We start from the raw sequence: 61,469 nt of genomic DNA, 5'->3' as shown, positions 1-61,469 counted from the left end.
TGGAAGCTGTTTTCCAGCTGGTGTAGGGATCTGGGCGAAGACCCAGTACACTGCCCTGTACCCAAAATCCTGGAGTTCCTGCAATCCCTACTAGGTAAGGGCCGGTCCCCCTCTACCTTGAAGGTTTACGTGGCAGCAATATCCTGCCGCCATGTGACAATTAACGACCGCACAGTAGGGAGCCACAACCTGGTGTCCCTCTTCCTGAGAGGGGCTCGGAGGTTGCATCCCCCGAGAGCTCCGAGAGCTCCGTCATGGGACCTTAACCGGGTACTGGACGCCCTGTGCGGGCCTCCCTTCGAACCCTTGGCACAGGCCGAGGTGAAGTGGGCGTCATACAAGACATCCCTTCTCCTGGCCATTACATCGGCAAAGCGCGTCAGTGAACTGCACGCTCTGTCAGTCAGTGACTCATGTCTGAGGTGGAACGCAGACGGCTCGGGGGTCACGCTGTGGCCAAACATAGCATTCCTCCCGAAGGTGCTGTCGCAGGCTCACCTCAACCAGCCTATCAGGCTGGCTCGATTTAACCCCCCACCTGGAGAGGAGACAGACAAACTGGAGCTGTTGTGCCCAGTCCGGGCTCTGAGAGCCTACATTGAAGCTACTGCACGCATCAGGCGGGCAGAGCAGCTATTCCTTTGCCATAGTGGTGTGAACAAAGGCGGCGCTCTCTCCAAGCAGCGCCTGTCCCACTGGATTGTAGACACAATCAGCCACGCCTATGAGGTAAGTAACCTCCCCGTACCGTCAGGTGTACGGTGCCACTCTACAAGGAGCATTTCCACATCATGGGCTGCCATGAGAGGGGTGCCCTTGGAGGACATTTGTGCCGCCGCCAAATGGGCTTCGGCAGGCACTTTCTCAAGATTCTACAGGGTGAATGTGGCCACTCCCCACCCATTGGCGGTTCTACCCTTTGAGGTTTGTAATCAGGATTCCTCGTGACTTGGCTGGTATAAGTCATTCAGTGCTTAAAGCACCGCCTCTGGCGGTTAGCAGGGACGAAATAGAACGATAGTTATGTATGTAACTACGGTTCTATGAGTCCCGAATGACCGCCAGAGGCACTCTTGTCACTCAGAATCCTCATGTTCTCGCGAGAAGATTCTGTAGGGACTGAGCCCCAGGTGACTGCCGGAAGATATAGACTACTCCGGGGGTCATCACGGGGTCAAAATTGACATTGTTGGTATAAAATACTCGACTGCGCATGCGCAAAGGGACGTATTCAGTGCTTAAAGCACCGCCTCTGGCGGTCATTCGGGACTCATAGAACCGTAGTTACATACGTAACTATCGTTTTATTATGTACTGTATTATGTGAATATAATATGAATGCTGTGGTGAGAATGTATTAATAAGCTTGATATTGATCGTGTAATATCCCTTTAAGGCAAATGTATAGGCTACTTCGACATACAACATGGTTGCGCACCGAAAATAGCTGATCTACAAGCTCACTGTCTCCAAATGTCTTAATGCTCAGGATGGGATCTATGTTGGTTCTCTGCTCTACATGTAAAATGTCTTGAGACAACTTGTTGTGAGTCGACACTTTAATAAAATTGAACTGAATTGAATTACAGCGTGTCGAGGACACAACACTTGTGAGCTTGCAGATCGGCTATTTTCGATGTTCAACCCCCTTGTAGCTACGCCACAGTTATCGAGCTTTACCGTGGTACGCATTAATACGTAATCAATAGTCTGCATCTACCGACTGTACTAATCTATTATCACTCTATTAGTCTAGGTCTGTGGTTCCCAAACTGTCTGATGGAGATGAACGACCACTCACTACATCAGAAGATCCAACAGTTCCTGAAGTCAGAGAACAGAACAGAGAAACTGTCTGAGACCCAGTGTTCAGCTCTGGCCGTCATGCTGCAGATGTCAGAGGAGGTTCTGGAAGAGTTGGACCTGGACAAATACAACACATCAGAGGAGGGGCGAAGGAGACTGATCCCAGCTGTGAGGAACTGCAGAAAGGCTCGGTTAGTAGTCAAGTGAATAGAAACATGCCATTAATGCCATTACAGTTAACACTATAATTATAAATGAAGGTTGGCATAAAAGGTGTCTGCATTTCAAATAGTGATTAGTGGTATTGTCTGTATTGTCTGCATTGTTATGCATTGTTCCACGCCCCTTTTAACACCATAAAAGACAGCCAAAATACCCAACGTTAAATCCGCTTCACTGTGGTGAAAGCACTCAGTAGAACAAGTTGAAAGGTGTCACTCACAGATCTATAAGCATACAATGCTTTGTATCGCAACACATTGACAGCTTGTAGGTCTGGTTAATTATCAAAGGGAGTCCCTCGATGTGTCCCTATATGTAATATAAAAAGCAGCCAAAGCTTTTGAAAGTGGTACAAAGTTGACCTAGAGGGAAAGGCCATGGAGTCACTTAATCCTCCATCCTCCAGGGACCATGTGTGTGATATGATCTGTAGGGTCCATCCTCCAGGGACCATGCTGTGTGATATGATCTGTAGGGTCCATCCTCCAGGGACCATGTGTGTGATATGATCTGTAGGGTCCATCCTCCATGGGACCATGTGTGTGATATGATCTGTAGGGTCCATCCTCCAGGGACCATGTGTGTGATATGATCTGTAGGGTCCATCCTCCATGGGACCATGTGTGTGATATGATCTGTAGGGTCCATCCTCCAGGGACCATGTGTGTGATATGATCTGTAGGGTCCATCCTCCAGGGACCATGTGTGTGTCATCATCTGTCTAGCATGAAGGTGCACAACACACATCCTGGCAATAATTTAAAGATAATGTTGTCCTAAGTGTAGTAGCTGGCGAATTAAATTATCAATGCTGTATAATGGCTGAATATCCATGGACAACTTAAGTTATAAGCAACATAGTTTGTCTAAGCTCCAGATTCAATAATGATATTTTAACTGCCATGGTTATTTTAATTACTCCGTTAAAGGAGCATAAGTTAACAGTTGTTGCTTGTGAAAAGGATCAATATTAATAATATAAGACACTTCTTATATCTGTGCATATGTTTGATGCAACGTTTGGAGCTGCTCATTTCCTTTTCTTGGGTTAACAAAAAAGAAAAGAAAAAAGTACCACATTGGATAATTCTTTCCTAATTCTTATACAAGCTCACAATGCTGCGACCTGTTGTGAGCTTGTAGAGCGACTATTTTCAGCAAAAATCTGTCATTATGACGGCATCAAGGCCCGCCACAATACATTTTAGTCGACTAAATCAACTGTAGAATTAGTCGACTAAAATCTTATGACATTTAGTCGACTAAAACTAGACTAAAAACTAAAACATTCCAGGTGACTAATATGTCACTAAAACTAAATGAAAGCTATTCAAGAGACTATGACTAAAACTAAAATCAATGCTGCCAAAACAACACTGGACTTATAACATTGTGTAGGTTATGAAATGTTATAATATTGTAGGTTATGCAATATTATAATATTGGGGTAAATTCAAACTAACAGTAAAGCCTCATCTGTGGCCCAGCTTGAGGAGACAGGGAATAGAAATAGAGACTGAATGCTGGTCTCCAGCAGCTTGTTTGTAAAGCTTTTACAACGTTTAGTCAGTAAATATCCAATGTTGTTGTTCAGTCTTCATTTCACTCCTTCAACTGCTGGTTGAAGTCTTTGATATAAAAATGTCTATCTTCCTCTGTACAGACCGTACAGACATTCTGTGTTGTCAAGTGGTGTCTATATCTCTGGATAACTAGATAGGAGATGTTTTAGCAGTGTTGGGCAGTAGCTAGCTACAAGTAGCGAAGCTACATAGCTTACTACATTTATCAGTAGCTTGATGGTAGCTTCACTCCTTTTGAACCAAGTAGCGTTTTTTGTAGTGTAGCTATTTTTAGACCCAAGTAGTGACGTAGCTTTCAACAAAAGCTACAAAGTTACAAATTTACTGTTAAATAAAGTTTTGTGGGGGGAAAAAATCCCTGGAAAGAAATCCATGATTGGTTGGTTTAGATAAGAAGAGTCTGACACAAACAAACAGGCCACCCGCATTCTCTAGTCCAGGTGTTCCCAAACTTTTTTGGACCAGGTACCCCTTTTGGGGTAGATATTTTTCCAGGTACCCCCTCATCCTCGCAACACGGATAACAATATATTTACAACCACAAGCAGTGTTTCCTGCAGGAAAAAGCTTTGGCATGGTGCTGGGCACAGGCCGCAATTTTGATTAATTAATTAATTAATTAGATTAATACATTAAGATTAATTTGTATTATTGCTCTTGTATTGCTATTGGAGACACTGGGGGGACACTGGGGGACACTGGGCAGGCACTGAGGAGGCACTGGGTAGACACTGGGGAGGCACTCAGGGGCACACTGGGGAGGCACTGGGAAGGCACTCGGGGGGCACACTGGGGAGGCATTGGGGAGGCACTCGGGGGGACACTGTTTAGACACTGTCTAAATGTATACGTCTAAATGTAGACGTCTAAATGTGTACGTCTTCTCTTATGGGGGTCCCTGGCATATCTTTTCAAATGGGGGTCCACAGGCTATGTAGTGTCAATTTGGGGGTCCTTGACATGAAAAAGTTTGGGAACCACTGCTTTAAACACTTTAGCACTTTATGAACATGAACAAAATAGATGGGTCCCCCCTGGAACTCCCTCAGGTACCCCAGGGGGTCCCCGGACCCCACTTTGGGAACCACTGCTCTAGTCTAAATCCCTGTCTCTCAGCTGGTGCACAAATGGCTAGGCTGTGGCAATAATAATAATTTTAAAAAAGAACAAAAAATAACTAAAATCGTTCATTTTTTGGAACCATGAACTTTAGTTCAAAATGTTGAATTATGAACTGAATTAGTTCCTTTAAAAAACTATAGTTAATAAAAAAAAGAACTTTCCCAACACTGAACACATGAATCAGCCACACCGCAAGGTACATTAATACAAGTAAATGTGAAAAAGTTGACACCAAAAGCCAGACAGAGGGCTTGTTTCCAGTTTGTTTTTTAATAAACAACCAAACTCAGCATTTTTGCCTGCCTATTAGGCTATTTTTTCGGTGGAAACTTGATCATGAAGTTGATAAAAAATATTTAAAAAAAAAGTAGTGTCCATGTAGCTAGCTACTTTTGCCATGTAGCTTATAGTGTAGCTTGCTATAATTATCTGGGGATAGCTTTGTTGTAGTTGAGCTATATTTAATAGAGAGTAACTGGTAGTGTAGCTTACTACATTTTCCAAGTAGCTTGCCCATCACTGTGTTTTAGTTAACTTCAATGACAGTGAACTAGGTATCAATTGTTTTTATAATCTCTTATTTAATCTGCATTCACAGACTTGTTGGCTGTAAACTCAGAAAGACAGACGTTGAAGTTGTGTCTTCAGCTCTCAGCTCTAATCCTTCCCATTTGAGAGAATTGGACCTCAGTGAAAACGACCTGCAGGACTCAGGACTCTGTGCTTCACTGAAGAGCCCACACTGTAGACTGGAAGTTCTAAAGTAAGATACATGATTTACCACATTTATTTTAATCACTTCTGTTTATTATGCACTGTATTATGTGAATATAATATGATTGCTGTGGTGAGAATGTATTAATAAGCTTGATATTGAACGCGTAATAATAATATCCCTTTAAGGCAAATGTATAGGCTACTTCGACATACAACGTGGTTGTGCACCGAAAATAGCTGATCTACAAGCTCACTGACTTCAAATGTCTTAATGCTCAGGGTGGGATCTATGTTGGTTCTCTGCTCTACATGTAAAGTGTCTTGAGACAACTTGTTGTGAGTGGACACTTTAATAGAATTGAACTGAATTGAATCACAGCGCGGCGAGGGAACAACACTTGTGAGCTTGCAGATCGGCTATTTCCGACGTTCAACCCCTTGTAGCTACGCCACAGTTATCGAGCTTTACCGTGGTACGCATTAATACATAATCAATAGTCTGCATCTACCTACTATACTAATCAATTATCATTCTATTAGTCTAGGTCTGTGGTTTCCTAAACTGAGGGTCTGGACCCCCAAGGGGGTCCCCAGAGGATTAGCTTAAAGTGCAGCATTGTTTTCTCACTGAAAAGTAGACAAACCAACAGTATAAGTGTACAGTATACAGAGTATCTGTACATTTCTAAAGCCCAAACCACACAAAAGGGTTGGGTCGCGACAAAGTGTTTTTTTTAAGATAAACCACACCAATGAAACTCTTTGAGTTGCATTGGTGTGTTTGATGTAAAACCAAAAAGAAAGAAAAGGTTTTGTCCCGACCCGACCCTTTGGTGTGGTTTAGGCTTTAAGGTACAATTAAATTACTTTTAAAACATTTTTAAAACCAAATTGTCAAATATTACGGAAGAAAGTCGCAAACATTGTGAAAATAGCTGATCTACAAGCTCACTGTGAGGCATTGTGAGCTTGTAGTTTGGCTATTTTCATAATATGTATCAGTGAAACTGAAAGTAATGCCTTTAATTCCAAGTACTTGTCAGGTAGGGGTCTCCCAAGTTCAGATATGATTATTTAGGTATAATTTGTTTTTATAATCTCTTATTTAATCATCATTCACAGACTTGCTGGCTGTAAACTCAGAAAGACAGACGTTGAAGATGTGTCTTCAGCTCTCAGCTCTAATCCTTCCCATTTGAGAGAATTGGACCTCAGTGAAATCGACCTGCAGGACTCAGGACTCTGTGCTTCACTGAAGAGCCCACACTGTAGACTGGAAGTTCTAAAGTAAGATACATTTACCACATTTATTTTGATCACTTCTGTTCTATTTCGTCCCTGCTAACCGCCAGAGGCGGTGCTTTAAGCACTGAATACGTCCCTTCGCGCATGCGCAGTCGAGTATTTTATACCAACAATGTAAATTTTGACCCCGTGATGACCCCCGGAGTAGTCTATATCTTCCGGCAGTCACCTGGGGCTCAGTCCCTAATTTCTTCTCGCTGCGCAAGTTGTACACAGTACAGAGTTCTACAGCAGAATTGAACTGCATTGTTACAGAACTATTGAGTCGCTGGTAGTCCCGTGACCATTATTGGTCGGAGTAGCGACGCGCGCGTTCGCCCTCCAGGAACTGCGACTCTTATCATCGACTTTACATCTTCTTTTCCCCGTGGGAACGAACTAACAAAGGTAAGCAAACAACCCCTGTGCGCATAGGCTGCGTGCGCGCTGCTTCCCTGCCACACACACGGTTGCGTGCTACGATCGGTGACCTGATAGCGTCCCGTTCAGCACTGGTCAAAGCTGAACGGATAAGTTCGGGTCTCTTTGCCAGCTTACACTGTTTGATTCCCATGCATGAATTTAATTGAATTGTATGCTATGCTGCAGTGCTAGTGACGGCAAGCATAGTGCTGCCCGCTCCCAGCACGTCAGCCGACATTGCTTATTGTTTGTTTATTTTCTGTTTAGCCCGTGTCTGCGACGCGGCACGCCGCAGCACGGTGCAACTCGAGTAACACTCATTCTGTGTACTGTAGTGTACTTATTTAATGCTATACTATTAAGCTTATAGTTTAAGTTTGGCGTATCTGGAGGGTACTTCAGTATGTGAATTAGCTTGACTGATTTGGTCGTCACTGTTTTCAAGAGTGTACTTTAATTTCGGCATAGAGTCACTGCCTCTTTATAGGTTGTTGTTTGTTAAATTAGATATATGTAACTATATGTTGTATTATTATTATATACTATATATAATTATATATATTATATTATTATTATATACTGTATATAATTATATATTATATATATTGTATTATTATTATATACTATATATAATTATATATTATATACACTGTTCTATCGCTGTTAAAGCACCCCTTAGCCGGCATAGGTGGCGTGCGCGCCCCCTTCCTCCAGCTAAGCGGCCTTTAGCACAGCCAACAGTAGCCTCTGCTGGCACAGGCAGCGTCCGCGCTCCCTCCCTCCAGCATACGGCTCCACCCCTAGCAACCACTAGCGTCCGTGCTCTGGGCTACATCTGCGGGTTACCGATGGACGAACCCCGCCACCACCTGTGCACCTCCTGCCAGGCTCCTCTGCGGCCAGAGGATGGGCATGACCTCTGCCCTGGGTGTCTTGGCCCCCAACATCTGAGGGAGGCACTCGGCGACAACCCATGCATGAACTGCACCATCATGCCCCGGGAGGTGAGGATAGCCAGGTTGGCACAGGTGGAGAAGGTGGAAGGTGAGCTCCCCCCATTGGGCATGCTAACTCAACGCCAGACCAGGGCTTCCAGGCGTCGATCCACCACACCTGCTACCTCGACCCCTGCTTCCAAGAGAAGGGCGGGGCCTGACCATAGGCTATCATCTAAGGTCGACCAGATGTCTGCCGACCTGGCCCTAATGAGGGCCATGTTCATGGCCCGTCAGCCCGAGATCCAGCCGGAGGACGTAGAACCACCCACTCCGCCGATGCCACACCTGATCCCTGAGGGTCAGGACCCTGACACACTGTCCCTGGCGGCCTCAGCCACCCACTTCCATGACTATGATGAAAGTGAGGCGGATGGGGCAGAGGCGGCTTCCGAGGCCTCTGAGCAGGGCTCGTACTCATCAGCCCAGACCGGTCTGACTGAGACGGCTGGCGGCTCCATGAGGGCCGCCCTGTACATGGCTCTTGATCATCAGAGCCTGGCTGGACCGCAGCAGGCGGAGTCAGCCCCGTCAAGCCGTTTTTTCAAGAACAAGCCAGCCCCCTCTAGCTTTACCGTTCCTCACTCGGAGGACTTTCTGAAGGAGCTTCACACTTGCTGGAGAGACTCGAAGGCTTGTTCTCGTCTCTCTGCCGATGGGCGTGCCCTCGCGGCCATGGACAACCCGGAAGGAGTCGGCCTGCAGCGCATGCCGGCTGTGGAGCCCTGCATCGCTTCCTTAGTAGTCGCCCCCGACGAGGCGCTACGGCAGGACACCAGGTGCCCCCGACCCCAGTGCAGGACCACCGATGACCTCCTCATAAGGGCTTATGATGCAGGAGCCCGTGCCGGGAGGATCTCCAACTCCCTGTCACACCTCATGCTCGCCCTCTCTGCATCTCTGCAGGCGAACAACGCGAGCGCAGAGCCCGCAGACGCCAACACCCTCTGCGACGCATCACTGGAGGCATTTGGCCTCATGTCAAGAGAGCTGGGACGGATGATGTCCACTCTCGTTCAGGCGCGGCGCCAAGTCTGGCTCTCTCAGGCCAACCTGACTGAGAAGACCAGGGCAACCCTGCGCGGCCTCCCAGTGGTGCCGGGAGCGATATTCGGCCCAGCTGCGCGGGAAGCACTGGACCGCACAATCCGGGCCAGGGAGGACAAGGAGCAGCTGTCAAGCCTGAGGCGACAGCGCATGCCTCCCCCAGAGGGGCCTCCCAACAGGATCAGAGGCCCCTCGGCCGCCACCCGAGCTCGCCTGCCACAGGCCCCCACTTGGGGCCAGCACACTTCCCAGTGGACTGAACAGAGGCAGGGCCATAACCCTGGCCGGCCCTCTACTAGGCAGTTTCGTGCCCCGGGCCCTGGCGGACCCCCCCCCCAGGGCCCCTAGGGGCCGGGGGGGCAGACGCTGAGACCACGCGGCCGGCCGTCGGATACTTTACACCTCAGCAGCTCAGGTACTGGGCTGCTCAAGCTTCGGACACGTGGGTGATTGCCACCTTAACCCACGGGTACAAGCTTCAGTTCCGACGCTGGCCCCCCACAGCCGGCCGGGTCAGAATGACCACTATAGCCGACCCGGCAAAGGCCCTTGCCCTAGACCAGGAGCTGTCCACCCTCCTGGCCAAGGGCGCCATCGAAGCAATAGACCCCCGGGAGCACCCCAGGGGGTTCTACTCAACATACTTCCTAGTGCCAAAGAAGACAGGCGGTTTTCGCCCCGTCTTAGACCTGAGGGTGCTAAACAAATACATGAAGGTCATTCCGTTCCACATGTTGACCTCAAGGGACGTCCTGCAATCCATCGCCCACAGGGAATGGTTCACATCAGTGGACCTAAAGGACGCATATTTTCATGTCCCCATTGCTCGGCAACACCGCCAGTTCCTGCGGTTTGCCTATCGAGGCCGCCACTGGCAGTTCAGAGTTCTGCCGTTCGGGCTCTCCCTCTCTCCGAGAGTATTCACGAGGTGTGTGGCAGCGGCGCTGGCGCCTCTCCAATCGCAGGGCGTCAAGATCCTTCCATACCTCGACGACTGGCTGATCTGCGCGCCATCCCAGGCGCTGGTAGCCGAGGACACAGCACGTCTCCTGTCCCATGCAGCCCGGCTGGGGTTAAAGGTAAATGTGGAAAAAAGTTGCCTGATCCCATCCCAAACCACAACATTTATTGGTCTGGCGTTACACACCATAACGATGAAAGCCTGTCCGTCCTCACGCCGGGTGGACGACATTATAAAGTTTCTTCCCATGTTCCGGAGAGGCAGTCGGCTGTCGCTCATCACATTCCTCCGCCTCTTGGGCAAACTGACGTCCGTGGCGGCCGTTGTCCCCCTGGGTTTGCTGCGACTGCGCCCCCTGCAGAGGTGGTTGAACAGTTTTCAGTTGGATGCCGAGCGACACAGACACAAGAAGATAACCGTGTCACAACAGTGTCTACTCGCCCTAGCCCCATGGAGAGACAGGGTGTACCTGTCGAGGGGGGTCCCTATGGGGTCCATTCCCTCTCGCAGGGAGATCGTCACCACCGACGCTTGCCTCCTGGGCTGGGGTGCGGTGTGGCAGAGCAGGACAGCTCGCAACCAGTGGTCGGCGGAAGATCGCCGAGACCACATAAATGTGCTGGAGCTACGTGCGGTGCACCTGGCCCTACAACGCTTCCTGCCATACTTGAGAGGCAGGCACATACTCATACGGTCAGACAACACCTCAACCGTATTCCACATCAATCACCAGGGCGGAACCAAGTCTGCACGACTACTAGAGGTGTCCACAGACCTGCTGACTTGGCGGCCCCCCGTCTCACCAGCCTACAGGCGGTGCACATACCAGGGGAGCGGAACCACCTCGCAGACTTCCTCTCCCGCCAGAAGCCCCCGTCAGGGGAATGGCGCCTCCATCCGGATGTGGTGCACACCATCTGGGCCCGCTTCGGGAGAGCACAGGTGGACCTCTTCGCTTCAGGGGAGTCAACCCACTGCCCTCGCTGGTTTTCCCTAGCGGAAACCGTCAGTCCTCTAGGCCTGGACGCACTGGCGCACCCCTGGCCACAGGAGCTGCTCTATGCATTTCCACCACTTCCTCTGGTACGCTCAGGTCTCCAGAGGGTCGTTCAGGAGGGTCACACCATCCTGCTGGTGGCCCCTTTCTGGCCAGGGAGGACATGGTTCCCCCTGCTCCACAGCCTCTGTCACGGAACGCCTTGGCGCCTCCCCGACAGGAGGGACCTACTGTCGCAGCTGGGAGGCCGGATCTGGCACCCATGCCCACAACGCCTCCAGCTGTGCGTCTGGCCGCTCAGGGGCCGGAGCCACTGCTGAGCAGCCCGGTGAGACACACCATACTGAACGCCAGAGCGCCGTCCACCAGGCTACAGTACGACAACAGGTGGAAGCTGTTTTCCAGCTGGTGTAGGGATCTGGGCGAAGACCCAGTACACTGCCCTGTACCCAAAATCCTGGAGTTCCTGCAATCCCTACTAGGTAAGGGCCGGTCCCCCTCTACCTTGAAGGTTTACGTGGCAGCAATATCCTGCCGCCATGTGACAATTAACGACCGCACAGTAGGGAGCCACAACCTGGTGTCCCTCTTCCTGAGAGGGGCTCGGAGGTTGCATCCCCCGAGAGCTCCGAGAGCTCCGTCATGGGACCTTAACCGGGTACTGGACACCCTGTGCGGGCCTCCCTTCGAACCCTTGGCACAGGCCGAGGTGAAATGGGCGTCATACAAGACATCCCTTCTCCTGGCCATTACATCGGCAAAGCGCGTCAGTGAACTGCACGCTCTGTCAGTCAGTGACTCATGTCTGAGGTGGAACGCAGACGGCTCGGGGGTCACGCTGTGGCCAAACATAGCATTCCTCCCGAAGGTGCTGTCGCAGGCTCACCTCAACCAGCCTATCAGGCTGGCTCGATTTAACCCCCCACCTGGAGAGGGGACAGACAAACTGGAGCTGTTGTGCCCAGTCCGGGCTCTGAGAGCCTACATTGAAGCTACTGCACGCATCAGGCGGGCAGAGCAGCTATTCCTTTGCCATAGTGGTGTGAACAAAGGCGGGGCTCTCTCCAAGCAGCGCCTGTCCCACTGGATTGTAGACACAATCAGCCACGCCTATGAGGTAAGTAACCTCCCCGTACCATCAGGTGTACGGTGCTACAAGGAGCATTTCCACATCATGGGCTGCCATGAGAGGGGTGCCCTTGGAGGACATTTGTGCCGCCGCCAAATGGGCTTCGGCAGGCACTTTCTCAAGATTCTACAGGGTGAATGTGGCCACTCCCCACCCATTGGACGTGGTCCTCTTCCCCGAATCCTCCGGTTCTACCCTTTGAGGTTTGTAATCAGGATTCCTCGTGACTTGGCTGGTATAAGTCATTCAGTGCTTAAAGCACCGCCTCTGGCGGTTAGCAGGGACGAAATAGAACGATAGTTATGTATGTAACTACGGTTCTATGAGTCCCGAATGACCGCCAGAGGCACTTTTGTCACTCAGAATCCTCATGTTCTCGCGAGAAGATTCTGTAGGGACTGAGCCCCAGGTGACTGCCGGAAGATATAGACTACTCCGGGGGTCATCACGGGGTCAAAATTGACATTGTTGGTATAAAATACTCGACTGCGCATGCGCGAAGGGACGTATTCAGTGCTTAAAGCACCGCCTCTGGCGGTCATTCGGGACTCATAGAACCGTAGTTACATACGTAACTATCGTTTTATTATGTACTGTATCCTGCTACCCTAATAGACAGGGGTACATAAGCACATGGCCGTTTATCCAACAGCTTTCTCCGACCGAACCACACTTTCACCACACATCTCTATATGCAAAATAAAACCTGCACACTCCCAGAAAACATATAGACTACATTGCATTCGCCAAAAATGTCTTATTTACTTTTTAAATATTACTTTTGTCAAACACGCTATTATTGCTCAACCTCTACAGCCTACGTCGGAATCGTCATGTTGGCGTCTACTACGCCAACTACGTTCACTTAATGGGGCCAGTCCTTCACAGTGACACACGCGTTAGATCAACCACGCGACCGGGATGGTTTCTACCCCTCAATGTCGTGCCTACTCTACACTGCCATCCGAAGGCCCCTCCCCCTTTCACTGCTCCTGTGTCGCCAACTACGTTCACTTAATGGGGCCAGTCCTTCACAGTGACACACGCGTTAGATGAACCACGCGACCGGGATGGTTTCTACCCCTCAATGTCGTGCCTACTCTACACTGCCATCCCAAGTCCCCTCCCCCTTTCAGCGACTCGAACAGCAGCTCCGTCCGAAAGCCCACAGCACTACTGCACAGCCCCACACATGTCACACACCCAAATGAATCGAATGAATGAATAAGGCGCTTATATCGCTTTTGCTCAGTGGATGGGACATTTACATTAAAAGCAATCGGATGGACGCGTGGATAACGGCATGGTTGTGTGCAATCGGAGGGAAAGCTTCCATAATCCATATAGCTTCCATGCTAGCTGCTTCAGACACAGGGGAGGGAGATGGCCCGGTCTCGAGTGCGAAATAGCGCTTATGCAACAATTACCCTAAAACACAAACACCTCAACTCGATGTCATTGTGAATAACAATTTCGAGCGACAAAATAATTTTTGGAAGGACACTTTCACCCAGTATGAAGCTATATGTGGTAGCCGTCTGTGTCACACCAAAACTGGTGTCCTATACAATCCTGTAACGATCCTCTCTTGCATCTGGGCTGAGGCACTGCCTGCGAGTTGTCTCCGTCTAATAAGCAAATTTAGAAATTCCTGTTTGAGAGCTAGCTAATTTAAGACATCCGGTTGCCTTCAGAATAAAATAAGGTTATTTAATTCGTTAATTAAATAATTATTACATTACATTATTAGTATTATTGTTACATTACAGTTATTGTAAAGACACACATTATGTTCCTGTGTACAAATAAGTAATTCAATATATCTAAATGGATAAATGCTATTCACTACAGTGCATGGACTTTATAAAGTGGAAATTATACTTCTGGATTTGCAGGCCTGGCGCCACGGGGGGGGGGGAGGGGTGTTTGCCCCCCTAAATCAACCTCTCTGCCCCCTTACATCAAAAGTGGAAAAAACTCTACAGTTACAGACAAAACAATGGTACATTTCCAGGCATTCAATTAAATTCCCTTGCTTGAAAGGAAGGAAGTAAGGATGCATCTTAATACAGGATCCAGCAGCATCTTAATGATCTCCCATCTAGAACTGGAAAAACAACATTCCTCACCTATAGGCCATCCTTGGGGTGGGGAGGGGTGCTAATGTAATTGTTGCAGTGGTCAGGGTGCTTAAGTGGCCAGCTACTGTAACTAGCCAGGGGTGCTAATGTCATTGTGCTGGGTGTGGTCAGGGTGCTTAAGTGGGCAGCTTAGCTAACAATAAGCTTCTTTGTAAACTCACTCATTTACAAACAAGCTCACATCAGAACAATAATGCATGTAATAATAATAACAATAATAATAATAATCATTATAAGAAAAACAACAATAACAACATTAACAACAGTACAGTACAGTACAGTAAAGACGTACAGTAAAGTACAGTACAGAGGACAACATTACAGTACAGTGCAATACTAAGGAGTGCAGTACAGTATTATAATAATTTATAACCCATCCGTTACTACATGTGCAGGGCACACTACTGAGTTTAAAAACACAGCTGAAACATGAAGTGGAGTCTGTCAAATCCCGCAATTTCCTTCTTCCCATATTGCGCTGCAACGACACTGGGATGAGGCTCCCGAAGGGGGCCGAAATTCTAGTTATTATTATTGTAGGCTACTTCGACATACAACATGGTTGCGCACCGAAAATAGCTGATCTACAAGCTCACTGTCTCCAAATGTCTTAATGCTCAGGTTGAGATCTATGTTGGTTCTCTGCTCTACATGTAAAATGTCTTGAGACAACTTGTTGTGAGTCGACACTTTAATAAAATTGAACTGAATTGAATCACAGCGTGTCGAGGACACAACACTTGTGAGCTTGCAGATCGGCTATTTTCGATGTTCAACCCCCTTGTAGCTACGCCACAGTTATCGAGCTTTACCGTGGTACGCATTAATACGTAATCAATAGTCTGCATCTACCGACTGTACTAATCTATTATCACTCTATTAGTCTAGGTCTGTGGTTCCCAAACTGTCTGATGGAGATGAACGACCACTCACTACATCAGAAGATCCAACAGTTCCTGAAGTCAGAGAACAGAACAGAGAAACTGTCTGAGACCCAGTGTTCAGCTCTGGCCGTCATGCTGCAGATGTCAGAGGAGGTTCTGGAAGAGTTGGACCTGGACAAATACAACACATCAGAGGAGGGGCGAAGGAGACTGATCCCAGCTGTGAGGAACTGCAGAAAGGCTCGGTTAGTAGTCAAGTGAATAGAAACATGCCATTAATGCCATTACAGTTAACACTATAATTATAAATGAAGGTTGGCATAAAAGGTGTCTGCATTTCAAATAGTGATTAGTGGTATTGTCTGTATTGTCTGCATTGTTATGCATTGTTCCACGCCCCTTTTAACACCATAAAAGACAGCCAAAATACCCAACGTTAAATCCGCTTCACTGTGGTGAAAGCACTCAGTAGAACAAGTTGAAAGGTGTCACTCACAGATCTATAAGCATACAATGCTTTGTATCGCAACACATTGACAGCTTGTAGGTCTGGTTAATTATCAAAGGGAGTCCCTCGATGTGATGTAATATAAAAAGCAGCCAAAGCTTTTGAAAGTGGTACAAAGTTGACCTAGAGGGAAAGGCCATGGAGTCACTTAATCCTCCATCCTCCAGGGACCATGTGTGTGATATGATCTGTAGGGTCCATCCTCCAGGGACCATGCTGTGTGATATGATCTGTAGGGTCCATCCTCCAGGGACCATGTGTGTGATATGATCTGTAGGGTCCATCCTCCATGGGACCATGTGTGTGATATGATCTGTAGGGTCCATCCTCCATGGGACCATGTGTGTGATATGATCTGTAGGGTCCATCCTCCAGGGACCATGTGTGTGATATGATCTGTAGGGTCCATCCTCCATGGGACCATGTGTGTGATATGATCTGTAGGGTCCATCCTCCAGGGACCATGTGTGTGATATGATCTGTAGGGTCCATCCTCCAGGGACCATGTGTGTGTCATCATCTGTCTAGCATGAAGGTGCACAACACACATCCTGGCAATAATTTAAAGATAATGTTGTCCTAAGTGTAGTAGCTGGCGAATTAAATTATCAATGCTGTATAATGGCTGAATATCCATGGACAACTTAAGTTATAAGCAACATAGTTTGTCTAAGCTCCAGATTCAATAATGATATTTTAACTGCCATGGTTATTTTAATTACTCCGTTAAAGGAGCATAAGTTAACAGTTGTTGCTTGTGAAAAGGATCAATATTAATAATATAAGACACTTCTTATATCTGTGCATATGTTTGATGCAACGTTTGGAGCTGCTCATTTCCTTTTCTTGGGTTAACAAAAAAGAAAAGAAAAAAGTACCACATTGGATAATTCTTTCCTAATTCTTATACAAGCTCACAATGCTGCGACCTGTTGTGAGCTTGTAGAGCGACTATTTTCAGCAAAAATCTGTCATTATGACGGCATCAAGGCCCGCCACAATACATTTTAGTCGACTAAATCAACTGTAGAATTAGTCGACTAAAATCTTATGACATTTAGTCGACTAAAACTAGACTAAAAACTAAAACATTCCAGGTGACTAATATGTCACTAAAACTAAATGAAAGCTATTCAAGAGACTATGACTAAAACTAAAATCAATGCTGCCAAAACAAACTGGACTTATAACATTGTGTAGGTTATGAAATGTTATAATATTGTAGGTTATGCAATATTATAATATTGGGGTAAATTCAAACTAACAGTAAAGCCTCATCTGTGGCCCAGCTTGAGGAGACAGAGAATATAAATAGAGACTGAATGCTGGTCTCCAGCAGCTTGTTTGTAAAGCTTTTACAACGTTTAGTCAGTAAATATCCAATGTTGTTGTTCAGTCTTCATTTCACTCCTTCAACTGCTGGTTGAAGTCTTTGATATCAACATGTCTATCTTCCTCTGTACAGACCGTACAGACATTCTGTGTTGTCAAGTGCGGTGTCTATATCTCTGGATAACTAGATAGGAGATGTTTTAGTTAACTTCAATGACAGTGAACTAGGTATCATTTGTTTTTATAATCTCTTATTTAATCTGCATTCACAGACTTGTTGGCTGTAAACTCAGAAAGACAGACGTTGAAGTTGTGGCTTCAGCTCTCAGCTCTAATCCTTCCCATTTGAGAGAATTGGACCTCAGTGAAAACGACCTGCAGGACTCAGGACTAGTGGAGCTGCTCTGTGCTTCACTGAAGAGCCCACACTGTAGACTGGAAGTTCTAAAGTAAGATACATTTACCACATGAATTTTAATCACTTCTGTTTATTATGCACTGTATTATGTGAATATATATATGATTACTGTGGTGAGAATATTTATAAGCTTGATATCATGCAGGTAACCCAAGCTTATGGGCCACTTTCAAAATATGTTTGAAAGTGTAATCCTTTGAGGCAAATGTATAAACGTCTGAGCTACTTCGTCATACAACTGGATTACACACCATAAACAGCTGAGCTCACAAGTTGAACGCGTCGAGGACGCAACGCTTATGTGAGCTTGTAGATTGTCTATTTTATACGTGCGACCCGTTGTAGCTACGCTACAGTTATCAAGCTTTACCGAGGTACGCAACAGATCAACACATAATCAATATAATGCATCTACCTACTGTACCAATCAAATATCATTATATTAGTCTAGGCCTGTGGTTCCCAAACTGAGGGTCTGGACCCCCAAGGGGGTCCCCAGATGATTAGCTTAATGTGCAACTAGTGTGGTTTCTCACTCAACAGTAAACACACCAACATACAGTTTAAGTGTACAGACTAGTATCTGCACATTTCTAAAGGTACAATTTAATTACTTTTAAAACATTTTTAAAACCAATTTGGTAAATTGGCGAATATTACGGTATCTGTGCAGCCGAGTCAAACTAAATGAAATGCCTACAATTCTTGCTTGTCAGGGTATTGGGTCCTCAGTTCAAATATTTTTTTTAGGTATAATTTGTTTTTATAATCTCTTATTTAATCTGCATTCACAGACTTGCTGGTTGTAAACTCAGAAAGACAGACATTGAAGCTGTGTCTTCAGCTCTCAGCTCTAATCCTTCCCATTTGAGAGAATTGGACCTCAGTGAAAACCACCTGAAAGGCTCAGGACTCTGTGCTTCACTGAAGAGCCCACACTGTAGACTGGAAGTTCTAAAGTAAGATACATTTACCACATCTAACTTGATCATTTCTGTTTTATTATGCACTGTATTATGTGAATATAATATGAATGCTGTGGTGAGAATGTATTAATAATAAGCTTGATATTGAATGTGTAATATCCCTTTAAGGCAAATGTATAGGCTACTTCGACATACAACGTGGTTGCGCACCGAAAATAGCTGATCTACAAGCTCACTGTCTCCAAATGTCTTAATGCTCAGGGTGGGATCTATGTTGGTTCTCTGCTCTACATGTAAAGTGTCTTGAGACAACTTGTTGTGAGTCGACACTTTAATAGAATTGAACTGAATTGAATCACAGCGCGTCGAGGGCACAACACTTGTGAGCTTGCAGATCGGCTATTTCCGACGTTCAACCCCTTGTAGCTACGCCACAGTTATCGAGCTTTACCGTGGTACGCATTAATACGTAATCAATAGTCTGCATCTACCTACTGTACTAATCAATTATCATTCTATTAGTCTAGGTCTGTGGTTCCCAAACTGAGGGTCTGGACCCCCAAGGGGGTCGCCAGAGGATTAGCTTAATGTGCAGCATTGTTTTCTCACTGAAAAGTAGACAAACCAACAGTATAAGTGTACAGTATACAGAGTATCTGTACATTTCTAAAGCCCAAACCACACCAAAGGGTTGGGTCGGGACAAAGTGTTTTTTAAGATAAACCACACCAATGAAACTCATTGAGTTGCATTGGTGTGTTTGATGTAAAAACAAAAAGAAAGAAAAGGTTTTGTCCCGACCCTACCCTTTGGTGTGGTTTAGGCTTTAAGGTACAATTAAATTACTTTTAAAACATTTTTAAAACCAAATTGTCAAATATCACGGAAGAAAGTCGCAAACATTGTGAAAATAGCTGATCTACAAGCTCACTGTGAGGCATTGTGAGCTTGTAGTTTGGCTATTTTCATAATATGTATCAGTGAAACTGAAAGTAATGCCTTTAATTCCAAGTACTTGTCAGGTAGGGGTCTCCCAAGTTCAGATATGATTATTTAGGTATAATTCATTTTTATAATCTCTTATTTAATCTGCATTCACAGACTTGCTGGCTGTAAACTCAGAAAGACAGACGTTGAAGTTGTGGCTTCAGCTCTCAGCTCTAATCCTTCCCATTTGAGAGAATTGGACCTCAGTGAAAACCACCTGAAAGGCTCAGGACTCTGTGCTTCACTGAAGAGCCCACACTGTAGACTGGAAGTTCTAAAGTAAGATACATTTATCACATTTATTTTGATTACTTCTGTTTTATTATGTACTGTATTATGTGAATATAATATGATTGCTGTGGTGAGAATATTAATAATCTTGATATCATGCAGTTAACCCAAGCTTATGGGCCTGAGTAGATAAAATTACCCAAATATGTTTGAAAGTGTAATAATCCTTTAAGGCAAATGTATAAGCTTCTGAGCTACTTTGTCATACAACTGGATTACACACCATAAACAGCTGATGTACAAACTCACAACGCGTCGAGGACGCAACGCTTGTGAGCTCGTATGATTGTCTATTTTATACGTGCGACCCGTTGTAGCTACGCCACAGTTATCAAGCTTTACCGAGGTACGCAACAGATCAACACATAATCAATATCCTGCATCTACCTACTGTACCAATCAAATATCATTATATTAGTCTAGGCCTGTGGTTCCCAAACTGAGGGCCTGGACCCCCAAGGGGGTCCCCAGATGATTAGCTTAATGTGCAACTAGTGTGGTTTCTCACTCAACAGTAAACACACCAACATACAGTTTAAGTGTATACAGAATAGTATCTGCACATTTCAATGTAATGACTTTTAAAATATTTTTAAAACTAATTTGGTAAATTGGCGAATATTACGGAAGACGCAAACACAACATGTATCTGTGCAGCCGAGTCAAACTAAATGAAATGCCTACAATTCTTGCTTGTCAGGTTATTGGGTCCTCAGTTCAAATAATTGTTTAGGTATCTTTTGTTTTTATAATATCTTATTTAATCTGCATTCACAGACTTGCTGGCTGTAAACTCAGAAAGACAGACGTTGAAGATGTGTCTTCAGCTCTCAGCTCTAATCCTTCCCATTTGAGAGAATTGGACCTCAGTGAAAACGACCTGCAGGACTCAGGACTCTGTGCTTCACTGAAGAGCCCACACTGTAGACTGGAAGTTCTAAAGTAAGATACATTTACCACATTTATTTTGATCACTTCTGTTTTATTATGTACAGTATTATGTGAATATAATATGAATGGTGTGGTGAGAATGTATTAATAAGCTTGATATTGAACGTGTAATATCCCTTTAAGGCAAATGTATAGGCTACTTCGACATACAACATGGTTGCGCACCGAAAATGGCTGATCTACAAGCTCACTGTCTCCAAATGTCTTAATGCTCAGGTTGAGATCTATGTTGGTTCTCTGCTCTACATGTAAAATGTCTTGAGAGAACTTGTTGTGAGTCGACACTTTAATAGAATTGAACTGAATTGAATCACAGCGCGGCGCGGCGAGGACACAACACTTGTGAGCTTGCAGATCGGCTATTTTCGACATTCAACCCCTTGTAGCTACGCCACAGTTATCTAGCTTTACCGTGGTACGATTAATACGTAATCAATAGTCTGCATCTACCTACTGTACTAATCTATTATCACTCTATTAGTCTAGGTCTGTGGTTCCCAAACTGTCTGATGGAGATGAACGACCACTCACTACATCAGAAGATCCAACAGTTCCTGAAGTCAGAGAACAGAACAGAGAAACTGTCTGAGACCCAGTGTTCAGCTCTGGCCCTCATGCTGCAGATGTCAGAGGAGGTTCTGGAAGAGTTGGACCTGGACAAATACAACACATCAGAGGAGGGGCGAAGGAGACTGATCCCAGCTGTGAGGAACTGCAGAAAGGCTCGGTTAGTAGTCAAGTGAATAGAAACATCCTAGAGTCAATATGCCATTACAGTTAACACTATAATTATAAATGAAGGTTGGCATAAAGGTTGTCTGCATTTCAAATAGTGATTAGTGGTATTGTGTGGTATTATGGGTATTGTGTGTATTGTCTGCATTGTTCTGCATTGTTCCACACCCCTTTTAACACCATAAAAGACAGCCAAAATACCCAACGTTAAATCCGCTTCACTGTGGTGAAGGCACTCAGTAGAACAAGTTGAAAGGTGTCACTCACAGATCTATAAGCATACAATGCTTTGCATCTCAACAAATTGACAGCTTGTAGGTCTGGTTAATTATCAAAGGGAGTCCCTCGATGCAATGTAATATAAAAAGCAGCCAAAGCTTTTGAAAGTGGTACAAAGTTGACCTAGAGGGAAAGGCCATGGAGTCACTTAATCCTCCATCCTCCAGGGACCATGTGTGTGATATCATCTGTAGGGTCCATCCTCCAGGGACCATGTGTGTGATATGATCTGTAGGGTCCATCCTCCAGGGACCATGTGTGTGTCATCATCTGTCTAGCATGAAGGTGCACAACACACATCCTGGCAATAATTTAAAGATAATGTTGTCCTAAGTGTAGTAGCTGGCGAATTAAATTATCAATGCTGTATAATGGCTGAATATCCATGGACAACTTAAGTTATAAGCAACATAGTTTGTCTAAGCTCCAGATTCAATAATGATATTTTAACTGCCATGGTTATTTTAATTACTCCGTTAAAGGAGCATAAGTTAACAGTTGTTGCTTGTGAAAAGGATCAATATTAATAATATAAGACACTTCTTATATCTGTGCATATGTTTGATGCAACGTTTGGAGCTGCTCATTTCCTTTTCTTGGGTTAACAAAAAAGAAAAGAAAAAAGTACCACATTGGATAATTCTTTCCTAATTCTTATACAAGCTCACAATGCTGCGACCTGTTGTGAGCTTGTAGAGCGACTATTTTCAGCAAAAATCTGTCATTATGACGGCATCAAGGCCCGCCACAATACATTTTAGTCGACTAAATCAACTGTAGAATTAGTCGACTAAAATCTTATGACATTTAGTCGACTAAAACTAGACTAAAAACTAAAACATTCCAGGTGACTAATATGTCACTAAAACTAAATGAAAGCTATTCAAGAGACTATGACTAAAACTAAAATCAATGCTGCCAAAACAACACTGGACTTATAACATTGTGTAGGTTATGAAATGTTATAATATTGTAGGTTATGCAATATTATAATATTGGGGTAAATTCAAACTAACAGTAAAGCCTCATCTGTGGCCCAGCTTGAGGAGACAGAGAATATAAATAGAGACTGAATGCTGGTCTCCAGCAGCTTGTTTGTAAAGCTTTTACAACGTTTAGTCAGTAAATATCCAATGTTGTTGTTCAGTCTTCATTTCACTCCTTCAACTGCTGGTTGAAGTCTTTGATATCAAAATGTCTATCTTCCTCTGTACAGACCGTACAGACATTCTGTGTTGTCAAGTGCGGTGTCTATATCTCTGGATAACTAGATAGGAGATGTTTTAGTTAACTTCAATGACAGTGAACTAGGTATCATTTGTTTTTATAATCTCTTATTTAATCTGCATTCACAGACTTGTTGGCTGTAAACTCAGAAAGACAGACGTTGAAGTTGTGGCTTCAGCTCTCAGCTCTAATCCTTCCCATTTGAGAGAATTGGACCTCAGTGAAAACAACCTGCAGGACTCAGGACTAGTGGAGCTGCTCTGTGCTTCACTGAAGAGCCCACACTGTAGACTGGAAGTTCTAAAGTAAGATACATTTACCACATGAATTTTAATCACTTCTGTTTATTATGCACTGTATTATGTGAATATATATATATGATTACTGTGGTGAGAATATTTATAAGCTTGATATCATGCAGGTAACCCAAGCTTATGGGCCACTTTCAAAATATGTTTGAAAGTGTAATCCTTTGAGGCAAATGTATAAACGTCTGAGCTACTTCGTCATACAACTGGATTACACACCATAAACAGCTGAGCTCACAAGTTGAACGCGTCGAGGACGCAACGCTTGTGAGCTTGTAGATTGTCTATTTTATACGTGCGACCCGTTGTAGCTACGCTACAGTTATCAAGCTTTACCGAGGTACGCAACAGATCAACACATAATCAATATAATGCATCTACCTACTGTACCAATCAAATATCATTATATTAGTCTAGGCCTGTGGTTCCCAAACTGAGGGTCTGGACCCCCAAGGGGGTCCCCAGATGATTAGCCTAATGTGCAACTAGTGTGGTTTCTCACTCAACAGTAAACACACCAACATACAGTTTAAGTGTACAGACTAGTATCTGCACATTTCTAAAGGTACAATTTAATTACTTTTAAAACATTTTTAAAACCAATTTGGTAAATTGGCGAATATTACGGTATCTGTGCAGCCGAGTCAAACTAAATGAAATGCCTACAATTCTTGCTTGTCAGGGTATTGGGTCCTCAGTTCAAATATTTTTTTTAGGTATAATTTGTTTTTATAATCTCTTATTTAATCTGCATTCACAGACTTGCTGGTTGTAAACTCAGAAAGACAGACATTGAAGCTGTGTCTTCAGCTCTCAGCTCTAATCCTTCCCATTTGAGAGAATTGGACCTCAGTGAAAACCACCTGAAAGGCTCAGGACTCTGTGCTTCACTGAAGAGCCCACACTGTAGACTGGAAGTTCTAAAGTAAGATACATTTACCACATCTAATTTGATCATTTCTGTTTTATTATGCACTGTATTATGTGAATATAATATGAATGCTGTGGTGAGAATGTATTAATAATAAGCTTGATATTGAACGTGTAATATCCCTTTAAGGCAAATGTATAGGCTACTTCGACATACAACGTGGTTGCGCACCGAAAATAGCTGATCTACAAGCTCACTGTCTCCAAATGTCTTAATGCTCAGGGTGGGATCTATGTTGGTTCTCTGCTCTACATGTAAAGTGTCTTGAGACAACTTGTTGTGAGTCGACACTTTAATAGAATTGAACTGAATTGAATCACAGCGCGTCGAGGGCACAACACTTGTGAGCTTGCAGATCGGCTATTTCCGACGTTCAACCCCTTGTAGCTATGCCACAGTTATCGAGCTTTACCGTGGTACGCATTAATACGTAATCAATAGTCTGCATCTACCTACTGTACTAATCAATTATCATTCTATTAGTCTAGGTCTGTGGTTCCCAAACTGAGGGTCTGGACCCCCAAGGGGGTCGCCAGAGGATTAGCTTAATGTGCAGCATTGTTTTCTCACTGAAAAGTAGACAAACCAACAGTATAAGTGTACAGTATACAGAGTATCTGTACATTTCTAAAGCCCAAACCACACCAAAGGGTTGGGTCGGGACAAAGTGTTTTTTAAGATAAACCACACCAATGAAACTCATTGAGTTGCATTGGTGTGTTTGATGTAAAAACAAAAAGAAAGAAAAGGTTTTGTCCCGACCCTACCCTTTGGTGTGGTTTAGGCTTTAAGGTACAATTAAATTACTTTTAAAACATTTTTAAAACCAAATTGTCAAATATCACGGAAGAAAGTCGCAAACATTGTGAAAATAGCTGATCTACAAGCTCACTGTGAGGCATTGTGAGCTTGTAGTTTGGCTATTTTCATAATATGTATCAGTGAAACTGAAAGTAATGCCTTTAATTCCAAGTACTTGTCAGGTAGGGGTCTCCCAAGTTCAGATATGATTATTTAGGTATAATTCATTTTTATAATCTCTTATTTAATCTGCATTCACAGACTTGCTGGCTGTAAACTCAGAAAGACAGACGTTGAAGTTGTGGCTTCAGCTCTCAGCTCTAATCCTTCCCATTTGAGAGAATTGGACCTCAGTGAAAACGACCTGCAGGACTCAGGACTCTGTGCTTCACTGAAGAGCCCACACTGTAGACTGGAAGTTCTAAAGTAAGATACATTTATCACATTTATTTTGATTACTTCTGTTTTATTATGTACTGTATTATGTGAATATAATATGATTGCTGTGGTGAGAATATTAATAATCTTGATATCATGCAGTTAACCCAAGCTTATGGGCCTGAGTAGATAAAATTACCCAAATATGTTTGAAAGTGTAATAATCCTTTAAGGCAAATGTATAAGCTTCTGAGCTACTTCGTCATACAACTGGATTACACACCATAAACAGCTGATGCACAAACTCACAACGCGTCGAGGACGCAACGCTTGTGAGCTCGTATGATTGTCTATTTTATACGTGCGACCCGTTGTAGCTACGCCACAGTTATCAAGCTTTACCGAAGTACGCAACAGATCAACACATAATCAATATCCTGCATCTACCTACTGTACCAATCAAATATAATTATATTAGTCTAGGCCTGTGGTTCCCAAACTGAGGGCCTGGACCCCCAAGGGGGTCCCCAGATGATTAGCTTAATGTGCAACTAGTGTGGTTTCTCACTCAACAGTAAACACACCAACATACAGTTTAAGTGTATACAGACTAGTATCTGCACATTTCAATGTAATGACTTTTAAAATATTTTTAAAACCAATTTGGTAAATTGGCGAATATTACGGAAGACGCAAACACAACATGTATCTGTGCAGCCGAGTCAAACTAAATGAAATGCCTACAATTCTTGCTTGTCAGGTTATTGGGTCCTCAGTTCAAATAATTGTTTAGGTATCTTTTGTTTTTATAATATCTTATTTAATCTGCATTCACAGACTTGCTGGCTGTAAACTCAGAATGACAGACGTTGAAGCTGTGTCTTCAGCTCTCAGATCTAATCCTTCCCATTTGAGAGAATTGGACCTTAGTGAAAACGACCTGCAGGACTCAGGACTCTGTGCTTCACTGGAGAGCCCACACTGTAGACTGGAAGTTCTAAAGTAAGATACATTTACCACATTTATTTTGATCACTTCTGTTTTATTATGTACTGTATTATGTAAATATAATATGATTGCTGTGGTGAGAATATTAATAAGCTTGATATCATGCAGGTAACCCAAGCTTATGGGCCTGAGTAGATGTTAAAATTACCCAAATATGTTTGAAAGTGTATTAATCCTTTAAGGCTAATGTATAAGCTTCTGAGCTACTTTGTCATACAACTGGATTACACACCATAAACAGTTGATGCACAAACTCACAACGCGTCGAGGACGCAACGCTTGTGAGCTCGTATGATTGTCTATTTTATACGTGCGACCCGTTGTAGCTACGCCACAGTTATCAAGCTTTACCGAAGTACGCAACAGATCAACACATAATCAATATCCTGCATCTACCTACTGTACCAATCAAATATCATTATATTAGTCTACGCCTGTGGTTCCCAAACTGAGGGTCGGGACCCCCAAGGGGGTCCCCAGATGATTAGCTTAATGTGCAACTAGTGTGGTTTCTCACTCAACAGTAAACACACCAACATACAGTTTAAGTGTATACAGAATAGTATCTGCACATTTCAATGTAATGACTTTTAAAATATTTTTAAAACTAATTTGGTAAATTGGCGAATATTACGGAAGACGCAAACACAACATGTATCTGTGCAGCCGAGTCAAACTAAATGAAATGCCTACAATTCTTGCTTGTCAGGTTATTGGGTCCTCAGTTCAAATAATTGTTTAGGTATCTTTTGTTTTTATAATATCTTATTTAATCTGCATTCACAGACTTGCTGGCTGTAAACTCAGAAAGACAGACGTTGAAGATGTGTCTTCAGCTCTCAGCTCTAATCCTTCCCATTTGAGAGAATTGGACCTCAGTGAAAACGACCTGCAGGACTCAGGACTCTGTGCTTCACTGAAGAGCCCACACTGTAGACTGGAAGTTCTAAAGTAAGATACATTTACCACATTTATTTTGATCACTTCTGTTTTATTATGTACAGTATTATGTGAATATAATATGAATGGTGTGGTGAGAATGTATTAATAAGCTTGATATTGAACGTGTAATATCCCTTTAAGGCAAATGTATAGGCTACTTCGACATACAACATGGTTGCGCACCGAAAATGGCTGATCTACAAGCTCACTGTCTCCAAATGTCTTAATGCTCAGGTTGAGATCTATGTTGGTTCTCTGCTCTACATGTAAAATGTCTTGAGAGAACTTGTTGTGAGTCGACACTTTTATAGAATTGAACTGAATTGAATCACAGCGTGTCGAGGGCACAACACTTGTGAGCTTGCAGATCGGCTATTTTCGACATTCAACCCCTTGTAGCTACGCCACAGTTATCTAGCTTTACCGTGGTACGATTAATACGTAATCAATAGTCTGCATCTACCTACTGTACTAATCTATTATCACTCTATTAGTCTAGGTCTGTGGTTCCCAAACTGTCTGATGGAGATGAACGACCACTCACTACATCAGAAGATCCAACAGTTCCTGAAGTCAGAGAACAGAACAGAGAAACTGTCTGAGACCCAGTGTTCAGCTCTGGCCCTCATGCTGCAGATGTCAGAGGAGGTTCTGGAAGAGTTGGACCTGGACAAATACAACACATCAGAGGAGGGGCGAAGGAGACTGATCCCAGCTGTGAGGAACTGCAGAAAGGCTCGGTTAGTAGTCAAGTGAATAGAAACATCCTAGAGTCAATATGCCATTACAGTTAACACTATAATTATAAATGAAGGTTGGCATAAAGGTTGTCTGCATTTCAAATAGTGATTAGTGGTATTGTGTGGTATTATGGGTATTGTGTGTATTGTCTGCATTGTTCTGCATTGTTCCACACCCCTTTTAACACCATAAAAGACAGACAAAATACCCAACGTTAAATCCGCTTCACTGTGGTGAAGGCACTCAGTAGAACAAGTTGAAAGGTGTCACTCACAGATCTATAAGCATACAATGCTTTGCATCTCAACAAATTGACAGCTTGTAGGTCTGGTTAATTATCAAAGGGAGTCCCTCGATGCAATGTAATATAAAAAGCAGCCAAAGCTTTTGAAAGTGGTACAAAGTTGACCTAGAGGGAAAGGCCATGGAGTCACTTAATCCTCCATCCTCCAGGGACCATGTGTGTGATATGATCTGTAGGGTCCATCCTCCAGGGACCATGTGTGTGATATGATCTGTAGGGTCCATCCTCCAGGGACCATGTGTGTGTCATCATCTGTCTAGCATGAAGGTGCACAACACACATCCTGGCAATAATTTAAAGATAATGTTGTCCTAAGTGTAGTAGCTGGCGAATGGGTCGCCAGAGGATTAGCTTAATGTGCAGCATTGTTTTCTCACTGAAAAGTAGACAAACCAACAGTATAAGTGTACAGTATACAGAGTATCTGTACATTTCTAAAGCCCAAACCACACCAAAGGGTTGGGTCGGGACAAAGTGTTTTTTAAGATAAACCACACCAATGAAACTCATTGAGTTGCATTGGTGTGTTTGATGTAAAAACAAAAAGAAAGAAAAGGTTTTGTCCCGACCCTACCCTTTGGTGTGGTTTAGGCTTTAAGGTACAATTAAATTACTTTTAAAACATTTTTTAAACCAAATTGTCAAATATCACGGAAGAAAGTTGCAAACATTGTGAAAATAGCTGATCTACAAGCTCACTGTGAGGCATTGTGAGCTTGTAGTTTGGCTATTTTCATAATATGTATCAGTGAAACTGAAAGTAATGCCTTTAATTCCAAGTACTTGTCAGGTAGGGGTCTCCCAAGTTCAGATATGATTATTTAGGTATAATTCATTTTTATAATCTCTTATTTAATCTGCATTCACAGACTTGCTGGCTGTAAACTCAGAAAGACAGACGTTGAAGTTGTGGCTTCAGCTCTCAGCTCTAATCCTTCCCATTTGAGAGAATTGGACCTCAGTGAAAACGACCTGCAGGACTCAGGACTCTGTGCTTCACTGAAGAGCCCACACTGTAGACTGGAAGTTCTAAAGTAAGATACATTTACCACATTTATTTTGATCACTTCTGTTTTATTATGTACTGTATTATGTGAATACAATATGAATGCTGTGGTGAGAATGTATTAATAAGCTTGATAGTGATCGTGTAATATCCCTTTAAGGCAACTCTGGTGAGCTTGTAGATTGTCTATTTTATACGTGTGACCCGTTGTAGCTACGCCACAGTTATCAAGCTTTACCGAGGTACGCAACAGATCAACACATAATCAATATCCTGCATCTACCTACTGTACCAATCAAATATCATTCTATTAGTCTAGGCCTGTGGTTCCCAAACTGAGGGTCTGGACCCCCAAGGGGGTCCCCAGATGATTAGCTTAATGTGCAACTAGTGTGGTTTCTCACTCAACAGTAAACACACCAACATACAGTTTAAGTGTATACAGACTAGTATCTGCATATTTCAATGTAATGACTTTTAAAACATTTTTAAAACCAATTTGGTAAATTGGCGAATATTACGGAAGACGCAAACACAACATGTATCTGTGCAGCCGAGTCAAACTAAATGAAATGCCTACAATTCTTGCTTGTCAGGTTATTGGGTCCTCAGTTCAAATAATTGTTTAGGTATCATCTGTTTTTATAATATCTTATTTAATCTGCATTACAGACTTGCTGGCTGTAAACTCAGAAAGACAGACATTGAAGCTGTGTCTTCAGCTCTCAGCTCTAATCCTTCCCATTTGAGAGAATTGGACCTCAGTGAAAACGACCTGCAGGACTCAGGACTCTGTGCTTCACTGAAGAGCCCACACTGTAGACTGGAAGTTCTAAAGTAAGATACATTTACCACATTCATTTTAATCACTTCTGTTTATTATGCACTGTATTATGTGAATATAATATGAATGCTGTGGTGAGAATGTATTAATAATAAGCTTGATAGTGATCGTGTAATATCCCTTTAAGGCAAATGTATAGGCTACTTCGACATACAACGTGGTTGCGCACCGAAAATAGCTGATCTACAAGCTCACTGTCTCCAAATGTCTTAATGCTCAGGGTGGGATCTATGTTGGTTCTCTGCTCTACATGTAAAATGTCTTGAGACAACTTATTGTGAGTGGACACTTTAATAGAATTGAACTGAATTGAATCACAGCGCGGCGAGGGCACAACACTTGTGAGCTTGCAGATCGGCTATTTTCGACTTTCAACCCCTTGTAGCTACGCCACAGTTATCGAGCTTTACCGTGGTACGCATTAATACATAATCAATAGTCTGCATCTACCTACTGTACTAATCAATTATCATTATATTAGTCTAGGTCTGTGGTTCCCAAACTGAGGGTCTGGACCCCCAAGGGGGTCCCCAGAGGATTAGCTTAATGTGCAGCATTGTTTTCTCACTGAAAAGTAGACAAACCAACAGTATAAGTGTACACAGAGTATCTGTACATTTCTAAAGCCCAAACCACACCAAAGGGTTGGGTCGGGACAAAGTGTTTTTTTTTTAAGATAAACCACACCAATGAAACTCATTGAGTTGCATTGGTGTGGTTGATGTAAAAACAAAAAGAAAGAAAAGGTTTTGTCCCGACCCGACCCTTTGGTGTGGTTTAGGCTTTAAGGTACAATTAAATTACCTTTAAAACATTTTTAAAACCAAATTGTCAAATATTATGCAAGAAAGTCGCAAACATTATGAAAATAGCTGATCTACAAGCTCACTGTGAGGCATTGTGAGCTTGTAGTTTGGCTATAAGTAATGCCTATAATTCCAAGTACTTGTCAGGTAGGGGTCTCCCAAGTTCAGATATGATTATTTAGGTATAATTTGTTTTGATATTCTCTTATTTAATCTGCATTCACAGACTTGCTGGCTGTAAACTCAGAAAGACAGACATTGAAGATGTGTCTTCAGCTCTCAGCTCTAATCCTTCCCATTTGAGAGAATTGGACCTCAGTGAAAACGACCTGCAGGACTCAGGACTCTGTGCTTCACTGAAGAGCCCACACTGTAGACTGGAAGTTCTAAAGTAAGATACATTTACCACATTTATTTTGATCACTTCTGTTTTATTATGTACTGTATTATGTGAATATAATATGAATGCTGTGGTGAGAATGTATTAATAAGCTTGATATCATGTTAACCCAAGCCTATGTCCCTGAGTAGATGTTAAAAGTACCCCAAACATGTTTAACCCGTTTTTAGTCCAGTAATAATGTAATTTGACCTCAAACTAATTGCAAACTCAGCTGATTTTTAGCTATTGAAAAATAGCAGATCTACAAGCTCATAGCGCGCCACTCGGTGGCGCGCTAAGACATTTTTAGAATCTGATCTCAGGTCAGAATGAAAACTGTCAGGATGTAGAAGACATTATTAGAATCTGATCTCAGGTCAGAATGGGTTAAAAGTGTAATATCCCTTTAAGGTGAATATCGGCTACTTCATCATACAGCAGAGTTTCTCACAACGCGTAGAGGAGTTGTAGATCGGCTATTTTTGACTTGCGACCCGTTGTAGCTACGCCACAGTTATCGACCTTCTAAATTATATTATAATAATACTAATATTACGGAGGAAAGAGCCAAACATCGTGAAAATAGCCGACCTGCAAGCTCACTGTGAGGTGTTGTGAGCTTGTAGTTTGGTAATATTTTCACATTAAAGGTGTAGTGAAACACTTTTAGAGCATATCCGTGGTCATCATATTGGCATACCTAACAATGGATGCATGCCGAAATTCTCATTTGTGTGTGTTTATATAAAAAGTCCATAAAAATAAAAATGTAATTACTTCCTGAAAACTAAAACGTGCTGCGTGATGACTGATGACGTGTAGAGATACACGTCAATGAAAGCCAATTAAAATGAAGCTCACCCGTTTGAGTCCCATTCCTGCGCGTCCGTCCAAACACAGCTGCTACTGATTACAGAAATCATCCGTTTTTAATCTCATTCAAGATGACATCCAGACTCGTTTTAAACCTAATCATCACGCTAACATAATGCATATGGTCATGTGTACAGGTTAGAGATAACCCCCTAGCTTTGCTGCAGGTCTCTCTGTCACTTGTAAACAAACCACTGTGCATGTGCGTGCACGTGGTCGTGCATGAGATGGACCTACGTCCCCATAGCCTGGAGGGATGCAACGCTCTGATTGGTTCAGAAACTAAGATCCTGCCATCTGAGGCTGAAACTTCAAAATAAAATGCACAAAAGGCTATTTCACTACACCTTTAATTTAATGCCTACAAGGATGGGGGGGTCCCAGTTCAATATATAAGTCTTTTGGGGGTCCCAGTTCAATATATAAGTATTTTGGGGGCTCCCAGTTCAATATATAAGTCTTTTGGGGGTCCCAGTTCAATATATAAGTATTTTAGGGGCTCCCAGTTCAATATATAAGTCTTTTGGGGGGTCCCAGTTCAAATATGATTATGTTGGGGGTTCAGGGTTTGTTTTAATGGAACTAAAACATCCAGGTGTGAAGGCACCCTATGTGGGACATGAGAGTCCTTGAAGCAGGTTTTAAATCCAGGAATAATGCATATTATAAATGTGTCATTCATTCATTCATTCATTCATTCATTCATTCATTCATTCATTCATTCATTCATTCATTCATTCATTCATGTTTCCATCTGGTGTTTCAGACTGGCTCAGTGCTTCTTGTCAGAGAGATGCTGTGAAGCTCTGGCTTCAGCTGTAAGCTCTAATCCCTCCCTAAGAGAGTTGGACCTGAGCCTCAACGTGGTGAATGATTCAGTCCTGGAGAACTGCAAGTGAGTAGACTTGGGCTGTGTCCATGTTGGACAGTGCAGTGTTTCCCTTTACAGTGTATTCACTCTGACACAACGTCATGCATGCAGAGAGAACAATGCAGTGCCTCAAAGAAACTCTAAACAACAAAAATAATCTAAATTAAGAACAAGACATATCCAAGATATGTGCATAGTAAAGTTGCATCAAGAAGGTATAAAAGGAGAATGGAGTGCTATAGGGGTTAAGGTGGAGTCTGAGGAGGTGATGAGATCCAAACTGGGCAGCAGTGAGTATGTCTGGGTGAGCTTCAGGGCCAAGATAATGATAGGAGAAACACTGTAGTGTCAGCTAGTGGAGACGTTGTGTTAGACAGTTAGACATTGATGCATTGTTGTTCTCTATCGTGTTCGAGACTGGCTCTCCACTACATATTTTCAATATGTACGGGAACTGACCCCACAGGGCAGTGTTCATGGATATCTCTTTAAGACACATCTTCTATGGTGGCCCTGCCCAGATTCCAATCAGCGGGCTATTTAAGCCCCATCTGTGCAGTGCCACTTCGATCTTTTGATTTCCACGAGAGCAGACGTTACGTAGGCTATCTCAGCAGTTTGGAAACGCATCAATAAAAAAACTATATTAGAACAGCTGCGTGGCACAGTCCACTTACCTAGGTAAGAAGAGAGCCGGTCGTCGCGACTCCTCTCAGGGCGCCGCGTAGCTCCATCAAAAAAACAGCAACAGCAACAAGCTGAGTGCCGAATCTGTCTTGCGGAGGAAGCCTCAGTTTGTCCGTGCGACCGCTCCTTGGTGAAACCTGCTCGTTGGGGGAAACCTTGGAGACGGCGTTCGGTCCGTGCGTCCAACCCTTGGTGAAACCTGCTCGTTGGGGGAAACCTTGGGTCGGCGTTCGGTGTGGCCAAAGGGTCCAAGCGTGAAGCCAACCACGTTGGTGGAGCCTTGGTTCCCTGGCTGCAGAAGCGCTGTGAGACCCCGAGCGAAACCGACCTCGTCGGCAAACCTCCCGGTTGACCATCGCGGCTGTATAGTAGACAGTGTATACGGCCAGTTCACACGGCAGAGAGGAAAAAACAATAACAAACTCCCGACTTCCGCGTTGACGTCATCACGTCGGCGTTGGGAGGGGGCTCGAGTGAACACACTCTGTCACCCTCACTCGTCGTGTAGGCTGGTTGCCAGGTTGTCTATGATATAAGCGGGTTTATACACACTTATAGATATATAGGCAGATAGTATACTGTGTATACATATCTATATACCCATCTACTAAACTGAATAGCTATACATTCATGTATTTATATATATATATAGATAAATTAAATATATATAAATTAAATATATGCAGTTATAATACATGTCTATATACTTAAGTTGTCTGAATAATCAAATAAGTAGATAGATAGATATCTATATATGTATATGAACAATTTGAACATATATATATATATCTATATATAAATTATAACACATAGCTATACATATTGAGGTACATAGGGGAAACAGAAACATGGCCACTTCAGTGCACACCTGTTCGGTGTGTGCGGTGAAAATGCCCATGGAGGACGGCCATGACAGGTGCATGTGGTGCTTGGGTCTGAACCATGCACACATGGCCAGGTTGGACCCGGCATCCTGTATAAACTGTTTCATCCTGCCGGCTAGAGTGAGGGAGGCCAGGGCTCGATCATTCTCTCTGGCACCGGTAGAGGATATTTTAGCCCAGCATCAGGCCAAGCGGCTGAAGACTGCCGTCGGGGGCGACCAGCGGCGGAGGCAACCGCCTACAGCCACAGCTTCGTCAGCCCCACCAGCTCCGCTAGCTCCGCCAACCCCAGAGCGTCCGACAGCCATGGTGGTGGCTCCTCCGGCTCTACGGCGCCTTATAGAAGATAAAGACTACCTTGAACCTTGTCCCAGGTTGGCAGAGCTGGGCGAGCTAAGCTCAGGCTATAGCTCCACCTCTTTCCTGCCCTGCCTGGTATGGACAGGTCTGTAAAGAAGGATTTAGTGAAAGTTTTCGGCGAGACTACTTACGAGTGTCAGCAGCCTATTAATGCACTACAGTGTGCAGTTTAGGGAGCGAGCGTTGACTCGCCCTCTCGGGTTAGCTGTTGTCTCGTTTGTAGGTGAGACTAACACAATTCCTTGGGGTCAGACGGCCATTAGAGCACACTATACAGGGTATGGTTTACTGAATGGATCCCCATTAGCTGATGCCAAAGCGACAGCTAATCTCCCTGGGGTCCATATGAAATAGACATACAAAGAGTACATGAATACATGTATTGTGGGTGTTGCGCCAGCTTACACCCCGGTGATGTAGTTCGGTATTGTGGATCTGGGTTCAGTGACACAAACAGAACGTGCTGGGTCAGTCGAAGGTTTCCCTTTATGTTGGGCAGTCATCATAGCGCACTATACTGTCGTATTTCTGGCGGGGTGTCAGCTCACGCGACAGTGGTGTAGTTCTGTCACAGACAGGACATGCTGTGTCTGTCCGACGTTTGGTAACATAGACATGACATGCTGGGTCTGCCAGGAAGTATGCCTGAATCTCAGCCATTATCACACTATAGGGCGTATTGCTGACGAGGTCAGCTCATGCGTCCGTGGTGTAGTTTCACGGTGGAGCCGGGCTCAGTGACACAGCAGAGCGTGCTGTGGCTGTCGGGCAGAGCACACGATACAGTGTACAGTGTGTCACGGCGAGCCGTTTATGCACCTAGGTGTGACTCTGCGGGGTAGAATCCGGTTACCGGTCTGAAACCACAGAGAAAGCTCTTCTCATCCAGAGAAGTCACGAAGTCATGGCTATCTAGGCGCAGCTAGCCAACAACAACAGCAACAAGACTGAGTGCCGAATCTGCCTCGCGGAGGAAGCCTCAGTCTTGTCCGTGCGTCCGCTCCCTGGTGAAACCTGCTCGTCGGGGGAAACCTTGAGACGGCGTTCGGTCCGTGCGTCCGCTCCCTGGTGAAACCTGCTCGTCGGGGGAAACCTTGAGACGGTGCTCGGTGCGGCCAAAGGGTCCCAAGTGCGAAGCCGACCTCGTTGGTGGAGCCTGGGTTCCCTGGCTGCAGAAGCGCTGTGAGACCCCGAGCGAAACCGACCTCGTCGGTGAACCTCCTGGTTGATCATCGCGGCTGTAAACCGTTGCGGCGGGTAGCGGGGTAGAACCCAGAGGAGCTGACCTAGTCGGCGTACTCTGAGGCCATCTACGGTCGCTGATCGTTGCCGCCGCGGTCCGGCCAGACCACACGGCAGAGAGCGTAAACAAACAATTCCAGGGCCAACCGGCGGGGTATGGCTAGAGGTGCTCAGCACACCGAGCCCACTCCTCAGTCCTGACAGTTCAGGATACCCAGCCCCCACATGCTGTCTCTCGAGACAGTGGCGGTCAATTCAGGTGGACCCCTGAGTAGGTTCCACCATGTCATGGGTTGTAGCTCTCTCGAGGTCGTCCTCAGACGAGCCCTCCATTGTCGTTTCCGGTGATCCTGGATCTCCATCTGGCCAGTTTGTTGGTACTTTGCGCTCCTGCGTCGTTCTTGAGTACATCCACGGATGTTGGCGTGGGACGTCCTCGTGACCGGTGCCCGTTTGTTGGATCCCACAGCACTAGTTTGCTGGCTGGCATCTCTTGGCAGTGAGCCAGCTGGTGCCTCCGCCCCTTAGGGCTGAGGGAGACCACGGTGCATCGAGTGCTCGCACATTAGGTCGGCAGCCCCCCCACGAGAGGTGGTACTGTCTGCCTTGCGGCATGAGCCAATTAAGCGTGGACACTGGGGTGGCTTCTCGCAGGACAGCATTCTTGTTGTTAGCAGTGTCAGCCACAAGAATGTCCCTATCAGTGCATGAAGGAGGCTGCCACTTCCTACATGGCAATGGTTAGGTGGTGCTGGCACCAATCCCTGCACTCTATACCATACGGCCTGATCAGAGAGTGCTCGGGTAGACCATGGTCGAAGGCTGGACAGTCCCACCGGATCACAGGGGTGATCCAACAGGGACAAGCAGGCAGGAGTGCCAGGGTCGCCTGGAAGGCGGGCACGCTCTGCCCATGGGACAACAGCCCCCTGGTTGCTGTAGAATGGTGTATCTCTGACAGAGATCTACACAGCAGTGACATGGGCGACTCTGTCTACATTCACCTTGTCCTACCGATGGAACGTGGTGGCATCCGCTCCCCCTGTGGGAGTCGCTCCTGCGTGCTACTCAGCGGTAGGGTCACCAGCACCTTGACCGGTCAGGTCGGCCGGGCATCTGACGGGCTGGCTTGAGCAGCCCTTCACCCCGGTGGTCACTGGCCTAGCATCATGCTGGGCCAGCTGAGCCTAGGTGGCGTCTTGCGCCTAGGCCACGAGTATTACTTACTTGGTATGAATACTGAAGTTTTGGAGCGTTTTGGCAAGCGCCTGTGACGCATGGCGCTCACCACTTATAGGCTCGGACGGAATTCAGGTTAAACTGCCTCGGGCTGCCGCAGGGGCAGCTGGTCTGCTCATTTCCTCGCGGTGTGTCTTAGAGAGTTCCCGTACATATTGAAAATATGTAGTGGAGAGCCAGTCTCGAACACGATAGAGAACGGAGGGTTACACTCTCTGTAACCCAGGTTCTCTGAGTGGAGAGACTGGCTCTCCACAAAAGAGCCGCTCCGAAATGCGTGTCAATCAAGAATTAATCGAAGTGGCACTGCACAGATGGGGCTTAAATAGCCCGCTGATTGGAATCTGGGCAGGGCCACCATAGAAGATGTGTCTTAAAGAGATATCCATGAACACTGCCCTGTGGGGTCAGTTCCCGTACATATTGAAAATATGTAGTGGAGAGCCAGTCTCTCCACTCAGAGAACCTGGGTTACAGAGAGTGTAACCCTCCGTTCTACTTCCTACAGAGTGAAACACTGTAGTGTCAGCTAGTGGAGACGTTGTTTTAGACAGTTAGACATTGATGCATTGTTGTTCTACTTCCTACAGAGTGAAACACTGTAGTGTCAACTAGTGGAGACGTTGTGTTAGACAATCAGACATTGATGCACTGTTGTTCTACTTCCTACAGAGTGAAACACTGTAGTGTCAGCTAGTGGATACGTTGTGTTAGACAGTCAGACATTGATGCATTGTTGTTCTACTTCCTACAGAGTGAAACACTGTAGTGTCAGCTAGTGGATACGTTGTGTTAGACAGTCAGACATTGATGCATTGTTGTTCTACTTCCTACAGAGTGAAACACTGTAGTGTCAGCTAGTGGAGATGTTGTGTTAGACAGTCAGACATTGATGCATTGTTGTTCTACTTCCTACAGAGTGAAACATGGAGGAGAAGATTGGCTTACTAACCCTCAACTCATTTCAAAACGTGAGTATCTGTCTGTCTGTGTCAACATCACACGTTAACATTTTATACACTGTTGTATACTTGGTTGATGTTGTCCTGAAAACTCTTGTGCTCTCTACTCTGTGCTCTTGGCCTGGTCCTTAACACCATCAAGATGAGGTCATGTGGTTTGACAGAAACAATGGGCCTCATTCACTAACCTGGTCGTAAATAACATGTATTTCGTCTATATTTGGCATGAGTTCAATTCTGACGTGCGATGCATGAAAGGTGGTGCAGAGCCGTGATGTGTGCGGATCACAGGTGTGTCTCGTTTTTGTTAGAAAGTCACAAGTGATCTCTGTGTTGATAATTTGCATTGTTCCACGCTCCATTTGACACCATACGAGACAACTGGAAATATAAGTCACACTTGTGTAAACTGAGCGGTGCAACTATACATTTATTGGTATAGTTACTGCTCTGTACTGTATTGTAGTGGGCTGTGCTCTATGCTGTCCTTTGATTATTTTTGGAAAATGACAGAGTTACCGTGTGGGGGTCCCCGGAACTTCCAGACCCCCAGGAACGTACCCAGGGGGGCCGGGACGGTTCTGGCAAGCCTTTGCGCGTCCGAAATGGTTGAGAAATGACAGAGTTACCGCGTTGCAGCTTTCCGTGCTCGGACAGAGAGACAGACACGTACACATAGAAGACAGACACGTTCACATAGAGACAGACACGTACACATAGAAGACAGACACGTACACATAGAGACAGACACGTACACATAGAGACAGACACGTACACAGAGAGACAGACACGTACACAGAGAGACAGACACGTACACATAGAGACAGACACGTACACATAGAAGACAGACACGTACACATAGAGACAGACACGTACACATAGAGACAGACACGTACACATAGAGACAGACACGTACACAGAGAGACAGACACGTACACATAGAGACAGACACGTACACATAGAGACAGACACGTACACATAGAGACAGACACGTACACAGAGAGACAGACACGTACACATAGAGACAGACACGTACACAGAGAGACAGACACGTACACAGAGAGACAGACACGTACACATAGAGACAGACACGTTCACATAGAGACAGACACGTACACAGAGAGACAGACACGTACACATAGAGACAGACACGTACACATAGAGACAGACACGTACACATAGAGACAGACACGTACACAGAGAGACAGACACGTACACAGAGAGACAGACACATAAACATAGAGACAGACACGTACACAGAGAGACAGACACGTACACATAGAGACAGACACGTACACAGAGAGACAGACACGTACACAGAGAGACAGACACGTACACATAGAGACAGACACGTACACATAGAGACAGACACGTAGAGACAGACACGTACACAGAGAGACAGACACGTACACAGAGAGACAGACACGTAAACATAGAGACATACACGTACACAGAGAGACAGACACGTACACATAGAGACAGACACGTACACATAGAGACAGACACGTACACATAGAGACAGACACGTACACATAGAGACAGACACGTACACATAGAGACAGACACGTTCACATAGAGACAGACACGTACACAGAGAGACAGACACGTACACATAGAGACAGACACGTACACATAGAGACAGACACGTACACATAGAGACAGACACGTTCACATAGAGACAGACACGTACACATAGAGACAGACACGTACACATAGAGACAGACACGTACACATAGAGACAGACACGTACACATAGAGACAGACACGTACACATAGAGACAGACACGTACACAGAGAGACAGACACGTACACATAGAGACAGACACATAAACATAGAGACAGACACGTACACATAAAGACAGACACATAAACATAGAGACAGACACGTACAGAGTCTCTGTCTGTCTCTGTCTAGGCTAGTCTCTCTCTGCCCACTGTCAGTGTGTCACTTCCTTTTTCTTCAGGCTCTCCTCTTCACCAACCACCTTGGCCCATTGCTTTAACCCCCTCTAGCCTGACCTATCACTGCATACCTGAACTAGGCAACTCTTCCCCCCATGAACCCCCTGGGGGTTCCTAGATGGCTGTGGGGGGTCCCCAGATGGTTGTGGGGGTCCCCAGATGATTGTGGGGGTCCCCAGATGGTTATGAGGGTCCCCCAGATGGTTGTGGGGGTCCCCAGATGGTTATGAGGGTCCCCCAGATGGTTATGAGGGTCCCCCAGATGGTTGTGGGGGTCCCCAGATGGTTATGAGGGTCCCCCAGATGGTTATGAGGGTCCCCCAGATGATTGTGGGGGTCCCCAGATGGTTATGGGGGTCCCCCAGATGGTTATGGGGGTCCCCAGATGATTGTGGGGGTCCCCAGATGATTGTGGGGGTCCCCCAGATGATTATGGGGTTCCCCAGATGATTGTGGGGGTCCCCAGATGGTCGAAGTGTCCTTGAGCAAGAACAATTAGGGGTTCAGTACCCCTAATTGTTCCCGATGTGTGGTGCCTTGCATGGTTTCTGCTGCCATCGGTGTATGAATGTGTGTGTGAATGGGTGAATGTAATGCACAATCTCTGTAAAGCGCCTTGGATAAAGGCGCTATATAAATGCACCATTTACCATTTGTGTGTGACCGCGCGTGCGTGGGTGTGTGACCACGCATGTGTGTGTGACCGCGAGCGTGACTGTGCGCGACGGCGCACGCGTGTGTGTGTCCGCGTGTGTGTGTCCGTGCATGTGTGTGTGTGACTGTGCGTGTGTGGGTGTGTGACCGTGCATGTGTGTGTGACCGCGACTGCACGCGCGTGTGTGACCACGCATGTGTGTGTGTGACTGTGAGTGTGTGTGTGACCGCGCATGTGTGTGTGTAGCCCACCACACACCGGCTCCGTCCGCAGCGTCGCCCGGCGCGCCGATAGAACACAGTTCTATTTTCCAGGCGGCGTCGCGCGGCAACGTGTCGCGCCGCAGACGGTGTGTGATGGGCTTTAGACTGCGACTAAGTGTGACCACGCATGTGTGTGTGACTGTGTGTGTGTGACCGTGTGTGTGTGACCGTGCGTGTGTGTGTGTGACTGCGACTGTGTGTGTGTGTGACCACGCATGTGTGTGTGTGTGACCGTGCATGTGTGTGATGCGCATGTGTGTGTGTGTGTGACTGCGCGCATGTGTGTGTGTGACTGTGCGTGTGTGTGTGACCACGCATGTGTGTGTGTGTGTGTGTGTGTGTGTGTGTGACTGCGTGTGTGTGTGTGTGCGACCGTGTGTGTGTGACCACGCATGTGTGTGTGTGTGTGTGTGTGTGACCGTGCATGTGTGTGTGTGTGTGCGACCGTGTGTGTGTGACCACGCATGTGTGTGTGTGTGTGTGTGTGACCGTGCATGTGTGTGTGTGTGTGTGTGACCGTGTGTGTGTGTGTGTGTGTGTGTGTGTGTGTGTGTGCGCGACCATGCATGTGTGTGTGTGTGTGTGTGTGTGTGTGTGTGTGTGTGTGTGTGTGTGTGTGCGCAAGGGTCCGACCGTGCATGTGCATTTGTGCGTGTGTGTCAGTCAGTGAATGATGTATTTAATGTCTCCTGTGTTGTTTTTTCTCATCAGATTTCCAGCGTCTCACACTGGACACAAACACAGCACACAGAGACCTCTCTCTGTCTGAGGGCAACAGGAAGGTCACATGGGGGTCAGGGGGTCAGGATCCTCCTGATCACCCCGACAGGTTTGATGTCTGGGAACAGGTCCTGAGTACACAGAGTGTGACTGGACGCTGTTCCTGGGAGGTAGAGTGCAGTGGATGGGTTGATATAGGAGTCGCTGACGGAACAATCAGCAGGAAAGGAATTGGTGATGACTGTTGGCTTGGAGGGAATGACAAGTCCTGGAGTCTGTACTGTGATGGTGATAATGGTTCCAGGTACTCTGTCAGCCACAACGGACAGGAGACTGACCTCCCTGTCTCTGCCTCTAGAGGCTCCAACAGAGTATCAGTGTATGTGGACCGTCCCGCTGGGACTCTGTCCTTCTACACAGTGTGCTCTGACTCACTGAGGCACCTGTACACCTTCCAGACCACGCCCACTCAACGTCTCTATGCTGGGTTCTTTTTTTACTCCCCCTCCTCCTCCTCCTCCTCAGTGCGTCTGTGTGAGCAGAGATAGAGGCTCTATGTGAGGGTGACATCATCAGGTCGCCATGGTTACTCAACATGTTTGAGTGAGTGCAGGTTGTCATGGTTACCTGCACCGTCACCACGGGGTACTTTGACACTATAGCCGAGTCTGACATCATGGACTCCATATTTGGGCATGAGTAACTCATGACATCACGGTGACATCATCGTGGTGATGTATATAAGCATCACAGTGACATCACACATTACAGCTCCTGGACGTTGTCATGTCAACACCCCCCCCATGTATTTGACCTTTGACCCAATGCATTGTGAGCTTGTAGATCTGATATTTTCAAATACTGTAGTAAAGTAAGATATGGTTAATATTTGATCATTTAGCTTCTAGGACCCCCTGGAACCCCCTCAAGGACCCCCGGGGGACCCTGGACCACACTTTGAGAACCAGTTAGTGTTGATTTTGTCGACTAAAACTATGACGGAAAATGTTCGCCGACCACCTTTTTTCACTAAGGAAGACTAACATGATGACTAAAACTATAAGACAATACTGACAATTTCCTCATCAAATGAAAACTAGACTAAAATCTTAGGGTGGAGAAGAGATCCAGTAGAACTAAAAGACAAGTCATTTTATGCTTGGTTACATGCTGAAAATAGCAGATCTACAAGCTCACAACGCGTCGCACTGCAAGCTTGTAGATCGGCTATTTTCAGCATTCACCGAGTGTGAAATCACCCATTACGACGCCACCAAGGCCCACCGAAATACATTTTAGTCGACTAAATTACCTGTATAGATTTAGTCGACTGACATCTTATATTTAGTCGACTAAAACTAGATTAACACTAAAACATTTCAGATGACTAATGACTAAAACTAAAGCTTCATTCAAAAGACTGACTAAAATAAAATCTAAAAATTAAACAAAAGAAACGGTGGTCTCAAAATCAGTTCAAAAATGTTAACCCTATATGTACACACACTGGCACACTGGAAAACAGCAGATCTCACAATGTTTTGCGATGCATATTTAAAATAAGAAAGTCTTTTTGTAAATATATATAGGCTATTTGAAAATTGTAACACAAATCTTGTGTTGGGGTCCCTGGTACAAATATGTTCAAATGGGGGTCCCTGGTACAAATATGTTCACATGGGGGTCCCTGGTACAAATATGTTCACTATGGGGGTCCCTGGTACAAATATGTTCACATGGGGGTCCCTGGTACAAATATGTTCACTATGGGGGTCCCTGGTACAAATATGTTCACATGGGGGTCCGTGGTCAGATCCATATTAATGTCAAACTCTATGGTATAAATGAGTCATCACCACAGGGAGCTTTAGATCTTACATTAGACTAGATGTCTGCATGTGTTGGTAGACGGGAGAGTCTTTGACCTTTGACCTGGTAGATGGGGAGAGTCTTTGACCTTTGACCTGGTAGATGGTGAGAGTCTTTGACCTTTGACCTGGTAGATGGGGAGAGTCTTTGACCTGGTAGACAGGGAGAGTTTTTGACCTTTTGAAGCATCCTTTGAGTAACTGCTGGTGCTCAGTGTGGAGGCTGCAGCAGAGCTCAGTGTGGAGCCTGCAGCAGAGCTCAGTGTGGAGGCTGCAGCAGAGCTCAGTGTGGAGGCTGCAGCAGAGCTCAGTGTGGAGGCTGCAGCAGAGCTCAGTGTGGAGGCTGCAGCAGAGCAGGTTGTTTCTGGACTTCACCGTCGCTGCCGTTCCCTTTTAGGTGGTCCTTGAAGGACAGGATTCTGTCGAGGGTCACACCGAGGTGGGTTGGATTAGAGGCAGCTTTATCTTGAGTCCACTCAGATGGATGTTCAGTTCTCTGACAGCTTTATCTTGAGTCCACTCAGATGGATGTTCAGTTCTCTGACAGCTTTATCTTGAGTCCACTCAGATGGACGTTCAGTTCTCTGACAGCTTTATCTTGAGTCCACTCTGATGGATGTTCAGTTCTCTGGCAGCTTTAGCATTGTGGAGATGGAATACACCGGAAGCTGGGCTTTTTGCAGAACTGGTCCAGGTTGTAAAGGTCTTCAGTGAGCACCTGTTCCAGTGGGGTCAAGTTCTGGTGGTTTGGAATGCCAAACAGATTAATTTGCAGGATTTGTTGGACGGTAGGTCGTTTTGCGTAGAGGTTGAATAGGGTTGGACCCTGCAGGACTCCATTTGTCTGTGTTCTCTGTGTGCCTGTGTTCTGTCCGAGGTGAACTCTGAACCTCCGGTTGGTCAGCAGATTTGTGAGTTTCACTGTGAGGTGTTTGTGCCAGACGGTATCAAAGGCAGCTGTGAGGTGGAGGAACACAGTCCCTGTCTTCAGTCATCTACCATGCAGACATCTACACCCCCCACTGCTCCACTTCCATCTAGACCAACCCTCCACCAGCTGACTTCACCGTCCAATCAGCTTGGACAAAGGCATGGGAGTCCAAGGAGGTCCCAAACAAACTGATTTATGAACGGCAGTAATGCCCAATGTCCTCAGCCACTTTTTGTTCAATCTTTGTATAATATTTGTATATTTGTATATTTGATATTTCTATATTTTGGGCAAATGTATTGACATTGTTAATAGATACTGATATCTTGTATCTATCCCGTCTGTAATCACACCTTGGGTGTGACTGTGAGGTGATGATTAGTGATGGTGTGCACCTGCACAACGTCAACACTCCTTCAAAAGAGACTTGACTCCACAACTCCTCACACTGAAGAAGGCTGTTAGCCCAAACGTTTGTCCCGTTGAAATAGAATAAACCAGCTTGAATTTGTTTCTTGGTGTGTGCGTCCTCTCTACTTTTTATGATGTCGATTTAAGCCGGTAACGCACCATAAGTCAAAGTGCGGTGTTCACAAGAAAGTTTTCTAAAACAAATGCTTGCAATGATTTCAATGTGTTTGTAAATGTGTCTAGTAACAAACTAACGTGTAAAACAAATTCTTGCAATGATTTCAGAATCATGAGAAATGGTTGACTAGACTTAACGTCTGCTCTCCTACTGCTGTGAACATGTTGTTGACTAGACTTCAAGTCAATCACTCTACTAAATGTGTTGTTAATTAACTCAAATCAATCAGTGTATTCATTGATTCATTATTAGATCATAATTTCCTCACTCGTTCCATTATTGCGTTTCATTGAATATTCATTTGATATCATTCTCATTCTTCACATGTTATTGTATGATCATGTGTAGAAGTCATAATTGTTTAATAAATTGATTGTTGATAGGGATGCACGATTAATCGGTAGCATTAATCGGAATCGGCCACATCGGCCATAAAAATGCCATATTGGTATCGGAACAGTCTCAAAATAATACAAATTATTGAATTTAATGGGTTTTAAATGAAAAATGTAAAAAAAACATCAATGAGTTCAATATAAATCAAAAGTGTCTAGTAGCCTACCACTAGTCTAGAACAAAAGCCACATCAAATATGATGTAAAATCTTAAGTAAAAATAAACTTTACATTTTTCTACATTTAATTTGTGTACTCATTCAGTCTCATTCAGTCATTCAGATGTGAAAACAGACACTTGGAAAAGAGTATAGGCTATTTATTGATTGCTTTGATACTTTATTAACAGGCTTTGGGCCAAGCACCTATAGGGCCTAGGCTTGTTTCCATTGTGGTCCTCTGTATGATATCGGAATCGGTCACATTCGGTATCGGCAGATATGACCCTGCAAATAATCGGATATCGGGCATGATTTCATAATCGTGCACCGCTATTTGTTGACAGTCTGTCGTTGTTCCTGTGTATTAATATTCATAGTGTGAAAACATGTCCACAATATAAGAACTACGTTGGATCCAATCGGAACACACGTTATTATTTCAATGTATAAACAAACAATGTCATTTACAGCTAAACATTTCTCTCAAGAATGTTTCTGAATACATTTGAAGCGAGAAACAGACACTGAACGCACTGACCGGATATTGATTCTATTTCTCCAACACTTCCCGTTGATTTCTGAGGCGCGTTGCACTGGACTCACCTGGCATAAACTAATGGAATTATTTCATTCCTGTGAGTGTAAGCAATGAAATCCACCTTTGTTTTGTTTTTACTCATGGGTCAGTTCCCATTAATTGTCCCAACATCTAACATCAGTTATTATGGTGGAGGCCTAATGGACTACTTTCAATACCGTAAGCAATGAAATCCACCTTTGTTTTGTTTTTACTCATGGGTCAGTTCCCATTAATTGTTCTCTTTGCCTGCCTGCCTGTCTGTCTGTCTGTCCATGAGTAGTTATTTGTCTGTCTGTCAATGAGTAGCTGTCTTACTGTCTGCCTGTCTATGAGTAGCTGTCTGCCTGCCTGTCTATGAGTAACTGTCTGTCTGCCTGCCTACCTGTCCAATTGTCCATGAGTAGCTGTCTGTCTGCCTGTCTGAGTAGCTGTCTGCCTGCCTGCCTAATTGTCCATGAGTAGCTGTATGTCTGCCTGTCTATGAGTAGCTGTCTGCCTGCCTGCCTAATTGTCCATGAGTAGCTGTCTGTCTGCCTGTCTATGAGTAGCTGTCTGCCTTCCTGCCTGTCCAATTGTCCATGAGTAGCTGTCTGTCTGTCTATGAGTAGCTGTCTGCCTGCCTGCCCAATTGTCTATGAGTAGCTGTCTGTCTGTCTGTCTGTCTATGAGTAGCTGTCTGCCTTCCTGCCTGTCCAATTGTCCATGAGTAGCTGTCTGTCTGTCTGTCTATGAGTAGCTGTCTGCCTTCCTGCCTGTCCAATTGTCCATGAGTAGCTGTCTGCCTGCCTGTCCAATTCTCCATGAGTAGCTGTCTGTCTGCCTGTCTATGAGTAGCTGTCTGACTGCCTGCCTGTCCAATTCTCCATGAGTAGCTGTCTGTCTGTCTGCCTGTCTATGAGTAGCTGTCTGCCTGCCTGCCAGCCAGCAAGTTGGTTAACAGAAAATAAATTGTTATGGCTGAGTAAAATAAAATACAATAAACACAATTTGCCTGAAAATAGATTACCCAGCTATGACCTTTTTCATGAAAAAAAAATTAGTAGTGATATGGCTGACTGAGTAAAATAAAACAATCTACCTGAAAATAGATAGCTATAAGTGAAGAGCAATTTCCGCAATTACCATTTCCGCAATTTCCATTTCCACAATTGCCGCAATTTCCATTTCCGCAATTTCCATTTCCGCAATTTCTGCAATTTCCATTTCCACCATTTCCGCAATTTCCGCAATTACCATTTCCGCAATTTCCATTTCCATTTCCAACTATTAATGGCAGCTGGGTTTCATCATTCAAATAAAATAGAATTCTGTCCGTTTAGCTATAAAATTATGTCAGGGAATAGGGATACACAGTATATGTCTTTCATTTGCATTGCATCTCCCCATTACTCGTTCGAGTAATAGTACAACTCTAATAGTATTACTTATAATAATGTAATTAAAGATAACTTCATTCAGATTTATTTATTTTTATTTAATTTTCCAGATTTATTTTTCTTCTTTTTTTTAGATTTTCATTGGTGGGCCAGTCATAATGGTCCCGCGGGCCTGAGGTTGAGTATCACTGCTTTGTTCCTTATTCATAAACTAAAAGACATGTCCGTTATTGAACTGATAGGAGACACACTTTGTTCCTTATTCATAAACTAAAGACATGTCCATTATTGAACCAATTGATGGAATCAATCAATGACACATCCTTCAAAATCAGTTCATATATAAACATAGAATACAGGTTGTTAAAATACATTCATATACATATATAAACATATAGTAGAATACAGGTTGTTAAAATACATTCATATACAAATGAACATATAGTAGAATACAGGTTGTTAAAATACATAAATATATAGTAGATAGAATACAGGTTGTTACAATTAATTAATATACACACTATATTACAGCTTGTTATTTAAACTCTTAAACCCTCTAGACTTACTAAACTGGACCTGAGTTGTCTCTGTACTAGTTGTCTCTGTACTTGGACCGCTTCTTTTCTGTCTACACGTGTAGCCAAACATAGTCATCCTACAGCTTGTAGATCTGCTATTTTCATCTCCTTCTTTCTTATCAAACGTTTTGCGTTCGTTTTAGCCTAAGCTTCTTAAACTTCCTACATTTATGTATTGTAATGCATGAAATTATGTTTTTGGAATGTGGAACTTGGAATACTGTTGAGTTAAAACTCGTAAATGGAGCATGGATCTTCTACAAGACACCTCAGACAACTACCGTACATCTCCCAGAGTGCATCAGCTGCAAGATGGCTGCTGGTGCTCATTTGGCTGATTGAACACCTGTTAAAGGCTGGTGGTGGTGACACTCAAACAACTAACAAACAAGCAAGCTGAAGGTCTACCCAAGAGCTCTACCCCCAAAGACGCCAATGGTCGGTTATGTTCTACTTATTCTACTGTTTTATTCTATAGAAATCTGGCCTTAATGTGCTAATGTCTGTAGATTAAGTTCAGTTTGGAACTTTCATTATAGCCCCAATTTGTTTGAGTTGCATGCATTTAAATGTATGTTTACTAACTTAAAAGACTACAAAAATGTGAATCTATATGATTTACCATGTTTAAAGGTATGTCAAATGCCTTTAGGTTACTTGGAGCTGATCGACAAGCTCAAAGTTCAGTTTTTCCGTATACTTACTTAAATACTTATACATAACATTTGTTGTTGTTTACCAAATGTTCCTAAATGTATTCAATCCTAACGTTTATTAAATCTTAAAGGTTACAGTAATCTAAAATGTTTAATTGAAAATGACTTTAATAATTTGGTTAAAATGTCGACTTTAAAAGTTAATTTAAGACATTTAAATTAGGCATTTATTGTGTAAAAACACTTTATTGTTAAAACACATTGTTTAGAAGACGTTCGATTATTTAAAATGTATAATAATTGTTTAAAATCAAGCATGTATAAAAAGAGCGTATTTGTTTGAAAATATGTTTATTGTTTGGCATTGTTGTTAAAACCTTGTTTCCTTGTTTTCGAAGGTTTTCAACCTAATTGAAGAACCAACCAGTCAACAAAAGCAACTGTGCAAAAAAGGTTGAAAATAAAAGTTGACTTTGAGTTGGTTCATGTAGTTGTTTCCTTACCCGTCATTTGGAGGGGAATTGGGGTTTGACTTAACAAATACATAATAAAAAAACCTAATAACCTTACAGGTCTGTAACTCTGAGTGTAACACAATACACATGGAACCAAATGGACCCTTACACAAAACTGTAACTGAACTATGACCTTCAGGAATTAAACCATTACAAATAATCAATAGAAATCTATTGGGCCTTAAAGTCCTCAAAGTTATTTCAACAGCTTCACTGAGCTTCATCTGAATCTATGTGGAACTGTTTTGAGCGGATGACATTTTTAACTCTGTGTTTAGAACATTTAAATACACACACTTCATTAATTGCCAATCACACCGATAACAGTAATCACTGCCTTAAATAAAATAAAAGCCATCTAATTATTCACCAGCAAAACACAGACTGTGCACACAGAATGACCACAGCTAATATAAAATAATAGGCCTACTGGTACCTCAAATTGCTGTAATTTAATATAGGGCTTTTAAGGAATGTATTATATTGGGTAAAATTATATACCTGGGATTAGAGGTAGTGGCAAACTTTGTGTTTATGGTGTGACAAATTAACCTGACGCTGCCAGATGAGGGCGGTATTGCGGAAACATATTCCCCAACACAACACTCATCTGGGATCTCTGACGGAGTTGAGCCCTGAGTCAGATCTGCTTCGTACCGAACCAATCAGCGTGAGCTAAAGGCGGGATGCGGATGTGACGGTATATAGACACGTCGATATGATTGGTTGTGTTTGCACGCCCACACGGTGATAGACAGACGCTCCCATCCAATCATCTACCATGTATCTTGAAAAAAAGGAACAGCCCCGTCATCGAATTTGCTTCCGCGATCCCAGATCCAAATAAGCTGTGAAACAAATTTGTGTAGCAAGCTTTTTGGATCTGGCAGCGTCAGGTTATTGACAAATGTGTCTCTCTCTCAACTGTGGATGTTTATTTTAATGTTATGTCCGATGTTTGTCCAGCAGGGGGCGACATACTCACACATTTGTTGTGACATTCCTCGATCCCATTCAGACAAGAAGCAATCTGAGAACCCATCGTCAAATAAAGGAAAAACGGCTCCCTCTTTTCCCGTGAATGTGACGTAGGTCACACAACAGTCATTCAAAGTGAGCAGAAGACTCGATGCAGTCAGAGGACATTAATTTATCTGGTTTTTACACTGACACACTGGCCCCACCTATAGCTAAATTATAAGAGCATGCCCTGGGCTCGGCTACATCTGTGCCAAATGTGGTGCTTCTAAGACTGATTACCGCAAAAATATGACTAAAGTCTCGGACTATATCATCTGAAATAGTGTCCATATAGCCTTAGTCATTAAAGCTAATTATGCCGATTAGGAAAATTGCTCGACATAATTATGCAAGTTAGCATCCGGCAGTTTCTACATGACGGGGCCCCATACTAAACATTAGGGGTTCATTCAGGTATTCATTAGAACAGGGGTTCATTCAGGTATTCATTGGAACAGGGGTTCATTCAGGTATTCATTGGAACAGGGGTTCATTCAGGTATTCATTAGAACAGGGGTTCATTCAGGTATTCATTAGAACAGGGGTTCATTCAGGTATTCATTAGAACGGGTTCATTCAGGTATTCATTAGAACAGGGGTTCATTCAGGTATTCATTAGAACGGGTTCATTCAGGTATTCATTAGAACCGTTCAGGTATTCATTAGAACAGGGGTTCATTCAGGTATTCATTAGAACAGGGGTTCATTCAGGTATTCATCAGAACAGGGGTTCATTCATGTATTCATTAGAACAGGGGTTCATTCAGGTATTCTTTAGAACAGGGGTTCATTCAGGTATTCATTAGAACAGGGGTTCATTCAGGTATTCATTAGAACAGGGGTTCATTCAGGTATTCATTAGAACAGGGGTTCATTCAGGTATTCATCAGAACAGGGGTTCATTCATGTATTCATTAGAACAGGGGTTCATTCAGGTATTCTTTAGAACAGGGGTTCATTCAGGTATTCATTAGAACAGGGGTTCATTCAGGTATTCATTAGAACAGGGGTTCATTCAGGTATTCATTAGAGCAGTAGGGGTTCATTCAGGTATCCATTAGAACCCTGCACAAACAGGGTTGTTTTCCTTCCACACCGAATGGCTTTACTGAAGATTAGATTTTTATCCACAATGTAGATTGGCCATTTTCAAATGGCAAACTATGCCTGAAGGAGGTCAGTAGACCGAAAGCTTGCTATATAAATACATTGATAGTGTGCAGATCTGAGTGTGCTGAGCTTCTCATGTTTTTCCAATGGCAAACTATAAAAATGGTAATAGTATAATAATATATTAGTAATAACTTCTGCAAAGTAACTAATATCCAAAGTTACCAAATAATTGCAACAGATTAAAAGACCAATATGTGACTCTTGAGATGTAGTGGAGTAGAAGTATAAAGTATAAAATGGAGAACACTCGTAAAGTAAAAGTAGCCCATCTCAAAATTGCTAAATAGTTAGTGTATTCTTAATTTTTTACAAGTACCTACTTTAGGTACAGTACCCGAGTTGAATGTATACCACACTCACACAAACCACTATGAAGACATGAGCTGCGAAATACATTATTTTTAATTAATTTTATTTATTTATTGTGATTCTGCCATGTGCCAATTCAGATATTGTCAGAATTATTCTGGCTCCTCCTCTGCAGTTTCCGGAGTAATGAACCCTTCCTGTGAAGAAACAATTATTCACGTTCCGTTTTTACGGTTTAGCAACATGTAAACCACCGAGTCTCAAATGGGGCTCTGGGCGGATGCTGGCCACACACACACACACACACACACATAGACCACACACCCCTATAGTAAATGTTTTCAAATAGTGGAGTAAAGGTACAATATTCGCCTCCGAGATGTAGTGTAGTAAAACTATATGTATTGTAGGCCTACTCTTGTAAATGGTGCATTTATATAGCGCCTTTATCCAAGGCCCTTTACATACAGATCGAGTTCACCCATTCACACACTTGCTGGCAGCGGAAACCATGCAAGGCACCAACCAGCACATCAGGAGCAATTAGGGGTTCAGCGTCTTGCTCAAGGACACTTCGACACTAACTCTGGGGGGAGCCCGGTTTCGAACCCGGCAACCTTGTGGTTACCATCCAGCCACTCTACCCGATAGCCACCCACCGCCGCCCACTGTCTTTGTAAAGTCCAAAGACCTCAAAATTGCACTCGGGTTACTTGTCTTACACCACTGCTCCTTACATTGTGTTAGATATAGCGCTATACGTACCTCAGTGGCGTACAGGATGTCTTTAATCTTCTGCAGGGTGGGGTCTGCCTCCGTTTCCTGCGGCTCCTCACAGATCATCTCGATGCTCCTCAGCTTCCCAAAGTAGAAGTCTCTCTCCTGGGTGGAGTTGGCCAGCACTGACCGCAAGGATTCCCTCTGGACACAAGAGGAGGAAGAGGACACGTTGAGTTTGCAGATCGCGTCTTGTCTCGGCAACAACCACAACCACCTGTTGTTTTGGACCCCCAAATTGATATATTTGACTCCCGTCTGAAGATGTTGCATGTCAGGGAGCACTGAGAAAACTGTTGCGCCTTTCTTCGTCCTCTACTAGGAGCAGTGGTCTCAAAAACAGAGGAAAACGTGACAGAAAAAGACCCGCTCACTGTATAAAAAAAAAGAATTAAGGAAAACTCCTTAGACAGAGACTTAAAGGGATAGTTAAGATTCTTTTTACTTAAGTTGTATGAAATACTTGCCATTAATATAGTGGTTGCAACTGTATTCATTGATTGCCAGAGTCCTGTGGTGGGTGTTCTGCTCTGGTTTTGGTGAAATATCAGGTAGTTCCGGTCATTTTGTGGGGGGGGGGGGGGGGGGGGGGGGGGGTACTGGGGGCCACGCAGTAAAAGTAAATTAATCCACAAAACTAACGTAATTTGTATTGTTGACCTATTTCTAAAAGATTAGTGCAACTTTCGTTCTTTTTTACCCCTCTATCACAAAATGACCGGAACTACTAAATAATGCAACCACTATATTAATGGCAAGTATTTCACACAACTTAAGTTCAAAAAATCTGAACTATCCCTTTAAGAAAAAGAGTATATGTTCTTGTATCACGCTCATAAAGTGCTCTGTGCTCAAAGTGCAATTAAAAGTATTAAACGTTTCGGTTCCAAGACCTTCGCCAGTGCCAGAGATTATTCTCAAAACATTTCAAAACAAAAAATAGCAGATGTGTACAGCATGAAGTGAGTCGCTGTGAGCTTGTAGATCTATTTTTGAATAGCCAACGTATAAAAAGGTACAGACGACACAGGGTTGATTTACAGTAGGACTTTACATGCGAAAACAAAGGCAAAATGTGGTGTGGGCATTCTTTGTTTTCTTTGCATCTTTCAGCTCTTCCAATGTACACACACAGTTACACAAACGTACACACCGTTAGGCGGAAGCATTTCAAACTGAGCCTCCAGCACCACATGCACAAACATGAATACAATGACTAGTCTATATCATGAAAAAGCAAACATATCTATGCACATTGGAATTCATTTAAGAAGACATTTTGACCAGCTTGGTCAATACATGGATGATAAAATGAGTTTGAATTCCAGCGAGCAGGTGAAAACGTGTCAACTGCCATCAATGACTCACCAACTCCTTCAGGTCTGTGTTGTCGTCTTGGCTCGGTGCCGTGGATGGAGAATTGCGTCCCGGGCGGTTGGTTTGTGGGGTAGACTTTCTAGGTGCTGGATTTGAAGACAGAACGTTAATAAATACAACGTGCATTCGCTGGTTTATGCTCCACTACGTTTACACAGCATTGCATTTCCTCACGTCCATCATGTTAAGTGCCATTTTTAACATCATGTCTTTTGTCTAAATATCGTTGGGATGCCGAACCGAAGGAACCGGATCCGACATCGAGGAACCGATTTGAATATGTGGCTCTCAAACCTTTTAATTTCAATGACCACCATAACGAACCGTTACAGACCTGCAAGGGTAAATTTGGAAACCCCCTCCTCAAGTGACCCAGAGGGTCCCTGGACCTCACTTTGACGAGAACATTTGTGCAAATAATATTGTATGCACGATTGAATTTGTGTTCATCAAAATATAATGAATAATTAGGGACCATTAAGGAATAGGACCATTGTGAGGGAATAGGATCCGGAACCATTGGTTCTGGTGACTGACAAAGTCATTTTTAATACACAAAGGGGCTGTGTTTTTTTTCCCAATTACTTTTTAATTTATTTGATTATTTCCAAACAAATTAAAAATAAATATATATAATTATAATCTTCCTTTTTGGGGGTCCCTGACAGTGTTTTCAGGAGGGGGTCCGCGGCCAAATACATCAAGTCGGGGGTCCTTGACATGAAACTGTTTGAGAACCACTGCCCAGCATGAACGAACACCAATCACCACTGCACAAGTGAACCCCAAACCCCAGCATGCATTGCAAACCAGTCGCCACAGTACCAATGGAAGCCGATGGTCTGCCAGGGGCGTTGCCAACAATCCCTGTAGTATAGCCAAAAACAAAACATTTTGAACCCGCTGAATCAGTCCGCAGGATATACCACTATACAGCAATGTAAAGCCTGATTTAAAACCCGATGACGCAGGATCAGAATACCATTGTATTGTCACCGTGTGCATGCAAGCATTCACAGGCGTAATTTCAGAAAGAAGGGGCTGGCAAGACATGGCTTACTTACCACTTAAGCCCCATTTCTAAAAAAAACAGCGAAGATAGTTGGATCTACAGTACCAGCGACGCATTGAGAGCTAGTAGATCGACCATTTTTTGTCATTGTTTGGGGGCGAAAAGAGACGACGTTTGAAAATAAAACGCTTACCAAGTATCTAAACAAAGAATATGTTCAGTATGGGGCTCTATGGTCGGACTATTGGGTAGTCGGATGAATCCAACACAACGCTACTGTCATGGTTTGGCCCTCTGCCTGCCCTGTTTATTCCCCCCCTTTCTGTATCTCTCCCTCTGCCCAGTTGTGTCTGTCTTTCCACTTCGGCCACTCCCCCTTCCCAATGCAGCCCTCAGTCCTATAGTTACACACCTGGTTACACTCTCATCAGCCCAGCCAATTACAAACCTGTGAACTCTGCTACAATCAACCCACCTATAATTACTGGACTCCTTGCACAAACTAACTGTCAGAACATAATTCCTTGTCCGGTGCTTCATGTCGTTGTCCCCTGCTCGACCTTGATGTTTTGGGTTTGTCTTTTTGTATTTACTGAAGAGTTTGCATTCATGGACTTCCTCGTGGCTACTTTATGCTTCTGAAAGGTTTTTCTTATTGGACTCATTGGTTTATTGCTTTGCTACTGCTACTTATTTTGTAAGCTTGACTTTTTGTTTAATAATAAAGCAGTTATTTTGAACATCCCTCTGCATTTGGGTTCAGTCAATTCTGCCACCGTGACAGCTACAATGATAGACAAGTCTGGGGGGGTCCCTGCTTCATCCATCTCAGCTAAGAGGTCCTTGGCCTGAAAACTATTTGAAGTCCCCCTTTGCCATAAATGATAACTTGGTAAAAAAACTAAAAAAATGGTTCATCCTGACCTGCCGACGTAGCCTTCTGGGGAGGTTTGGCAGCGAGAGCAGCCAGTTGGACGGACGCGGCTTCTTCGGGGTTGTTCTCACGGTCCTCGTGGTCGTTGGCGTCGAAGAACTTCTTGAACCACTGGACAAACTCAAAGTTGTCCTGGAACTTCCCCTTGACCAGCTTCTCCACCGGGACACCCTGAAACATGTATGAAATAGGACAACGAAGCGCTTCGCTGAAACGGTAACATAATAATAATCAATTGGACGGGAATCATTTTGTAATATATATCAAATTTGAAAAGAAGACCTTCACAATACAGAGAATATCATTGCCGTCGGTGGAAAAGCCTTGCATGTCCAAAATGTAAAGTAAATGTTCAAATGGGTCCAGTGTAGTTATTTAGTCAAAAGGGATTTACTGCATTTAATTTCAAATTTTATTCCAAAATAATTAATGAAAAGAAAAAAGATATAATAAAATTCATGGCTCCCTCACATAGACTGTAAAAAATATGGACAAAGCGTTCCGCGGGTCTAACATGAACGTAAAATGAAGCCTGTCAGTCCTTGCAATGGAAGTCGCCATCTTTCTAGATCCGTTTTGGCCCAGCTCAGGCCAGCTGGCCCATTGGCTGGCCCAGACAACGAGGCGGGACTTCCCCCTTCTTCTTCGTTGGTTTTTATTTTGACTCGAGTGGGTGGGGGATCCCGTTCATAGACTGTAACGGTAGCCAGGCCCCTCAGAACATGCGCGACTTTATGGTCATTTTTTTTATAAATGGGACCATAATTTTCCAAAAAGAATATTATTACATTAGAAATGAGACTTTAAACTAGTGACTGGAAGCAAAAAGTATTCATGACCATGTTTATTAAGGTAATACAGTCTAGGTGAAGTTGGGCCAAAATACATGGACTTCTATGGGGCTATGGGTTTTTCTGGGTCCAGTGACAGCGCCACAACAGGCCATTATATGAACTTTCATTTCCTTAGTGGCTTCACAAAATATCTCTCTGACTGCCCCCCTGCTCCCTCATGTATTAGTAGATGATGGATGAAGCCTGCACACCATATTATTAGGTACAAAAAACTTCTGATAACGTTTCGATCATTTGATCTTCATCAGGTCTTTAGCCCAGCACCCAGCCTGTCTTTGGCCCGCAGGATGATATTTATTTAGCATTAGAACTGGCCCTCTGGTATATTGCAGGGACCACCATAATACTACAAGTCCTAGCTGCTTTGTGAGGATCATAGAACAGGAAACTGAGCTTATAATAATAATGCATTTTCAGTTTTAAATGCATTAACTTTTTTTAGCTATTTGCCTGGGACGTCCTCCTGACTGCGGTGCGTTGAAACACAGTCAGGCCCTTGACCTCTACGAATTTATTTATTTCGGCCCACCGTGTATTTGAGTTTGACATCCCTGCTCTACAGAGCCGAACCGACTTTTATTCGGCTCTAAAATAGGAGTATGAATCGGCCCTATATGTCAATCATGTCCATGACGTATTTCTATTGTACATAATGGAGAATGTGCAAACAAAACATTTTCTTTTGAACGGGACGATGTGAAAACATTAAAAAACCTTGACATATATAGAAACATGGGTTTTTCAGAAAACTGTCATGATTGCGGAGCAATTAAAACCGGGAAAGCATCTGGAAAGTGTTTCAACAAAGCACAGACGGAATTATACTAATGAATGCCTACTAGTCATGTGAAAATAAAAGGTGAAAATGTAGTAATAGAATGTGTAATAGAAGACCCATACGATACTGCCATGCTTATTATTATTATTATTGTGGTACATTAAGCACCACTTAAACTAACAAACCCAGAGGAATGCAGTTCTTAAAAAACAAACAGGCAGAGAGAGATGTCCTCCAACTGTTGACCATTTATTTCAGCAGAGTGTAAAGTACAAAGTACAGCAGAGCTTCCCGCTGACCACATATATAATGTGATGTCATGTGAACTTATATTATATAATGTGATGTCATGTGAAGTTATATTATGTAATGTGATGTCATGTGAAGTTATATTATATAATGTGATGTCATGTGAAGTTATATTATATAATGTGATGTCATCTGAAGTTAACAGAAAGCAGGTTCACTTTCCTGGCAAAATGTTCTCAGACCAAGAACAATAGTGTGTTGACTTGCCCATGGCAACCACACTGATTATGAGTGAATCTATTTTTATTATTATCAGTGTGGTTGCCCAAAGATCAAACAGACTATAGTTATTGTCACACTTTTTTTTATTATTTTTCTTCCGGAGTAACATACCTAACTTTCGCTGTGATTGGCCGAGCTTTGCATAACGTTATTGTAGTAGCTGATTGGCTGCTATTGGTTACATAACCAATCTATGTTTTACAATAATTTATAATGACATAAATGGCTTTGCCGGGGCAGAAGACCAAGCTATTCAAGCTTTATAGAAATTTCCAAATTAGGGAGGGGTCTATCTAAGCGACTGCGGCAACCACCATTTTTCTAAAACTTTTCTAGTTATTAATGTTATGCTTGATAAGCGCCAACTCTAAACCCCTATGAAGTGCATTAAATATCACACCCGTGTAGTGAGGGACGCTCTTATCATCGTACATCATCCAATGAAAAATGAATATACTTCCTCATGAATTAATTTGTCAACTTATGTTATTATCTTTTAACCATGATACAATGTTTAAAAAAACCTCAACTTTTCACCATGATCATGTAAGATGACAACTGGATTTATGTGATTGGTTACCGATTTGCTCGTCTACATATGACGTACATTTTCCTTTCCTTGTCAATGGCATTTAATGTTTGTGTTGCCACAAATTTACATCATAGTTCAGCACATATCACTGTGCAAAAAGCATGGAATACGGATGTGTATATTACAGGAAACTCCCTAATTGTACCATCACACCTGTATATTACCGTATATTACTGTTTATGCCTGCTAAACTAGAAGTTTACGGGCAAATCTAGTGCCCACAATTGCCCGTTAACTCCTGTTTTCACGCAATGTATGACGTAAATCTTCCTTTCATTGTCAATGGCAAATGTGAGACGTGACGGGACAAAAATATGTAAATACGCTAGGAGGGGCATCGGCTGCAAAGGGAAGCACTCACAGAGAAGCTCTTCCTTCAAAATGTCTTTGGAAGGTCTTCTGTCCTCAATGAGTTATCTGGTGAGTCTTTAGAGACCCTCTACCGCTGAACCTTGCCTCACTCTGGTCACATTCTCTCCTGTATGAATTCTCTGGTGACGTTTGACATGACCACTTTGTCTGAATCTACTCCCACACTGGCCACAGGCGTACGGCTTCTCTCCTGTATGAATTCTCTGGTGATATTTGAGTTTACTGCCCGTGCTGAATCTGGAACCACACTGGTCACAGTGGTAGGGCTTCTCTCCTGTATGAATTATCTGGTGACTTTTGAGAGCACCAATTTGGCTGAATCTACTCCCACACTGGCCACAGGCGTAGGGCTTCTCTCCTGTATGAATTCTCTGGTGTTGTTTGAGAGCACCACTATGGCTGAATCTACTCCCACACTGGCCACAGGCGTAGGGCTTCTCTCCTGTATGAATTCTCTGGTGTTGTTTGAGTTCACTGCCCTTGCTGAATCTGGAACCACACTGGTCACAGTGGTAAGGCTTATCTCCTGTATGAATTCTTTGGTGACTTTTGAGTTCACTGCCAGTGCTGAATCTTGAACCACACTGGTCACAGTAGTAGGGCTTCTCTCCTGTATGAATTCTCTTGTGAAGATTGAGATAACTGCTCTGCCTGAACGTAGCGCCACACTGGTCACAGTGGTAGGGCTTCTCTCCTGTATGAATTGTCTGGTGAATTCTTAGTTCACTGCCCGTGCTGAATCTGGAACCACACTGGTCACAGTAGTAGGGCTTCTCTCTTGTATGAATTCTTCTCTGGTGAAGTTTGAGAGCACCACTCTGGCTGAATCTACTCCCACACTGGTCACAGTGGTAGGGCTTCTCTCCTGTATGAATTCTCTGGTGACTTTTGAGTTCACCGCCAGATCTGAATCTGGAACCACACTGGTCACAGGCGTAGGGCTTCTCTCCTGTATGAATTATCTGGTGATGTTTGACCTGACTGTTATGGCTGAACCGTTTCCCACACTGATCACAGTAGTAGGGCTTCTCTCCTGTATGAATTATCTTGTGAAGATTGAGATGACTGCTCTGCCTGAACGTAGCGCCACACTGGTCACAGTGGTAGGGCTTCTCTCCTGTATGAATTCTCTGGTGAACTTTGAGATTACTGCTCTGCCCGAACCTACTCCCACACTGGTCACAGGCATAGGACTTCGCTCCTGTATGGATTATTTTGTGTTGTTTGAGACTACTGCTGTCGCTGAACCTAGTCCCACACTGGTCACAGTAGTAGGGCTTCTCTCTTGAATGAATTCTTCTCTGGTGAAGTTTGAGAGCACCACTCTGGCTGAATCTACTCCCACACTGGTCACAGTGGAAGGGCTTCTCTCCTGTATGAATTCTCTGGTGAATTTTGAGTTCACTGCCAGTGCTGAATCTGGAACCACACTGGTCACAGTAGTAGGGCTTCTCTCCTGTATGAATTATCTTGTGAAGATTGAGATGACTGCTCTGCCTGAACGTAGCGCCACACTGGTCACAGTGGTAGGGCTTCTCTCCTGTATGAATTCTCTGGTGAATTTTGAGTTTACTGCCAGTGCTGAATCTGGAACCACACTGGTCACAGTAGTAGGGCTTCTCTCCTGTATGAATTCTCTGGTGAAGTTTGAGACGACTGTTTCTGCTGTAGATAGGTTTCGTCAGTGGTAGTTGGGCAGGAAAAACATCTTGGATGGAGAATGAGGAGAGGGGGAGAGAGAGAGGTAGAGAGATAAATAAACATGAAATAACATGCAAGCTGTGTTGTATTACCATCTGATGTTAAAAATGTAAAGGCACCTCTCTACTTCTTTCTTACTAGTCCTACAGTCTCGTACATACAGTACTTACATACATAAAACTAGAACAATATGTAATGCACTATATCTTTTTAAATACAGACAGCAACAGCAACTGCCTGGCAGAGATTGGCATTG

The 61,469-nt window shown here is 43.9% G+C and overlaps 2 protein-coding genes across 2 annotated transcripts; one reads left to right on the top strand and one right to left on the bottom strand.

Annotated features, from left to right (window-relative positions):
* Nucleotides 1–21,211: 21,211 nt before the first annotated feature.
* Nucleotides 21,212–45,886, top strand: LOC308330976 (ribonuclease inhibitor-like). The gene is made up of 12 exons (XM_080786045.1): nt 21,212–21,451; nt 23,094–23,270; nt 24,034–24,198; nt 25,267–25,431; nt 26,221–26,385; nt 27,178–27,342; nt 27,828–28,073; nt 29,248–29,412; nt 31,261–31,425; nt 33,056–33,184; nt 38,491–38,543; nt 42,126–45,886. The coding sequence occupies exons 1-12, from the start codon at nt 21,234–21,236 to the stop codon at nt 42,680–42,682; spliced, it is 2,370 nt and encodes a 789-aa protein (XP_080642171.1). The 5' UTR covers nt 21,212–21,233; the 3' UTR covers nt 42,683–45,886.
* Nucleotides 45,887–52,437: 6,551 nt separating this feature from the next.
* Nucleotides 52,438–56,565, bottom strand: LOC308330974 (microtubule-associated protein RP/EB family member 1-like; the record flags this gene model as incomplete). Its single annotated transcript, XM_080786040.1, has 4 exons — nt 52,438–52,482; nt 53,051–53,206; nt 54,431–54,525; nt 56,376–56,565. 4 exons carry the CDS (start codon nt 56,563–56,565, stop codon nt 52,438–52,440), a joined length of 486 nt encoding a protein of 161 aa, XP_080642166.1.
* Between the last annotated feature and the right edge of the window lie 4,904 nt (nt 56,566–61,469).

The sequence above is a fragment of the Protomyctophum bolini genome, assembly GCF_963924005.1.
Source record: "Protomyctophum bolini genome assembly, chromosome: 16".
Classification (NCBI taxonomy): Eukaryota; Metazoa; Chordata; class Actinopteri; order Myctophiformes; family Myctophidae; genus Protomyctophum; species Protomyctophum bolini.
Note: the sequence above shows the minus strand (reverse complement) of the source record. Positions and strands in the feature narration are given on the sequence as shown.

Coding starts and splice junctions, on each gene's coding strand:
- LOC308330976 (XM_080786045.1), top strand. CDS start 21,234: ATGGAGATGAACGACCACTCACTACATCAGAAGATCCAACAGTTCCTG. Junction 28,074..29,247: donor AGGAACTGCAGAAAGGCTCG/GTTAGTAGTCAA, acceptor CTGCATTCACAG/ACTTGCTGGCTGTAAACTCA. Junction 38,544..42,125: donor CCCTCAACTCATTTCAAAAC/GTGAGTATCTGT, acceptor TTTTCTCATCAG/ATTTCCAGCGTCTCACACTG.